The 72,089-nt window shown below is 45.4% G+C and overlaps 2 protein-coding genes and 1 long non-coding RNA gene across 3 annotated transcripts; 1 reads left to right on the forward strand and 2 right to left on the reverse strand.

Annotated features, from left to right (window-relative positions):
* Window positions 1-33,976: 33,976 nt before the first annotated feature.
* Window positions 33,977-35,492, reverse strand: LOC123495122 (uncharacterized). Its single transcript, XM_045231907.2, has one exon. It carries the CDS (start codon window positions 35,482-35,484, stop codon window positions 34,822-34,824), a length of 663 nt encoding a protein of 220 aa, XP_045087842.2. The 5' UTR covers window positions 35,485-35,492; the 3' UTR covers window positions 33,977-34,821.
* Window positions 35,493-36,222: 730 nt separating this feature from the next.
* LOC109786276 (desmethyl-deoxy-podophyllotoxin synthase-like) lies at window positions 36,223-38,152 on the reverse strand. The gene is made up of 2 exons (XM_020344854.4): window positions 37,168-38,152; window positions 36,223-37,052 (listed from the first exon to the last, which is right to left on the reverse strand). Exons 1-2 carry the CDS (start codon window positions 38,059-38,061, stop codon window positions 36,429-36,431), a joined length of 1,518 nt encoding a protein of 505 aa, XP_020200443.1. The 5' UTR covers window positions 38,062-38,152; the 3' UTR covers window positions 36,223-36,428.
* Window positions 38,153-46,105: 7,953 nt separating this feature from the next.
* On the forward strand, window positions 46,106-48,339 carry LOC109786274 (uncharacterized). Its single transcript, XR_005764066.3, has 3 exons — window positions 46,106-46,403; window positions 47,633-47,739; window positions 47,812-48,339. It is a non-coding gene; the product is annotated as an uncharacterized lncRNA (long non-coding RNA).
* The last annotated feature ends 23,750 nt before the right edge of the window (window positions 48,340-72,089 follow it).

Here is a 72,089-nt window from a genome sequence, read left to right on the forward strand (position 1 = left end):
CGGTAATGCATCATCATAATGAGCTTAATGTGACCAAGTGTTTGGTCACGGGATCATGCATTACGGTACGAGTAAAGTGACTTGCCGGTAACGAGATTGAACAAGGTATTGGGATACCGACGATCGAATCTCGGGCAAGTAACATACCGATTGACAAAGGGAATTGTATACGGGATTGATTGAATCCTCGACATCGTGGAACATGTGGGAGCCAACATGGGTATCCAGATCCCGCTGTTGGTTATTGACCGGAGAGTCGTCTCGGTCATGTCTGCATGTCTCCCGAACCCGTAGGGTCTACACATTTAAGGTTCGGTGACGCTAGAGTTGTAGAGATATTAGTATGCGGTTAACCGAAAGTTGTTCGGAGTCCCGGATGAGACCCCGGATGTCACGAGGAGTTTCGGAATGGTCCGGAGGTAAAGATTTATATATGGGAAGTCCTATTTTGGGCACCGGAAATGTTCGGGATTTTTCGGTATTGTATCGGGAAGGTTCTAGAAGGTTCCGAAGTGGGGCCCACCTGCATGGGGGGACCCACATGAACGTGGGTAGTGGGGGCAAGGCCCCATACCCCTGGTCAAGGCGCACCAAGATCCCACCTTAGAAGGAATAAGATCATATCCCGAAGGGATAAGATCAAGATCCCTAAAAAAGGGGGATAACAATCGGTGGGGAAGGGAAATGATGGGATTTCTTTCCCCCACCTTTGCCAACGCCCCAATGGACTTGGAGGGCAAGAAACCAGCCCCCTCCACCCCTATATATAGTGGGGAGGCGTATGGGAGCAGCACCCCAAGCCGCTGGCGCCTCCCTCTCCCTCCCGTGACACCTCTCGCTCTCGCTGAGCTTGGCGAAGCCCTGCCGAGATCCCCGCTGCTTCCACCACCACACCGTCGTGCTGCTGGATCTCCATCAACCTCTCCCTCCCCTTGCTGGATCAAGGAGGAGGAGACGACTTCCCCAACCGTACGTGTGTTGAACGCAGAGGTGTCGTCCGTTCGGCGCTCGGTCATCGGTGATTTGGATCACGACGAGTACGACTCCATCAACCCCGTTCACTTGAACGCTTCCGCTCGCGATCTACAAGGGTATGTAGATGCACTCTTTTCCCTCTCGTTGCTAGAAGACTCCATAGATTGTTCTTGGTGATGCGTAGAATTTTTTTAATTTCTGCAACGATCACCAACAGTGGCATCATGAGCTAGGTCTATGCGTAGTTTCTATGCACGAGTAGAACACAAAGAAGTTGTGGGCGTCGATATTGTCAATTTACTTGCCGTTACTAGTCTTATCTTGATTCGGCGGAATCGTGGGATGAAGCGGCCCGGACCGACCTTACACGTACGCTTACGTGAGACAGGTTCCACCGACTGACATGCACTAGTTGCATAAGGTGGCTAGCGAGTGTCTGTCTCTCCCACTTTAGTCGGATCGGATTCGATGAAAAGGGTCCTTATGAAGGGTAAATAGAAATTGGCATATCACGTTGTGGTTTTACGTAGGTAAGAAACGTTCTTGCTAGAAACCTATAGAAGCCACGTAAAAACATGCAACAACAATTAGAGGACGTCTAACTTGTTTTTGCAGCATATGCCTTGTGATGTGATATGGCCAAAAGGATGTGATGAATGAAATATATGTGATGTATGAGATTGATCATGTTCTTGTAATAGGAATCACGACTTGCATGTCGATGAGTATGACAACCGGCAGGAGCCATAGGAGTTGTCTTTATTTTTGTATGACCTGCGTGTCATTGAATAACGCCATGTAAATTACTTTACTTTATTGCTAAACACGTTAGCCATAGAAGTAGAAGTAATCGTTGGCATGACAACTTCATGAAGACACGATGATGAAGATCATGATGATGGAGATCATGGTGTCATGCCGGTGACGAAGATGATCATGGCGCCCCGAAGATGGAGATCAAAGGAGCAATATGATACTGGCCATATCATGTCACTATTTGATTGCATGTGATGTTTATCATATTTTGCTTCTTATTTGCTTAGTACGACGGTAGTAAGTAAGATGATCCCTTATAATAATTTCAAGAAAGTGTTCCCCCTAACTGTGCGCCGTTGCGAAAGTCCGTTGTTTCGAAGCACCATGTGATGATCGGGTGTGATAGATTCTAACGTTCACATACAACGGGTGTAAGATAGATTTACACATGCAAAACACTTAGGTTGACTTGATGAGCCTAGCATGTACAGACATGGCCTCGGATCACAAGAGACTGAAAGGTCGAACATGAGTCGTATAGAAGATACGGTCAACATGAAGATGTTCACCGATGTTGACTAGTCCGTCTCACATGATGATCGGACACGGCCTAGTTGACTCGGATCATGTTTCACTTAGATGACTAGAGGGATGTCTATCTGAGTGGGAGTTCATTGAATAATTTGATTAGATGAACTTAATTATCATGAACTTAGTCTAAAATCTTTACCATATGTCTTGTAGATCAAATGGCCCACGCTAATGTTGCCCTCAACTTCAACGCGTTCCTAGAGAAAACCAAGCTGAAAGATGATGGCAGCAACTATACGGACTGGGTCCGGAACCTGAGGATCATCCTCATTGCTGCCAAGAAAGACTATGTCCTAGAAGCACCGCTAGGTGACGCACCCATCCCAGAGAACCAAGACGTTATGAACGCTTGGCAGCAGCGTGCTGATGATTACTCCCTCGTTCAGTGCGGCATGCTTTACAGCTTAGAACCGGGGCTCCAAAAGCGTTTTGAGCAACACGGAGCATATGAGATGTTCGAAGAGCTGAAAATGGTTTTCCAAGCTCATGCCCGGGTCGAGAGATATGAAGTCTCCGACAAGTACTTCAGTTGTAAGATGGAGGAAAATAGTTCTGTCAGTGAGCACATACTCAAAATGTCTGGGTTACACAACCGCTTGACTCAGCTGGGAGTTAATCTCCCGGATGACGCGGTCATTGACAGAATCCTTCAGTCACTTCCACCGAGCTAGAAGAGCTTTGTGATGAACTTCAATATGCAGGGGATGGAAAAGACCATTCCTGAGGTATATTCAATGCTGAAATCAGCGGAGGTGGAGATCAAAAAGGAACATCAAGTGTTGATGGTGAATAAAACCACTAAGTTCAAGAAAGGCAAGGGTAAGAAGAACTTCAAGAAGGACGGCAAGGGAGTTGCCCCGCCCGGTAAGCCAGTTGCCGGGAAGAAGCCAAAGAATGGACCCAAGCCTGAGACTGAGTGCTTTTATTGCAAGGGAAGTGGTCACTGGAAGTGGAACTGCCCCAAGTACTTGGCGGACAAGAAGACTGACAACACCAAAGGAGCTGCGGAATAAACGGAGACTGGCAAAGGACGAGGTGACGATGCGCGTCGGGAATGGTTCCAAGGTCGATGTGATCGCCGTCGGCACGCTACCTCTACATTTACCTACGGGATTAGTTTTAAACCTCAATAATTGTTATTTAGTGCCAGCTTTGAGCATGAACATTGTATCAGGATCTCGTTTAATTCGAGATGGCTACTCATTTAAATCCGAGAATAATGGTTGTTCTATTTATATGAGAGATATGTTTTATGGTCATGCCCCGCTGGTTTATTCTTAATGAATCTCGAACGTAGTGTTACACATATTCATAGTGTGAATACCAAAAGATGTAAGGTTGATAATGGTAGTCCCACATACTTGTGGCACTGCCGTCTTGGTCACATTGGTGTCAAACGCATGAAGAAGCTCCATGCAGATGGACTTTTGGATTCTCTTGATTATGAATCATTTGACACGTGCGAACCATGCATCATGGGTAAGATGACCAAGACTCCGTTCTCCAGAACAATGGAGCGAGCAACCAACTTATTGGAAATCATACATACTGATGTGTGCGGTCCAATGAGTGTTGAGGCTCGCGGTGGCTATCGTTATGTTCTCACTCTCACTGATGACTTGAGTAGATATGGGTATGTCTACCTAATGAAACACAAGTCTGGGACCTTTGAAAAGTTCAAGGAATTTCAGAGTGAGGTTGAGAATCAACGTGACAGAAAAATAAAGTTCTTACGATCAGATCGTGGAGGGGAATATTTGAGTCACGAATTTGGCACACACTTAAGGAAATGTGGAATAGTTTCACAACTCACGCCGCATGGAACACCTCAGCGAAATGGTGTGTCCGAATGTCGTAATCGCACTCTATTGGATATGGTGCGATCTATGATGTCTCTTACCAATCTACCGCTCTCATTTTGGGGCTATGCTTTAGAGACTGCCGGATTCACTTTAAATAGGGCTCCGTCGAAATCCGTTGAGACAACATCGTATGAATTATGGTTTGGGAAGAAACCTAAGCTGTCGTTTCTAAAAGTTTGCGGATGCGATGCTTATGTCAAGAAACTTCAACTTGAAAAGCTCGAACCCAAGTCGAAAAAATGCGTCTTCATAGGATACCCTAAGGAAACCATTGGGTATACTTTCTACCTCAGATCCGAAGGCAAGATCTTTGTTGCCAAGAACGGGTCCTTTCTGGAGAAAGATTTTCTCTCGAAAGAAGTAAGTGGGAGGAAAGTGGAACTTGATGAAGTACTACCTCTTGAACCGGAAAGTAGCGCAGCTCAGGAAGATGTTCCTGTGGTGCCTGCACCGACTAGAGAGGAAGTTAATGATGATGATGATCAAGGTACTTCGGATCAAGCTCCTACTGAACTTCGTAGGTCCACAAGGACACGTTCCGCGCCAGAGTGGTACGGCAACCCTGTCTTGGAAATCATGTTGTTAGACAACGGTGAACCTTCGAACTATGAAGAAGCAATGGCGGGCCCAGATTCCGACAAATGGCTTGAAGCCATGCAATCCGAGATAGGATCCATGTATGAAAACAAAGTGTGGACTTTGACAGACTTGCCCGATGATCGGCGAGCGATAAAAAACAAATGGATCTTTAAGAAGAAGACAGACGCGGATGGTAATGTTACCATCTATAAAGCTCGACTTGTCGCTAAGTGTTATCGACAAGTTCAAGGGGTTGACTACGATGAGACTTTCTCACCCGTAGCGAAGCTGAAGTCCGTCCGAATCATGTTAGCAATTGCCGCATACTATGATTATGAGATATGGCAAATGGACGTCAAAACGGCATTCCTTAACGGCTTTCTTAAGGAAGAATTGTATATGATGCAGCCGGAAGGTTTTGTCGATCCTAAGAATGCTAACAAGGTATGCAAGCTCCAGCGCTCCATCTATGGGCTGGTGCAAGCATCTCGGAGTTGGAACATTCGATTTGATGAGATGATCAAAGCGTTTGGGTTTACACAGACTTATGGAGAAGCCTGTGTTTACAAGAAAGTGAGTGGGAGCTCTGTAGCATCTCTCATATTATGTGTGGATGACATACTGTTGATGGGAAATGATATAGAATTCTTGGGAAGCACAAAGGCCTACTTGAACAAGTGTTTTTCAATGAAGGACCTTGGAGAAGCTGCTTATATATTAGGCATCAAGATCTATAGAGATAGATCAAGACGCCTCATTGGTCTTTCACAAAGCACATACCTTGATAAGATATTGAAGAAGTTCAATATGGATCAGTCCAAGAAGGGGTTCTTTCCTATATTGCAAGGTGTGAGATTGAGCACGGCTCAATACCCGACCACGGCAGAAGATAAAGAAAAGATCAGTGTCCTCCCCTATGCCTCGGCCATAGGGTCTATTATGTATGCCATGCTGTGTACCAGACCTGATGTAAACCTTGCCGTAAGTTTGGTAGGAAGGTACCAAAGTAATCCCGGCATGGAACACTGGACAGCGGTCAAGAACATCTTGAAGTACTTGAAAAGGACTAAGGATATGTTTCTCGTTTATGGAGGTGACGAAGAGCTCGTCGTAAAGGGTTACGTCGATGCTAGCTTCGACACAGATCTGGATGACTCTAAGTCACAAACCGGATACGTGTATATTTTGAATGGTGGGGCAGTAAGCTGGTGCAGTTGCAAGCAAAGCGTTGTGGCGGGATCTACATGTGAAGCGGAATACATGGCAGCCTCAGAGGCAGCACAAGAAGCAATCTGGGTGAAGGAGTTCATTACCGACCTAGGAGTTATTCCCAATGCGTCGGGCTCGATGACTCTCTTCTGTGACAACACTGGAGCTATTGCCCTTGCCAAGGAGCCCAGGTTTCACAGGAAGACCAGGCATATCACGCGTCGCTTCAACTCCATTCGTGAAAAGGTTCAAAATGGAGACATAGATATTTGTAAAGTACATACGGACCTGAATGTAGCAGATCCGTTGACAAAACCTCTCCCTAGAGCAAAACATGATCAACACCAGAACTCTATGGGTGTTCGATTCATCACAATGTAACTAGATTATTGACTCTAGTGCAAGTGGGAGACTGTTGGAAATATGCCCTAGAGGCAATAATAAAATGGTTATTATTATATTTCCTTGTTCATGATAATTGTCTATTGTTCATGCTATAATTGTGTTATCCGGAAATCGTAATACATGTGTGAATACATAGACCACAACATGTCCCTAGTGAGCCTCTAGTTGACTAGCTCGTTGATCAACAGATAGTCATGGTTTCCTGACTATGGACATTGGATGTCATTGATAACGGGATCACATCATTAGGAGAATGATGTGATGGACAAGACCCAATCCTAAGCATAGCACAAGATCGTGTAGTTCGTTTGCTAGAGCTTTTCCAAATGTCAAGTATCGTTTCCTTAGACCACTCGGTAATGCATCATCATAATGAGGTCAATGTGACCAAGTGCTTGGTCACGGGATCATGCATTACGGTACGAGTAAAGTGACTTGCCGGTAACGAGATTGAACAAGGTATTGGGATACCGACGATCGAATCTCGGGCAAGTAACGTACCGATTGACAAAGGGAATTGTATACGGGACTGATTGAATCCTCGACATCGTGGTTCATCCGATGAGATCATCGTGGAACATGTGGGAGCCAACATGGGTATCCAGATCCCGTTGTTGGTTATTGACCGGAGAGTCGTCTCGGTCATGTCTGCATGTCTCCCGAACCCGTAGGGTCTACACACTTAAGGTTTGGTGACGCTAGAGTTGTAGAGATATTAGTATGCGGTTAACCGAAAGTTGTTCGGAGTCCCGGATGAGATCCCGGACGTCACGAGGAGTTCCGGAATGGTCCGGAGGTAAAGATTTATATATGGGAAGTCCTATTTTGGCCACCGGAAAATGTTCGGGATTTTTCGGTATTGTACCGGGAAGGTTCTAGAAGGTTCCGAAGTGGGGCCCACCTGCATGGTGGGACCCACATGAACGTGGGTAGTGGGGGCAAGGCCCCACACCCCTGGTCAAGGCGCACCAAGATCCCACCTTAGAAGGAATAAGATCATATCCCGAAGGGATAAGATCAAGATCCCTAAAAAAGGGGGATACCAATCGGTGGGGAAGGGAAATGATGGGATTTCTTTCCCCCACCTTTGCCAATGCCCCAATGGACTTGGAGGGCAAGAAAGCAGCCCCCTCCACCCCTATATATAGTGGGGAGGCGCATGGGAGAAGCACCCCAAGCCGCTGGCGCCTCCCTCTCCCTCCCGTGACACCTCTCCCTCTCGCTGAGCTTGGCGAAGCCCTGCCGAGATCCCCGCTGCTTCCACCACCACGCCGTCGTGCTGCTGGATCTCCATCAACCTCTCCCTCCCCTTGCTGGATCAAGAAGGAGGAGACGTCTTCCCCAACCGTACGTGTGTTGAACGCGGAGGTGCCGTCCGTCGGCGCTCGGTCATCGGTGATTTGGATCACGACGAGTACGACTCCATCAACCCCGTTCACTTGAACGCTTCCGCTCGCGATCTACAAGGGTATGTAGATGCACTCTTTTCCCTCTCATTGCTAGAAGACTCCATAGATTGTTCTTGGTGATGCGTAGAATTTTTTTTAATTTTTGCAACGATCACCAACAAGAATTGAATATACTGTAGACTTTCAAGTAGTCACAAATAGATGAACATCATCACTAGTAGCCCCCAAGGGCTAGCTTAAACTATCAAGTTAAGCCGGGACTTCAATTATTAGTAATCAATTTTGCATCTGTAGCCCCCAAGGGCCGGTTTAACCAGTATGAATAAACCGGGACTTATCACCATGGCTGAGACCAATATCTCAATATGCAGCCTTTATAACGGATCATATCATTTTGCCCGGGTCATCAGATAAATTTGTCTTAAAAAGAGCAATAGGCATTAGCCCCCAAGTGCCAAGGAAAATACTTGTATTGTGCTTGGGACTTCAAAAAATAATCATGATTATAATACCTTCCATGTTTGTTCATGTAGCAGGCTGAACTAACTGAGAAGGATTCCCAAATCAACGATCTGAGGGCCAATATTAAAACTCAGCAATCTGAGACATCCAAGGCCAAATCAGAACTGAAGACTGCATTGGAGAACATTGAGCAGTTGAAACATAACTTCAACACTGATAAAACTGGATTGGAGACTGAGAAGGCGGCTCTATTAAAGAGAGCAGAAGATGCCGAGGCAGCTCTTAAACCGGTGACCGATGAATTGTCCGGCTTAAACCAGCAGATCAATAGCATGACTTCAGCCATCTTCGGTAAGCGGTAAAATGAACTTCTTTACACCAGTAGGCATATCATAATCATCTACCAGTTTATCAATAACTTTACTGAAGCAGGCTCCCGAAGCGTCAAGTTGGGCTCTGATATGCGCATCAAGCTGAAGGCTGTCTACACTCTTGTAGAACAGCTATATACTGGCGCTCAACGGACAATTGCTACTGCTATTCATAAAAAACATCCGCCCACCCTCATTAAGGAAACATTGGAGAGGCTATCCGTACTACCCCAGAGAATTGACGAGCTAAAGCGAGCATCTGCCAGAGCCGACGCCCTGACTGCCTTAAGTCGGGCAAAGGCGTGGCAAGCAGATCTTGATCCAGAAGACTTAGCCAATGGTTGTCCTAGTGATGGGTCTCCCTTTAGCGTTGATGACTTTGCAGAAATAGCAAGAGCAATGCGCCCATTAGCAAGCAAACTAGCCGAGGAGACCAATCTATCTCAATACTAGGCGGTTTATGATGCTGAGAACAAGAAGATGAAGGCGCCGGTTCATCAAGAGGTGGATCTCATTCCACCGACGTGTAAGCACACCTTTGCCCCTGGCATTGATCCAGCAAATCTTATTGATGATGAAGCTGTGTTCAGAGCTTTGACTGGTGTCAACTGGTCTACACTTGACTTCCAACCAATGGATAATCAAGGAGCTGAAGAAGAAGGAGAAGCGCAGGATGATCCGGAGGCTTCAACCCGCCAAGACTAATGAGCCGACTTACCAATCATAGCGTTTTGATGCTATGCCCCAAAAAAGCACTTGTCCTTTTGGGCCGTCAGATGCCTTGTAATAGGCTAGTTAAACAATTCTGATCTATCACGCCATCATGCGTGTTTATTTGCATAACACTGCTGATCCATCATTTAAAGATCCGCCACTTATGCTTTACAATATTATCAATTATGCAGGTCAGGCTTATCATTTTTCCTGCACAAACAGATCACAAGTGCCCTGGCGGTTTACCCCAGGGCGGGTCACAATGCCCCATATAAAAACCACCGATCCATAACCAGGGCCGATTTACCAAAACCTCAGATAATCATAACAAAATAAATATCATACCTGTGATATTTATGCACATTGCCATCGGTAATAGCCCTAAAGATAGAGCACAACGCCCTGTTCAATTTATTCATGCCGCCAGCTCATCACGCCATATGCAACAAGGGGTAATATCCCAAAGCTTAGAGCCGGAACTCGAAGCACAAAAATCATCATATATTGGCGACTTAAGGTCCAAAGCCAGGCTGGGTTAATAAACTCTGGATCGATTCATATATGAACCATAAGGCATCATGGCCCTAATCAGTTTTCAACCATGTATCAGCATGGCATAAAAGATGAACCTCAAAAAGAGTTCGACTCAAATATAAATCAGAAAAAACAAAAACAAAGCATTCATAGGCTGCCAAGCCTCCAGTTCAAGCGTTATTCAAGGGCCACGCAGCCACTGAGTTAAACCTTAATTCAAACCTCGTAAGCCGGATCTCACATGACCAATCGCTGTTTTAACTTTGACAAATTCAGGGTCTTTAAAAGATTGATTGTCAAGAGTACGGCGAGTCATTCCAGGATTACCTGGCTGGAGTGGCGGGCAAACAAAAGGCAGGATAACCCGGATATTTTGGTGAATACACCTGGCGTCCAAGCCTATTACAAGGGTCAACAAAGCCCTGTTCAGTAACAGAAAGCCCCCAAGTAATATTTCATTCCAGACATATAAGCCGGATCAGTAGGGTACGTAGTCATAGCTATGCTTAACCAGTAGGAAGCCCCCAAGTATTTTGTAATCATGGCGTACAAGCCGGATCAAGAGGGTAGTCATAGCTATGCTCAATAAGCAGGAAGCCCCCAAGTGATCATATGAAGTAACAATAAAGACTCATATTCTCAGAAATGAAACGACAGAGGCCCTGAATTATCAGGGATGCCGGCTTTATTATATTCATCATAATATATACATTGATAGAGATATGTACATCACAAGAGCCGGTGGCTCAAGTGTAGTAAGGCCGAAGATGAGCAATATTCCACGGCCGGCGGGTCTCCTCCTCCGACGTGCGTGAGTCCTTGTGGTCTCGAACAACGATAAGGTAGTATGATCCGTTGTTCAAATTTTTGCTGAACACAAAGGGCCCTTCCCAAGGTGGGGATAGCTTGTGCATATTAGTTTGATCTTGGATAAGCCAGAGCACCAAATCTTCTTCTTTGAAAGGTTCTGGTTTTAACCCGGCGGCTGTGATAACGACACAGATCTTGCAGGGTAAATCGCCGAATGAGCCGCCGCATGGTCACGCTCCTCATCCAACAAGTCAATATCATCCTGACATGCTTTTTCATTATCAGCTTCAACATAAGCCGCCACACGGGGCGAATCGTGACGAATGTCACTAGGGAGAACCGCCTCTGCTCCGTAAACCATGAAGGAAGGCGTGTAACCTGTAGATCTGTTGGATGCTCCATAACACTGAGGGCAATTCCTCCACCCAACATCCCGGCGTCCTCTACAAAGGGACCATAAGCCGGGGCTTGATGCCTCTAAAAATTTCTTGATTGGCTCTTTCAGCTTGGCCATTGGACTCGGGGTGAGCCACTTACGATACATCAAGTCGAATATGCTCTCGTTGACAGAATTGTTTCATGGCACCTTTGGACAAATTAGTGCCATTATCAGTTATAATGCTATGGGGATAAGAAAAATGGAAAATCAGCTTTTTGATGAATTGAACCGCTGTCGCCGCATCACACTTACTGACCGGCTCTGCCTCAACCCACTTTGTGAATTTGTCAACCGCCACCAAAAGGTGGGTCTTTTTATCCTTGGACCTTTTGAAAGGTCCAACCATATCAAGCCCCCAGACTACAAAAGGCCAAGTTATTGGAATAATCCTCAATTCTTGAGCCGGCACATGAGCTCTTCTGGAAAATTTCTGACAACCATCACATTTACTGACCAAATCCTCTGCATCAGCATGAGGCGTCAGCCAATAAAATCCATGACGAAAAGCCTTCGCTACGAGAGATTTAGAGCCGGCATGATGACCAAAATTTCCTTCATGTATCTCTCGTAGAATCTCACGGCCCTCCTCAGGAGAAACACAATGTTGAAACACCCCTGTGACACTGCAGCAGTGCAATTCTCCGTTGACAATAGTCATTGATTTAGACCACCGGGTTATCTGCCTGGCCAAGGTTTCATCTTCAGGTAACTCGCCCTAGGTCATATAAGCCAAATATGGAACTGTCTAATTAGGGATAGCATGAAGAGCCGCCACCAATTGTGCCTTCGGGTCAGGAATAGCAAGATCTTCCTCTGTAGGCAATTTGACTGAAGGGTTATGCAGAATATCAAGGAAAACGTTAGGTGGCACCGGCTTAAGCTGGGACCCTAACCGGCTCAAATCATCAGCCGCCTCATTTTTCCTGTGATCAACATGTTCCACTTGATAACCTTTGAAATGACCAGCAATGGCATCAACCTCGCAGCGGTAAGCCACCATGAGTGGGTCTTCAGAATCCCAAGTGACTGAAACTTGCTGAGCCACCAAATCTGAGTCACCAAAACACCTCACCCGGCTTAGATTCATCTCTTTAGCCATCTGAAGACCATGGAGTAAGGCTTCATACTCAGCTGCATTGTTAGTACAAGGGAACATCAACCTTAAAACATAACAATTTATCACCTCGTGGGGAAGTCAAAATAACTCCAGCCCCCGAGCCTTCCAACTTCCTGGATCCATCGAAGTGAATAGTCCAATATGTGCTATCCGGCTTCTCCTCAGGCATCTGCAGCTCTGTCCAATCATTGATGAAATCCACAAGTGCTTGAGACTTTATGGCTGTGCGAGGCATGAATTTCAAACCATGGGGTCCAAGCTCAATGGCCCACTTGGCTACCCGACCTGTGGCTTCTCTGTTTTGAATAATATCCCCTAAAGGAGCAGAAGTAACCACAGTGATGCGATGACCTAGAAAATATTGCTTGAGCTTTCGGCTAGCCATGAACACCCCATATACCAGCTTCTGCTAATGCGGATACATTTGCTTGGACTCAATGAGCACCTCACTGATGTAATAAACCCGCTGCTGAACCGGATATTCCTTGCCTGATTCCTTTCTTTCCACCACAATTGCCACGCTGACAGCTCGGCTATTGGCAGCCACATATAACAACAAGGGCTCTTTATCAATGGGAGCAGCAAGGATCGGCGCCTCAACTAACTGTTTCTTCAAGGCTTCAAACGCCCTATCAGCAACATCACTCCAGACAAAGTCATCTGTTTTCTTCAGCATCTGATATAGAGGGATAGCTATTCCTCCCAACCGGCTTAAGGCCGCAATACGACCCGCCAGATGCTGAACATCATTGATACACGTCGGCTTAGCCAAGGAAGTAATAGCCTTGATCTTTTCCGGGTTAGCTTCAATGCCTCTTTCAGAGACCAGAAAACCCAAGAGCTTGCCTGCTGGCACACCGAACACATTTGGCCGGGTTAAGCATCATCTTGTAGACCCGGAGATTGTCAAATGTCTCTTTAAAATCATTGATCAATGTCTCTTTCTTCCTTGATTTCACCAAAATATCATCCACATAAGTATGAACATTGCGCCCAATCTGATCATGAAGGCAATTTTGCACACATCGATGGTAAGTCGCCTGGGCAATCTTGAGCCGAAAAGGTATAGACACATAACAGAAGGCTCCAAAAGGAGTGATGAATGTTGGAAATATACCCTAGAGGCAATAATAAAATGGTTATTATTATATTTCCTTGTTCATGGTAATTGTCTATTGTTCATGCTATAATTGTGTTATCCGGAAATCGTAATACATGTGTGAACACATAGACCATAACATGTCCCTAGTGAGCCTCTAGTTGACTAGCTCGTTGATCAATAGATGGTTACGGTTTCCTGACCATGGACATTGGATGTCATTGATAACGGGATCACATCATTAGGAGAATGATGTGATGGACAAGACCCAATCCTAAGCATAGCACTAGATCGTGTAGTTCGTTTGCTAAAGCTTTTCTAATGTCAAGTATCATTTCCTTAGACCATAAGATCGTGCAACTCCCGGATACCGTAGGAATGCTTTGGGTGTACCAAACGTCACAACGTACCTGGGTGGCTATAAAGGTGCACTGCAGGTGGGTTGGCACGGATCGAGATTGGGATTTGTCACTCCGTATGACGGAGAGGTATCTCTGGGCCCACTCGGTAATGCATCATCGTAATGAGCTCAATGTGACTAAGTAGTTAGTCATGGGATCATGCATTACGGAACGAGTAAAGTGACTTGCCGGTAACGAGATTGAACGAGGTATTGGGATACCGACGATCGAATCTCAGGCAAGTAACGTACCGATTCACAAAGGGAATTGTATACGGGATTGGTTGAATCCTCGACATCGTGGTTCATCTGATGAGGTCATCGTGGAACATGTGGGAGCCAACATGGGTATCCAGATCCCGCTGTTGGTTATTGGCTAGAGAGCGGTCTCGGTCATGTCTGCATGATTCCCGAACCCGTAGGGTCTACACACTTAAGGTTCGATGACGCTAGGGTTATAAGGAAGATTTGTATGTGGTTACCGAATGTTGTTCGGAGTCCCGGATGAGATCCCGGACGTCGCGAGGAGTTCTGGAATGGTCCGGAGGTGAAGATTTATATATGGGAAGTCATCATACGGTCACCGGAAATATTCGGCGGTATACCGGTATTGTACCGGGACCACCGGAGGGGTTCTGGGGGTCCACCGGGAGGGTCCACCTGCCCCGGAGGGCCTTATGGGCTGTAGGTGGAAGGGAACCAGCCCCTAAGTGGGCTGGGCGCCATCCCCCCTAGGGCCCATGCACCTAGGGTTGGGGGGAACCCTAAAGGGGGCGCCCCCTTGCTTGGGGGGCAAGCCCCCTCCCCCTTGGCCGCCGCCCCCCCTCTAGATCTCATCTAGAGGGGCTGGCCCCCTCTCCCCTTCTCCCTATAAATAGAGGGGTAGAGGGAGGGCTGCAGCACCACATCCAAGGTGCAGCCCCTCCCCTCCCCAACACCTCTCCTCCTCCGCGTGAGCTTGGCGAAGCCCTGCCGGAGAACTGCCACTCCATCACCACCACGCCGTCGTGCTGCTGTTGGAGCCCTCTTCCTCAACCTCTCCCTCCTCATTGCTGGATCAAGGTGCGGGAGACGTCACCGGGCTGCACGTGTGTTGAACGCGGAGGCGCCGTTGTTCGGCGCTTGGATCGGAATCAACCGTGATCTGAATCGCTACGAGTACGACTCCCTCATCCGCGTTCTTGTAACGCTTCCGTCTCGCGATCTTCAACGGTATGAAGATGCACTTCCCTCTCTCTCGTTGCTAGTTACTCCATAGATTGATCTTGGTGAAGCGTAGAATAATTTTAATTTCTGCAACGATCCCCAACAGTGGCATCATGAGCTAGGTCTATGCGTAGTTTCTATGCACGAGTAGAACACAAGTTGTTGTGGGCGTCGATATTGTCAATTTACTTACCGTTACTAGTCTTATCTTGATTCGAAGGCATCGTGGGATGAAGCGGCCCGGACCGACCTTACACGTACGCTTACGTGAGACAGGTTCCACCGACTGACATGCACTAGTTGCATAAGGTGGCTAGCGGGTGTCTGTCTCTCCCACTTTAGTCGGATCGGATTCGATGAAAAGGGTCCTTATGAAGGGTAAATAGAAATTGCATATCACGTTTTGGTTTTGGCGTAGGTAAGAAACGTTCTTGCTAGAAACCTATAGCAGCCACGTAATTTTTTTAACAACAATTAGAGGACGTCTAACTTGTTTTTGCAGCATGTGTCATGTGATGTGATATGGCTAGAAGAATGTGATGAATGATATATGTGATGTATGAGATTGATCATGTTCTTGTAATAGGAATCACGACTTGCATGTCGATGAGTATGACAACCGGCAGGAGCCATAGGAGTTGTCTTAATTTATTTATGACCTGCGTGTCAACTGAAACGTCATGTAATTACTTTACTTTATTGCTAACCGTTAGCCATAGTAGTAGAAGTAATAGTTGGCGAGACAACTTCATGAAGACACGATGATGGAGATCATGATGATGGAGATCATGGTGTCATGCCGGTGACGATGATGAACATGGCGCCCCGAAGATGGACATCAAAAGGAGCAAAATGATATTGGCCATATCATGTCACTATTTGATTGCATGTGATGTTTATCATGTTTTACATCTTATTTGCTTAGAACGACGGTAGCATAAATAAGATGATCCCTCGCTAAAATTTCAAGAAAGTGTTTCCCCTAACTGTGCACCGTTGCGAAGGTTCGTTGTTCCGAAGCACCACGTGATGATCGGGTGTGATAGGTTCTAACGTTCGCATACAACGGGTGTAAGCCAGCACTAGTAGAAAAGGGGGCTTTTGTCCCGGTTGGTAAGGGCCTTTAGTCCCGGTTTTTGAACCGGGACTAAAGGGTCGTTACTAATGCCTCCCCCCTTTAGTCCCGGTTTGAACCGGGACTAAAGGCCGCGGCCACGTGGAGCTCCACCTTTAGGTTACCAACCGGGACTAAAGGAAATTTTATGATTTTTTTTTGAATTTTTTTTTTGAATTTTGACTTGCATGTCGATGAGTATGACAACCGGCAGGAGCCATAGGAGTTGTCTTAATTTATTTATGACCTGCGTGTCAACTGAAACGTCATGTAATTACTTTACTTTATTGCTAACCGTTAGCCATAGTAGTAGAAGTAATAGTTGGCGAGACAACTTCATGAAGACACGATGATGGAGATCATGATGATGGAGATCATGGTGCCATGCCGGTGATGATGATGAACATGGCGCCCCGAAGATGGAGATCAAAAGGAGCAAAATGATATTGGCCATATCATGTCACTATTTGATTGCATGTGATGTTTATCATGTTTTACATCTTATTTGCTTAGAACGACGGTAGCATAAATAAGATGATCCCTCGCTAAAATTTCAAGAAAGTGTTTCCCCTAACTGTGCACCGTTGCGAAGGTTCGTTGTTCCGAAGCACCACGTGATGATCGGGTGTGATAGGTTCTAACGTTCGCATACAACGGGTGTAAGCCAGCACTAGTAGAAAAGGGGGCTTTTGTCCCGGTTGGTAAGGGCCTTTAGTCCCGGTTTTTGAACCGGGACTAAAGGGTCGTTACTAATGCCTCCCCCCTTTAGTCCCGGTTTGAACCGGGACTAAAGGCCGCGGCCACGTGGAGCTCCACCTTTAGGTTACCAACCGGGACTAAAGGAAATTTTATGATTTTTTTTTGAATTTTTTTTTGAATTTTGACTTGCATGTCGATGAGTATGACAACCGGCAGGAGCCATAGGAGTTGTCTTAATTTATTTATGACCTGCGTGTCAACTGAAACGTCATGTAATTACTTTACTTTATTGCTAACCGTTAGCCATAGTAGTAGAAGTAATAGTTGGCGAGACAACTTCATGAAGACACGATGATGGAGATCATGATGATGGAGATCATGGTGCCATGCCGGTGATGATGATGAACATGGCGCCCGAAGATGGAGATCAAAAGGAGCAAAATGATATTGGCCATATCATGTCACTATTTGATTGCATGTGATGTTTATCATGTTTTACATCTTATTTGCTTAGAACGACGGTAGCATAAATAAGATGATCCCTCGCTAAAATTTCAAGAAAGTGTTTCCCCTAACTGTGCACCGTTGCGAAGGTTCGTTGTTCCGAAGCACCACGTGATGATCGGGTGTGATAGGTTCTAACGTTCGCATACAACGGGTGTAAGCCAGCACTAGTAGAAAAGGGGGCTTTTGTCCCGGTTGGTAAGGGCCTTTAGTCCCGGTTTTTGAACCGGGACTAAAGGGTCGTTACTAATGCCTCCCCCCTTTAGTCCCGGTTTGAACCGGGACTAAAGGCCGCGGCCACGTGGAGCTCCACCTTTAGGTTACCAACCGGGACTAAAGGAAATTTTATGATTTTTTTTTGAAAATTTTTTTTGAATTTTTTTTTGATTTTCAAATTTCTGAATTATTTTAACCTCTAATCTCTAATCACCACCCCTCATCACTGCTCAATTTATCCTCTAATCTCTAATCACCACCCCTCATCACTACTCAATTTATCCTCTAATCTCTAATCACCCCTCATCAGTCCAAATCATCTAACTTCCCGGACGGTCACCCATCCTCTCACTACTCCAGCCTGAGCACGCTTAACTTTCGGGTTCTATTCTCCCTCGTTTCCAAGTCTGCACTTGTTGTTTTCCTGACAATAGTAAGATGTCAATCCTATTAACCCTCAGGAATTTAGCTTGAGCATGAAGTGACACATTTCACTGTTTGAGTTTGAAACTATTGTTTTAAAAAACAATAATTATTTAGTAACACTAATATTTCTGGAATAATTAGTTTGACCATTGTTTGACCACAGTTTGACCACAGTTTGACCATATTTGACCAAAATTCAAAAAAACTAAAATAATTATTTAGTAACACTAATATTCTAGAATAATTAGTTTGACCATTGTTTGACCACAGTTTGAATTTTTTTGAATTTTTTTGCCTCTCCAGATCTTAAAAGCCCCGTAACTTTTTTCTGTTAGGTTTTTGAGGATTTTGAAAATGTTTAACGGGGTACCCCCCCCCCCCCCCGGTTAAAATCGGATGTAACTTTCCGAGAAGATGATTTTTCATATAAAAAACTTTTTAATCCGAGTTCGTATGCAAAAGTTATGCCCATTTTACAAATTCCAGAGAGATTTTGCAAATAAAGTCGAAATTCATATTTGTAAATTTTCTCAACAACTAGACCACATATCACATGGGAAACTTATTTTATTTTTTTGACATTTCCATCATTTTCTTTTGTTTTTTCTAAAACTGAAAAGGCGGTCCACGGGGGGGGGGGGGGGGGGGTAGAGTTTGAAAATGGGACCTTTAGTACCGGTTCGTGCCATGAACCGGTACTCATGCCTCACAGCCCATTAGTACCGGTTGGTGGCACCAACCGGGACTACAGGTCTGACCTTTACTCCCGGTTGGTGCCACCAACCGGTACTAATGGGCATCGCACCCTTTAGTCCCGGTTCGTGGCACCAACCGGGACTAAAGGGCCCAGGTGAACCGGGACTAATGCCTTAGCCGCACGAACCGGGACCAATGCTTACATTAGTCCCGGTTCGTGACTGAACCGGGACCAATGCTTACATTAGTCCCGGTTCGTGACTGAACCGGGACTAATGTGAATATTGCCCTGTGACGAAAGCCCTGTTTTGTACTAGTGCAGATTTACACACGCAATACACTTAGGTTGACTTGACGAGCCTAGCATGTACAGACATGGCCTCGGAACACAAGAGACCGAAAGGTCAAGCATGAGTCGTATAGCAGATACGATCAACATGAAGATGTTCACCGATGATGACTAGTCCGTCTCACGTGATGATCGGACACGGCCTAGTTGACTCGGATCATGTATCACTTAGATGACTAGAGGGATGTCTGTCTGAGTGGGAGTTCATTAATAATTTGATTAGATGAACTTAATTATCATGAACTTAGTCTAAAATCTTTACAATACGTCTTGTAGATCAAATGGCCTACGCTAATGTCAACCTCAACTTCAACGCGTTCCTAGAGAAAACCAAGCTCAAAGACGATGGTAGCAACTATACGGACTGGGTCCGGAACTTGAGGATCATCCTCATAGCTGCCAAGAAAGCATATGTCCTTGAAGCACCGCTAGGTGAAGCACCCGTCCCAGCAAACCAAGACGTTATGAACGCCTGGCAAACATGTGTTGATGATTACTCCCTGGTTCAGTGCGGCATGCTTTACAGCTTAGAACCGGGGCTCCAAAAGCGTTTCGAGCAGCACGGAGCATATGAGATGTTCCAAGAGCTGAAAATGGTTTTCCAAGCTCATGCCCGGGTCGAGAGATATGAAGTCTCCGACAAGTTCTACAGTTGTAAGATGGAGGAGAATAGTTCCGTCAGCGAACACATACTCAAAATGTCTAGGTTGCACAACCGCTTGTCTCAGCTGGGAGTTAATCTCCCAGATGACGCGGTCGTTGACAGAATCCTTCAGTCGCTTCCACCTAGCTACAAAAGCTTTGTGATGAACTTCAATATGCAGGGGATGGAGAAAACCATTCCTGAGGTATATTCGATGCTGAAATCAGTGGAGGTGGAGATCAAAAAGGAACATCAAGTGTTGATGGTGAATAAGACCACTAAGTTCAAGAAAGGCAAGCGTAAGAAGAACTTCAAGAAAGACGGCAAGGGACTTGCCGCGCCCGGTAACAAGCTGCCGGGAAGAAGACAAAGAATGGACCCAAACCTGAGACTGAGTGCTTTTATTGCAAGGGAAACGGTCACTAGAAGCGGAACTGCCCCAAGTACTTAGCGGATAAGAAGGCCGGCAATACCAAAGGTATATGTGATATACATGTTATTGATGTGTACCTAACCAGCGCTCGTAGTAACTCCTGGGTATTTGATACCGGTGCGGTTGCTCATATTTGTAACTCAAAGCAGGAGTTGCGGAATAAGCGGAGACTGGCGAAGGACGAGGTGACGATGCGCGTCGGGAATGGTTCCAAGGTCGATGTGATCGCCGTCAGCACGCTACCTCTACATTTACCTACGGGATTAGTTTTAAACCTCAATAATTGTTATTTAGTGCCAGCTTTGAGCATGAACATTGTATCTGGATCTCGTTTGATGCGAGATGGCTACTCATTTAAATCCGAGAATAATGGTTGTTCTATTTATATGAGAGATATGTTTTATGGTCATGCCCCGCTGGTCAATGGTTTATTCTTAATGAATCTCGAATGTGATGTTACACATATTCATAGTGTGAATGCCAAGAAATGTAAGGTTGGTAATGATAGTCCCACATACTTGTGGCACTGCCACCTTGGTCACATTGGTGTCAAACGCATGAAGAAACTCCATGCTGATGGACTTCTGGAGTCTCTTGATTATGAATCATTTGACACGTGCGAACCATGCCTCATGGGCAAAATGACCAAGACTCCATTCTCCGGAACAATGTAGCGAGCAACCAACTTATTGGAAATCATACATACTAATGTGTGCGGTCCAATGAGCGTTGAGGCTCGCGGTGGCTATCGTTATGTTCTCACCCTCACTGATGACTTGAGTAGATATGGGTATGTCTACTTAATGAAACACAAGTCTGAGACCTTTGAAAAGTTCAAGGAATTTTAGAGTGAGGTTGAGAATCAACGTGACAGGAAAATAAAGTTCTTACGATCAGATCTTGGAGGGGAATATTTGAGTCACGAATTTGGCACACACTTCAGGAAATGTGGAATTGTTTCACAACTCAAGCCGCCTGGAACACCTCAGCGTAATGGTGTGTCCGAACGTTGTAATCGCACTCTATTGGATATGGTGCGATCTATGATGTCTCTTACCGATCTACCGCTATCATTTTGGGTTTATGCTTTAGAGACTGCCGCATTCACTTTAAATAGGGCTCCGTCGAAATCCGTTGAGACGACACCGTTTGAATTATGGTTTGGGAAGAAACCTAAGCTGTCGTTTCTGAAAGTTTGGGGATGCGATGCTTATGTCAAGAAACTTCAACTTGAAAAACTCGAACCCAAGTCGGAAAAATGTGTCTTCATTGGTTACCCGAAGGAAACCATTGGGTATACCTTCTACCTCAGACCGAAGGCAAGATCTTCGTTGCCAAGAACGGGTCCTTTCTGGAGAAAGAGTTTCTCTCGAAAGAAGTAAGTGGGAGGAAAGTGGAACTTGATGAGATGACCCCTCTCGAACCAGAAAGTAGCGCAGCACAAGAAAATGTTTTTGTGGTGCCTGCACCGACTAGAGAGGAAGTTAATGATGACGATCATGATCAAGTTACCACTGAACTTCGTAGGTCCACAAGGACACGTTCCGCACCAGAGTGGTACAGCAACCCTGTCCTGGAAATCATGTTGTTGGACAACGGTGAACCTACGAACTATGAAGAAGCAATGGCGGGCCCAGATTCCAACAAATGGCTTGAAGCCATGCAATCCGAGATAGGATCCATGTATGAAAACAAAGTATGGACTTTGACAGACTTGCCCGATGATCGGCGAGCGATAGAAAATAAATGGATCTTTATGAAGAAGACGGACGCGGATGGAAATGTTACCATCTATAAAGCTCGACTTGTCACTAAGGGTTATCGACAAGTTCAAGGAGTTGACTACGATGAGACCTTCTCAACCGTAGCGAAGCTGAAGTCCGTCCGAATCATGTTAGCAATTGCCGCATTCTACGATTATGAGATATGGCAAATGGACGTCAAAACGGCATTCCTTAATGGCTTCCTTAAGGAAGAATTGTATATGATCCAGCCGGAAGGTTTTGTCGATCCTAAGAATGCTAACAAGGTATGCAAGCTCCAGCGCTCAATCTATGGGCTGGTGCAGGCATCTCGGAGTTGGAACATTCGCTTTGATGAGATGATCAAAGCGTTTGGGTTTACACAGACTTATGGAGAAGCATGTGTTTACAAGAAAGTGAGTGGGAGCTCTGTAGCATTTCTCATATTATATGTGGATGACATACTATTGATGGGAAATGATATAGAATTCTTGGAAAGCATAAAGGCCTACTTGAATAAGTGTTTTTCAATGAAGGACCTTGGAGAAGCTGCTTACATATTAGGCATCAAGATCTATAGAGATAGATCCAGACGCCTCATAGGTCTTTCACAAAGCACATACCTTGATAAGATATTGAAGAAGTTCAATATGGATCAGTCCAAGAAGGGGTTCTTTCCTATATTGCAAGGTGTGAGATTGAGCACGGCTCAATACCCGACCACGGCAGAAGATAAAGAAAAGATCAGTGTCATCCCCTATGCCTCGGCCATAGGGTCTATTATGTATGCCATGCTGTGTACCAGACCTGATGTAAACCTTGCCGTAAGTTTGGTAGGAAGGTACCAAAGTAATCCCGGCATGGAACACTGGACAGCGGTCAAGAACATCTTGAAGTACTTGAAAAGGACTAAGGATATGTTTCTCGTTTATGGAGGTGACGAAGAGCTCGTCGTAAAGGGTTACGTCGATGCTAGCTTCGACACAGATCTGGATGACTCTAAGTCACAAACCGGATACGTGTATATTTTGAATGGTGGGACAGTCAGCTGGTGCAATTGCAAGCAAAGCGTCGTGGCGGGATCTACATGTGAAGTAGAGTACATGGCAGCCTCGGAGGCAGCACATGAAGCAATCTGGATGAAGGAGTTCATTGCCGACCTAGGAGTTATTCCCAATGCATCGGGGCCGATGACTCTCTTCTGTGAAAACACTAGAGCTATTGCCCTTGCCAAGGAGCCCAGGTTTCACAAGAAGACCAGGCACATCAACCGTCGCTTCAACTCCATTCGTGAAAATGTTCAAAATGGAGACATAGATATTTGTAAAGTGCATGCGGATTTGAATGTCGCAGATCCGTTGACTAAACCTCTTCCACGAGCGAAACATGATCAACACCAGAACTCTATGGGTGTACGATTCATCACAATGTAACTAGATTATTGACTCTAGTGCAAGTGGGAGACTGTTGGAAATATGCCCTAGAGGCAATAATAAAATGGTTATTATTATATTTCCTTGTTCATGATAATTGTCTATTGTTCATGCTATAATTGTGTTATCCGGAAATCGTAATACATGTGTGAACACATAGACCATAACATGTCCCTAGTGAGCCTCTAGTTGACTAGCTCGTTGATCAATAGATGGTTACGGTTTCCTGACCATGGACATTGGATGTCATTGATAACGGGATCACATCATTAGGAGAATGATGTGATGGACAAGACCCAATCCTAAGCATAGCACTAGATCGTGTAGTTCGTTTGCTAAAGCTTTTCTAATGTCAAGTATCATTTCCTTAGACCATGAGATCATGCAACTCCCGGATACCGTAGGAATGCTTTGGGTGTACCAAACGTCACAACGTAACTGGGTGGCTATAAAGGTGCACTGCAGGTATCTCCGAAAGTGTCTGTTGGGTTGGCACGGATCGAGACTGGGATTTGTCACTCCGTATGACGGAGAGGTATCTCTGGGCCCACTCGGTAATGCATCATCATAATGAGCTCAATGTGACTAAGTAGTTAGTCACGGCATCATGCATTACGGAACGAGTAAAGTGACTTGCCGGTAACGAGATTGAACGAGGTATTGGGATACCGACGATTGAATCTCGGGCAAGTAACGTACCGATTGACAAAGGGAATTGTATACGGGATTGCTTGAATCCTCAACATCGTGGTTCATCCGATGAGATCATCGTGGAACATGTGGGAGCCAACATGGGTATCCAGATCCCGCTGTTGGTTATTGGCTATAGAGCGGTCTCGGTCATGTCTGCATGATTCCCGAACCCGTAGGGTCTACACACTTAAGGTTCGATGACGCTAGGGTTATAAGGAAGGTTTGTATGTGGTTACCGAATGTTGTTCGGAGTCCCGGTTGAGATCCCGGACGTCGCGAGGAGTTCCGGAATGGTCTGGAGGTGAATATTTATATATGGGAAGTCATCATACGGTCACCGAAAATATTCGGGGGTATACCGGTATTGTACCGGGACCACCGGAGGGGTTCCGGGGGTCTACCGGGAGGGTCCACCTGCCCCGGAGAGCCTTATGGGCTGTAGGTGGAAGGGAACCAGCCCCTAAGCGGTCTGGGCGCCATCCGCGTGAGCTTGGCGAAGCCCTGCCAGAGAACTGCCACTCCATCACCACCACGCCGTCGTGCTGCTGTTGGAGCCCTCTTCCTCAACCTCTCCCTCCTCCTTGCTAGATCAAGGTGCGGGAGACGTCACCAGGCTGCACGTGTGTTGAACGCGGAGGCGCCGTTGTTCGGCGCTTGGATCGGAATCAACCGCGATCTGAATCGCTACGAGTACGACTCCCTCATCCGCGTTCTTGTAACGCTTCCGTCTTGCAATCTTCAACGGTATGAAGATGCACTTCCCTCTCTCTAGTTGCTAGTTACTCCATAGATTGATCTTGGTGATGCGTAGAAATTTTTTAATTTCTGCAACGATCCCCAACAATGAAGGTTGTCTTCTCCTGGTCCTTAACTGCCATATTGATCTGATGATACCCAAAATAAGCATCCAAAAAATCAAGCGCTCACAACTTGCCGTAGCATCAATAATCTGATCAATACGAGGGAGAGCAAAAGGATCAGCCGGGCAGGCCTTATTAAGGTCTGTATAATCCACGCACATGCGCCAAGTGCCATTCTTCTTAAGTACCAGCACCGGGTTAGCTATCCATTCAGGATGAAAAACTTCAACAATGAACCCAGCTGCCAAGAGCCGGGCCACTTCTTCACCAATGGCCTTACGCCTCTCTTCATTAAAGCGACGAAGGAATTGCTTGACCGGTTTAAACTTCGGATCAATATTGAGAGTGTGCTCAGCGAGTTCCCTCGGTACACCTGGCATGTCTGATGGTGTCCATGCAAAGATGTCCCAGTTCTCACGGATGAACTCGATGAGCGCGCTTTCCAATTTCGGATCCAGATTAGCACTGATGCTGAACTGCTTGGATGAATCGCTAGGAACAAAATCAACCAGTTTAGTGTCATCTGTCGACTTAAACTTCAACAGAGGATCATGCTCTGTACTTGGCTTCTTCAAAGGTGTCATATCTGCCGGATCAACATTGTCTTTATAAAACTTCAACTCCTCAGTTGCACAAATAGACTTAGCATAAGCAGCATCGCCTTCTTCACATTCCAAGGCTATCTTCCTATTGCCGTGCACAGTGATAGTACCCTTATGACCCGGCATCTTAAGCTGCAGATAAACATAACAAGGTTTTGTCATGAACTTAGCATAAGCCGGCCGCCCAAACAAAGTGTGATAAGGGCTCTTACTCTTGACCACCTCAAAGGTCAAGGTCTCAACTCTGGAATCATGATCATCACCAAAAGCCACTTCCAATGCGATCTTACCCACTGGATATGCCGATTTACCAGGCACCACAGCATGAAAAACAGTGTTGGACGGCTTAAGATCCTTGTCAGTCAAACTCATACAACGAGAAGTTTCATAGTAAAGGATATTGATGCTGCTGCCTCCATCCATGAGCACCATAGTGAACATGTACCCTCCAACCTGGGCTGCAACCACCAAAGCCAACTGACCCGGATTGTCAACCCAGGGCGGGTGATCCTCATGGCTCCAAAGAATAGGATGTTCAGACCATCTCAAGAAACGGGGAACTGCCGGCTCAACTGCGTTCACCGCCCTTTTATGAAGCTTCTGATCTCGTTTGCATAAACTTGTAGTGAACACATGATATTGTCCACTATTCAGCTGCTTCGGATTACTCTGATAACCAGATTGCTGCTGCTGATTTCCTTGACCAGACTGTTGATTGAAACCACCTTGACTGCCTTGGCCCTAGAAACCAGAATTTGAGCCGCCTCCACCAAAGCCAGGCCCGTGAGAGCCGGGTCCCGAACCGCCATTGGGCCCATGATTATTCTGGAAAAAATTGGAATTCCTATACTCCCTCATGATGAAGCAGTCCTTCCACAGATGATTGGTCGGCTTCTTGTGTGTACCATGCTTTGGGTAAGGCTAATTCATCATCGCCTCCAGGTTGAACTTTGGCCCACCAAGCCGGGGCGACTTTCCCTTCTTGCGCTGATTATAGCTCTGCGTATTGGTGTTGGCCACAAAGTCTAAATCATCCTTATCTTTGCGCTTACCATTGCCACCGTGACCCGTCGGGTTATGCTCCTCTCCCTTCGCACTGCCACTCTTTTTCCCCTTATCCGGCTTATCCTCATCAGAGTCAGGGTCTTTGTTACTATCAGAGTCGGCATATTTGACGTGAGTCGCCATGAGCTCCCTCATGTCATTGCAGTGGCATTTAAGCCGCCCCAATTTCTGCTTAAGGGGGACAAAACGGCAATTCTTCTCCAACATCAGGACTGCTGACACTACTAGGGAAAACCCTAGTAGTAGCGCTTGTTTTATAGCTAGTAGTAGCGCTGGTACTAGCGCTACCACTAAGGCGCTACAGCTAACTAGTAGCAGTAGCGCTGGAAAGGGAGCGCTACTGCTATACCTAGTTAGCAGTAGCACTCCCCCTTGGACAGCGCTACTTCTACTGGTAAGTAGCAGTAGCGCCTGTTCTAAAAAGCGTTACTCCTAACTTTTACTGTATTTTGGAAAATACAACTTATTTTCGTTGTGTGGTTTTATATACAGTACTTTCATCATATGATTTTATGACCATGATTACCCATTATATATAACAGTGGGTGAAATGAATGTGGAGTAGATTCAAGTGGAGGCAACATGTGGTGCATGTCGAAAGTACTGCTCTAATCCAAACTTGATCTAGTTTGGATTAGTAGTACTTTCGATGTGCACCACATGTTGGCTCCACTTGAAGCTAATCCATGTTCATTTCACCTACTGATATATATAATAACTCATCATGCTCATATAACAACTTAGCATCATGCATCATCGATCATAATAATAAATAACTCATCATTGGTATCATAATAACAAGTCATACTCATCATCATCGATCATACAACTTCTACTCGATACCACATCATCATCATCATAGTCATCTAACCAATCCTACTTAGTTGTTCTTAGCACATGATCATGAGTACTATTAATTAGGACCTACTACCTTCTCTTAGGTAAAATAGCATAAAACAGGATAGGCCCTAACTCTCCATTATGGAGAATGGAGATTATCCTGTCTCCAATTCTTGCCTTTCCCACAATGTTGCTTCCAAGTACCTCCTTACGACTGTCCATACATTTTTTTCATTCTTTGATTTTTCATGTCTTCACTTCTTTTAGAAATCCAATATGGACAGGTGTGACTTGAAGGATGACCTGGATGTATGTTCAAAACATCAAGGCGACCATTCTGTATTCTGATACATTAGATGAGGCACACAATCCGACGGGATTTTTTGTTGAAAAATATAGTAATAACTTCGTAGTTAGCAATGTACCTAAGTTTTAAAAGAATTTATGCAAAAGATGCACGAATGTCGTAATAGTAAAAAATCTTACCATGGCATCTCCATGGATGTTACCGTGGTTCAACACGTGCACTAGTGGCATGTATTCACCATAATGTGGAGGAGTTTGATAATAGTTATTGTAATTCTCAAGATCAGTACAAAATGCGATCAGATGATTTTTCTCCTCATAAGTTAACTCAGAGCCATCGGTGTAATAGGTTCTATCTACCATCTTCTGCACATTGTTTGAAGAATGAAAATAAGCTGTCAATGGAAATAAGTTGTCAACTATTTTGAAATTAACAATATAAATTAGTTAATAACTATGTTTGAGAAACTCACATAGCAGTAGAATTGGAAGCGTATCAACAAGGACCCAAATGTCCATATTGTCTTGGTCGATGTCAGGATCACCAAGATCCATGGTGACAAGCATACCCTAATAAAAACCATACATCTTGCAAAGTGCTTCCCAATTTTTGCAACAAAAATGGGTTACGCTCTCAGAATTATACAGATTTACTTCAAAATCCATATCATGATGGGTCCTTAGGTGAATTTTCTTTGTTTCGAAATTTTCATGGTCTTCAAAATCCATCCTCTCCAAGACATAGCGTCTTGCATGGCATGGGATAACCTACTCGAATTGTAAAAGATAAAAATTACACGTTGAAATAGTTGAAGTCATGCTTAATTACGAAAAAAAAACACTTTTCGTCGTTGCGTACCATTTCAACATCAAAGGTCTCCTAGAGCTTAATGCTGAAGCGTCGATCTTCGTCCAGGTGAGGCCTGTCGCACAGACCTCGGTCGTCGTTGCACCAGCTGCACTCCCCCGGGAGACTTTCGTCGTCCGATGACGACATTTCTTACGTTCATAATTCAAAGATTAAACTTGTACAATTCAAAGATTAAACTTGTACAATTCAAAGATCATTACTATTCATCACGGGTTGACTATCGGTCTGTTGAGTCTTTTTATTGAAAACTCTCAGCTCGCGTGGTGTATACATTCGACCGTTGGTGATGGTCGCTCCTTCTTTCGTTCCTGAGTGCATTACACCAAAATGTCTAGCACACGGGAACGAAGGAGAAGCGACCCCCACGACAACAGTCGGGATTTTTCGTCCTCTCATATGTGGTGGAGACTCTCACTGACTGATTCCTCTCTGACATTTGCGACCATCGGTGATGGTCGTTGCTCCTCCTTCCCCTAGTGCATAACAATGGTCTACCACCCGGAGAAGAAGGAGAAACGACCCCCACGACAACAGTCGGGCTTCTTCGTCCTCTCTCATATATGGTGGATACACTCCCTCACTGATTTTTTGACCTTCGGTGATGGAGCCTCGACAGACCTAAAGTCAACCCGAAATGTCGTTTAATTACTTTTCTAGAAAATCCAGGCTACTCGATTTTTCCTACATATTCTAGCACAAGTCATGCCAGAATTCAAGAAAAAATCCGGCATGACCTTTGCCAAAAAGGACATATTGAGCGCCTGAAATTTTTCGGAACGGAAATTAATCAACACTCCGGCGAAACATAGGCCACTATAGGAGGTGTAACCTGCAAACATGGCCGGCCACTTGGGCAAGCACATATCCTATTTGAGCAACACAACATATACATGTTTATATCTACATCATATGAGCATTCAAACTTGATGGAGTAGTTTTCCAATTTGAGCATTCAATAAGCAAAACCAAATTGTAAAATAAATTAGTATTCAAATTAGCATTCATTCAATAAGCAAAACTAAATCATCTCTTTCGTCCGTACATCGTCGAATATTATCACTAATAGATCTCGAATAGTATCATACATATAACATCACTAATACAGCTAAAACCATAGCGAACGATGGGTATCGGCGTAGGCGGTGGACACCCAAAGAGAAGGAACCATCACAGGATCATAGCTCCAGTGAGATCCTTGAAGAACCTCTCAGGTATTGGAGAACCTGCCCTCCAACGCAACCATGTAGCGACGGACGTGCTCATCCTCCTCGCTGCCACGGTGACGTACCACCTCCGCGGGGTCCTCAAGCCTCCGCACCGTCACTGGCCCACGCGACCGCCACCAAAGAAGGTTCGGGTCAACGACGGGCTGGCTCCTCACCAAGCTACACCCCCCGGAAGGTAGCACCTCCCAGTACCAGCCCGGCGGAGCCCAGTCCCAGACATGGCTCCTCACCAAGCCCAGGCCTCCTCCGCCGAGTCGACGACGAGGATGCGGGATAGGCATCGTCGACGTCGATGCGGGAGTAATTGGTTTAACTAAAAAATAAACTAGTTCTATTAAATTTTTTACTAAAAATAAACTAGTTCTATAGTAAAATTTGAATTAGATCATCAAATCTCATATACCTAAATTTACTTACTAAAAATAAACTAGTTTTATTAATTCAACTAGTTCAACTAAGCACTTACTATAAATAAAATAAACTAGTACTTACTAAAAATAAACTAGTTTAACTAGTTCTATTGATTTTCTAACTAATTCTATTAAACACTTACTAAAAACAGTACAAAAAATTATATTGACTAAATTCACCTAAGTTACCTAACCTAATGAACTAAATTCACCTAAGTTAATTAACCTAGAGGGAGGAGGGAGGAGGAGTACCTCACAGTGGTGGAGGAGGCCGGCGGGGGAGCAGAGCCGGCGCAGCCGAGGGTGGCCGGCAGGGGAGGAGGCCGGCACGGGGGAGGGTGGCCGGCAGGGGAGCCGAGCCGGCGCGGGCAAGGGCAGCCGGCGGGAGAGCTCCGGCGCGGGGGACGGCAGCGCGCGGGGGAGGGCGGCGGCGACGACGGCGGAGATGCGAGTGAGTGTGAGGGCGGGGGAGTGAGAGAGAGGTCGAACGCGGGCTGTTGGGCTGGATAAAGAACCCATAGTAGTATCACTTATATGTAGAAAGCGCTACTGCCACGTCCGGTAGCAGTAGCGCTTCATACATAAAAGCGCTACTACTATGCCTGGCCTGCCGGCAACGGCCTGGCAATTGTAGTAGTAGCGCTTTTTACTAAAACAGCGCTACTGGTAAGTGCGTAGTAGTATCACTTTTTATGAAAAGCACTACTGATAAGTAGTAGTAGCGCTTTGTTATAAAAATCGCTACTACTATGCTACTGTCTATAAGCATTTTCCTAGTAGTGTGAACCAGCATTGATACTGTCCGATGAATGTATAACAGATGAGATTCTGCGCATCCAATTGGTTGTTGACTCGCCCTCACCTTGGACACAAGTATCCAAATCCAGGATCGACATAGGCTGCTTGCATGTGTCTTTAAAATTTTGGATAAAACGAGCTTTCAATTCTACCCATGATCTAATGGAGTTAGCGGGCAACCCCTTCAACCAAGTACGAGCCGGCCCATCCAACATCATGGTGAAATACTTAGCACATGCAGCATCACTAACATCCAGCATCTCCATGGCCATCTCATAGCTCTCGATCCAAGCCTCAGGGGGTTGATCCGTCGTGTAATTCGAGACCTTGCGAGGACCCTTGAAATCCTTAGGCAAAACGCTCATTACGTAGAGTCGGCACTAAACATCACACACCTAGGGTTCTAGAGGTTACTCATGCCTCCACCGATGCTGACGGATAAACCGGCGATTTTTGTTGAGCCGCCAGCTCAGCCTCCCGACGTGCTCTGCCCTGATCCACCAAGGTCTGAGCATCAACACCACCGCGCGCCGGGTCATGCCCACGAGGTTGGTTACGGCATTGTTCACTGTTCGAAACCGCTGGTGAGTCAATGTGCCGGCTATAACTCAGGCTTGGCCGAGGGGTTAAGTGAATCCTTTCACGACTGTACGAATAAGCTGCCTGCTGGTCCAGCGTTGTTTGAAGAAATTCTCTAGCCCTCCGTGTCTATATAGCAGCCGGAGACTCGCCTTCAACTGGTAGAGCCGCCAATCGCGTTGCCGCAGCAATCATATTATTCAAAGGGTTAGAATAATGACCCGGCGGTGTCGGAACGTGTTGAGGTGGAGTATTATTCAAGCGAGGCGGATCCTTCGCACGCGGCTGAACCGGCGCTCTAGTCACGAGCGCTTTGACCGCCCAGTTCACCACCAGCGGGTCACTGGTCCCTGCTCCAGGCGTGTTGAAGAGGTTCCTCGCATCATAAACCGGGGGTAAACGACTCTGGTGCCTCCTTCTCATGATTTCGTTTGAAGCGTTTTGATCCAAGGTGAGCCGAAAAGAGTCTGCCTGAATCCGTTGTGCCGGGGTATCCAAAGCAGCTCGCTCCGTAGCCATCCTAGCATTCTCAGCCATCAACTCTTCCTTGGCTTGAGCTATCTCATCTTGTAGCTTCGCCACATCCACCTTGTGTTGTTCCTGGTTGTCCGGGGTCACCTCCACCCCCATCAAAGTTGCCAAAGCCTCCAATAACTCTGTCAGAGCTTGAGCCGGTGGGCGTTCAGTGCCGCTAGCACCAGTTGTCACTGCAGCAGTCGAGCTAGAGATCATAGCCGTGGCTGTTGTCGAATCGAGCGTCGGCAGTGTACCGGCCATGAAGATCGCAACCCTGTTCGGCGGTTCATAGGGGTCCGGAATATTGTAGCCATCAGAACAGCCCCCAAGCCGGCCGTCTTGCACCTGATACATTGAATTGGTCTCGCCTATGGACGATTCACCATCAGAGTAGATGGTCGTCTCACCCCCAGATACAGATCCTTCCTCAACTTCCGCCCCATGGATGAAACCAACAAAGGCATGCTTCACAGCGGGTTGAACCCGGGTAGGTTGTGCACGCTGATCCGTCTCGATGATGTCGGTGCAGGTGTCCGGCTCAGGGCCCGGTTGGCTGATCTTGCCGATGAAGACGTGGATTATGCCGAAGGGGACCCGGTATCCGTACTCAATTGAGCTGGCCTCGGGGCCCCAGCCTGCATCGTCAATGTAGTGTAGAGCTTGCCGTGACGACTCTTGGTCATCCGGTCCATAGCATATCCCTTGATCCCTTCGAAGCTGCCCTTCAAGAACTCAAAACCACCATGCGCGAGCCCCATGGTGGGCGCCAACTGTCGTGGACTTGACACGGCAGATGTCCTAGCGGAAGGACTTAGTCGTGGAGCCATCGCAAGTAGGTTAGTTTAAAGGGGTTAATCGGGACAAATAACACAGAGAGTTTATACTAGTTCGGCCCCTTGCGGTGATGGTAAAGGCCCACTCCAGTTTGGGATTGTATTGCTTGGGTTTCGATTACCAGGGAGCGAATACGCTTGACCTAGTTCTCGATCTGCTCTTTCTTGTCCTAAACCGCCACCGGGTCGCCCCTTTATATACACAGGAAGACGCCCGGCCGACTCATACACAACGTGTCCGGCTCGGTGACTAACTACGCTTGCATTACAAAACAAGTCATACGCATATGGCGGTTCATCCTCTTGGGCCTCAAGTTACCTCTGGGTCTTGGGCCGTCAATGGGCTTGTATGAGCCGCCATCTTCATTGATAAATCGCCAGTGGTATGACCCGGCCCCTCCTGGGCGGTTCATACCCAGTAGTCATATCTCCAACACATGCAAATGCAAAAATATACCCATGTAGAAATAAATGGTCTAAAAAATAAATAGAAATGCAAAGGAAAAAAAGCATGCAAACAAAAAAAGCTATCTGTAACGGGCTTCATGCCGAACAGAAAAATTGACTTACCGCAAACAGGGGCAAGTCGAAAATTCAAACGAAGAAAAAACCCGACTTACACCAAACAAGGGCAAGTCAAGAATTCAGCCTAAGGAAGAAATCGATTTACCTGGAACAGGGACAAGTCAAAAAATCAACTTAAGCAATACAAGGAAAAAATGCACAAATCTTGACAAAAGAATCAACGGTGAGAAATTGACTTACCCAATTTTAAATTCATGCGACTTACATGTAGCTAAAGTTCTACGAAAAAGGTTCTTCGTAAGCAGCGCCTCCCGGAAGAAAACGACATGCATGGGCCATCATCATCCTATCGAACCGCTGATGCTCAGCTGTTGGGTTTTCACTCTGAAGAGCAAGCAATGTTTTGAACAAGGCCATGCCGCATAAGAGCATGTCCAACAGAGCCCTCAAAAACTCAACCTTCAAAACCAGTTTGAGGGCTGAGAAAATGTAGTTTTGAAGGCCGAAAATCCCTCGCGCAGATCAGTGCCCTCAAACCAACCCTCAAAACAGAATATTCTGTTTTGAGAGTTGGTTTGAGGGCACTGATCTGCGCCCTGGCCTTCAAACCTTCAAAACAGGACAACAACTATTTCAACAAAATTCCATACAACAAACATAACAATAATCAACAACAAATAATTATTCTAGTTATGATTACAACATCAAATAATTGTTTCAAGCTCACAAGAATCATTCTACTTAGTACAACAATGTTTGAATCACATAGTACATAGAAAAGTAAAACAAAGATCCCTTACAACAATGTTTGTATCACAAATAGGACATGGAATCAAATAGGACATGTTTGAATCAAATAGGCCATCATTGGCGACGGCCAAGCAGCTGCCAGTGGTGCTCGACCCGATCATTGAGGAGCTGGGTATGAGTGTTGGCATTTTCAATTTCCCGACGTGTTTGAAGGAAAGCTTGAATGTGATCGGGGTTCCTCTCCGGTTGCACTCGGGTACCAACATTGTCATAGAAACATGGCAAGTTTAACCCCCTCTCATCCTCGAGTATCATGTTGTGTAGAATGACACAACACTTCATGATGTTCACAAGGGTTTTCTTGTCCCAAAAACGAGCTGGACCCCGAACAATGGCAAATCTTGCTTGCAAAACACCGAAAGCTCTCTCAGTGTCTTTGCAGGCTAATTCTCATGCCCTTGTGAAATTAGCTTCTTTTTGGGATAAGGGCATCCCTCTCTTCTCTTTAATGGACTTCACAAGTGTTGCCCACTCAGGATAAATGCCATCGGTGAGATAGTATCCCATTGTGTACTCATTGTCCATGACCTTGTAATTGCAAGTTGGAGCATCACCTAAAGCTAGTCTTGCAAATAAAGGGGACCTTTGAAGCACATTGATGTCATTGAGTGTTCCCGGCAAACCAAAATATGCATGCCAAATCCATAAGTCTTGCGGTGCCATGGCCTCAAGCACAATGTTAGGATCATGGCTTTTACCATAAATACATTCCATGCCATGCCTTTGGGCAATTTTTCCATTTCCAGTGCATGCAATCTAGACTACCAAGCATGCCTGGCCATCCCCTTTTTTCATTTATCTCCATCAACCTCTTTGTATCTTCCTCATTGGGAGCCCGAAGATACCAATCACCATACAACCGGATGACCATCTTGGCAAACCTACGCAGGGACTCGGTGGTAGTATCTTGGCCAATGCGAAGATACTCGTCACAGTAGTCCGCGGGTATGCCATACGCGAGCACCCGCATTGCAGCCGATATCTTCTGGTATGCACTAAATCCCATGGCGCCGGCAGCATTTGTACGGCGCGTGAAATAATGCGAGTTGGCCTCGCAATCTTTGACGATTCTCTCAAACAAAGTACGGCGCATGCGGTACCTTCTACGGAAGAGGCGAGGTGGGTATGTCGGTACCTCTACAAAGTAGTCTTGCATGAGTTGCTCGTGGCCGAGTGCGCGGTTCCTCTCGATGCAAAGGCGCCCTATCTGCGACCCCTTCCTCTGATCCAGCAGCTTCTTGCAGTCCTCAAGATCTTTCACGGCGAGAATGGCGACCATCATCTCCGTGTCATCGGCTTGTAGCAGCTCCTCGATGTCCGAATCGTCCGAAGACGACCAATCAGAAAAATCCGACATCGAATCCATGTCCATCTCCATCTATTGTCAACAAATTAAACAAGCAATTAAACAACGGAAAATAAACAACAAAAATAGAAGGAAAAAAGACTTACCGAGTTGGGCTCGGGCGAAGGCGAGCTCTGGCGGCGGGGCAGCGGGGCGGCGGGAGGCGGGAGGTGGCGGGCGGTGGGCGGACGGCGCGACGACGGGGACGGGCTCGGGCGGGGCGGGGAGGCGGACGGCGGGGACGGGCTCGGGCGGGGCGGCGGCCAAATCGGGGCGGCGGGGCAGCGGCCAAATCAGGGCGCGGTGGGACGGCGGGGGACGGCGGTGGCGGCTGAATCGAGCGCGCCGGCGCCGGCGGCTCCCTGTCGGGTGGAGGAGGAGGGGAGGCAGTTGGGGGAAAATTCCCACCCGCGTGCGTGCGTTGACTGAAATGTGGGCACCTTCAGTTTTGCCTCTCAATCTGCACTAGTGCAGGTCCAGTGGGGAAATGAGGGTGCAGCCTTCAAAAAATGTTGAGGGTTAAAGGGTTTGAGGGTTCTGTTCCGCACCAAGTTTAGGCCTCAATCCTCAAAAAAACAGTTATTTTGAGGGTTTGACCAATTTGAGGGCATCCAAGGTTGAACCAAGGATTCTCATCCATCCGTTGCTCAACGAGCACACCCAAGCCGAAGTCATCGTGTGTTGTCTTCACCACTTGCCCAGGCAGACGTTGCTGGCTCAGGAGAAGTCATTGGCCTAGCAAATGATAGGTTTAGACAAACTAGTGTGCTTGATTTTCTCGGTGGTAAATGCACATGGTCAAAATAAAATGACAAGTACAAGTACAAGACAAATACACGATGGAATATCTATGGGCCAGGAGCAGGCACACAATTGTGGAATATAACCAACTTATTTCCTTGGTGACTAATTTTCCACGGCCGAAGCACGACAATTCAGTAATAACCTGCTGATGTCTATAGAGCAAGTGCAGGCACAGGCACCCGAACTGTGGCATGCAGCCAGAGGTCGCCCTTCCTCCTGGCCGTGACCCCGAGCTGCTCCTCCATGTGCAGCCCACCGGCGGGGAGCTCCCAGTCGAAATGGAAGAGGAAGCTGGCCAGTGCGAGCTCCACGACCACAAGGCCAAAGGCGATCCCAGGGCACATCCTCCGGCCGGCGCCGAACGGCACGAACTTGAAGTTGGTTCCCTTGAAGTCCAGCGCCGCCTCCTCTTCGAACCTCTCCGGCCTGAACTCCTCGGCGTCGGCGCCCCAGGTCGCCGCGTCCCGGCCGATGGCCCACGCGTTGACGAGCACCATGGCGCCCTTGGGCACGGTGTAGCCGAGGACATGTCGGGACTCGGGGCACTCCCGCGGGAGCAGCAGCGGCGCCGCCGGGTGCAGCCGGAGCGTCTCCTTGAGCACGAGACGCAGGTAGTGCAGGTCCGGCAGGGCCTCCTCTCGGACGCGGCTCTCCCCGGCCAGGGCGGATCGCACCTCCGCCTGCGCCCTCCGAAGCGCCGCCGGGCTCCCCATGAGCTCGGCCATCGCCCACTCGAGCGTCGTCGCCGAGGTGTCGCTCGCTGCCCCGAACAGGTCCTACATATATACATGCAAAGAAGTCAACTATCAACCTGGTCCGTCATACACGTGCTACATACGTTCTTTCAGATGGAGATGCATGCAATGCATGGTGGAGGGAGGTCTCGCGTACGGTGATCATGGCACGGATGGTTCCAGCACGGAGGCTGCCGTCATTCTTCTGGATCCTGAGCATCACGTCGACGAAGTCTTTTTCCTCGTCGCCGGCGTGCTGGTGCTTGTCGATGATGCGGTCCATGACCCGGCTCGTCTCGCGGCCTAGCGCCTCCAGCCGGCCTAGCGAGCCACTGAAGGCACGCACGAGGCGCGACGACGGGAACAGGTCGGCGAGGCCGAATCCGGTGGCCAGCCTGACGCCCTCGCCGAGGCGCTCCAGGAATTCGCCGCGGAGGTCGCCCCCGATCCGGTCGCCCACCAGGGCGCGCACCGCCACGTCGATGATGTAGGTGGAAAGGAGGGAGCTGACGTTCACAGGCCCTGACGCCGCCGACGCCGAGGCGATGGAGGCGACGAGGGCGGCAACGCCGGCCTCGCGGGACCCGCGGAGGGACTGGACCGGCCGTGCGCCGAGGAGCTCGGTGACGCCGAGCTTGCGGGCCTGCCGCCAGTGCTCTCCGTGCGGCGCCAGGGCGATGCCGGCGCCGTCCACCGTGAGCGCGCGGATGGTGGGGGTCTGCATGCGGGTGGCGAAGACCGCGTCCTGGGTCTTGAGGACCTCCCTCGCCGCGTCGGCGGAGGAGGCCACGACGACGTCGAGCTCCCCCAGGCGGAGCAGTATGAGCGGGGCGTCGTACCGGCGGGCGAGGTCGCGCATGAAGCGGTGCGGCAGCCTGCCGACCAGGTGGTGCAGGCTGCCGATGACCGGCAGCCGCCATGGCCCCGGGGGAAGGTTCTCCCCGCGCGGCCGCCTGAGCCTCACGAGGAGGAGGAGAGGGACTAGCAGTGCGGCGGCCAGGAGGAGGCCATTGCGGTAGTACATGATGACGTCTTGATCTTGCTGCGCCATGGCTGCCTGAAGGTATAGCTTCCGCAGTACAGCTGTATAAGTAGCCGGGGTAATTAAGAAAAGTATAACAATGAAGAGTGAATATTTCCACAAAATTAACTCTTCAGTTTACCGCGAAGAGTGGCGTCAATGTTCAAAGTCGTTGTTTAAGGAGACTTGGAAAAATCTCTACTGTTGACTTCGATTTAGAAAACCATGCATGCAAGTAAAGATTAAATTAAAAGACACTTTAAGACTCATACGGCATACAAGGGATATTCGTATGGTGGTCTGGGAGGGAAAAAAATTAGGTTTAGCACTACACGAAGTTGCACTTGGTACTGAAAAAGTATGTTTACACAACTCAAAAGAGTCACTTCCGTATTACAAAGCAAAAAAAATGTGGGTATGAAATAAATGTACACGTAGTTAAAATATATATTCTCTTTAATATAAACTACAAAAAATTAAAAATTAAAACAAGAGAGATAACCATGAAAAAAGTAAATGAGGAGTGACTATTTGCAGAAAGCGCACTAGCTTTCCACAAAGCCACGTCAAAGTAAAATTTGACAGAGATTGTTTCGCAAGACATAGAAAATTTAATCCTGACTTTGACTTAGAAAAACATGCAAAACCGGCTATATGTAAGTCGCCTTAAATCTTCTGCGGGTTTCTTTGTAATTTAAAATAGGACCACACTACACAACAACATGCAAGTTTTGCCTTCTTGGGGCTAATCTTCCGTCCCCACCCCATTTTTTACAAACTCGCGAACCTTGTTTTCAAAGATTGTGAACACTTCTCAGAATGAAAAACACTTTTCAAAATTCGTGAACATTTCTTGAAATCCTGATTTTTTTTTCTAATTCACAGACAATTTTTGAATACACGAATATGTATCGCACTGACATTTTTTCTATTCGCAAACAATTTTTAAATATGGAAACATTTTTTGAATCGACAGACCTTTTATGATTTATAAACTTTTTTTTAAAATCGGGAATAATTTTTGAATTTGTCAGCAGTTTTTCAATTACATGAACATTTTTTGAATGCGCGTTTGCGGGTCAGCCAGCGTGTTGTGCGCCAAATACGAGCTTCCGGCTGGGAGGCCGACTGCCTAGGCCTATATATGTTCAATTGCATGTTCTGTTTTGAGGGGAGAGCATGAAATTATGAAGCACATTCACTAGCAAAATTCTCTCATTCTTTTTCTTTTTGCGATGGTAAGAGAGTTTTATTCCATAGGGATAGGGTTACAATCGAGAGGCACCAACTCCTCAATACATGGTGGATTACTACCGAGCCATACATCAGTTGTACTTTCTGTACGGCTATACAATGCCAAACGATGTGCAACCCTATTCTGCTCACGCTTGATTTTTGACGGAATAAACTCTCGAACACCCATGTGATGCTGAATCTCCGCTACTAAGTGTCCATACGCCGATCTGGTTAAGCTATCCCCAGTCATAGCCGCTAGTGCCACTGACGAGTCGGACTGAACGACGATCGGGAGGGTACAGTGCTGCAGGGCTAGAGCCATGCCCTGCATTATTGCATATAGTTCTTCCTCCAATGCGTCGTTGCAGTTGAAAATACATCTGTAGGCCGCGAAAATCACACTCCCATCATGCCTTCGCAATATCATACCAGCCACCGCCGAGCCATCAGCTTGCATACTTTAGGTCAGGAAACGCCATATTTGGCTTGGCCTACCCCATAACCCAGTTTGCATTCCAATTTCTGTAAGCTTTGTGTAATAAAGTTTGGCCTTTCTAAAAAAAATAAAGCTGGCAAGGTCGACTGCATTGGCCTATGTATGCCTGGATATGATTTTATGTGTGTTTCGGTGTTTCCTATATGACGCTCTATGCGTCAAATTGTTGCACAAATGCATAAGTTTGTTTTCGAGACAAGCACAAATGCGTAACTGTAGCGATGTAGTTTGAGCCTGCCCATTTTAGATAGCACATGTACTACAAGATCTGGTTTCAGGATTCAGGAACCATCTCTAAGGTTCTAGCCTTGTTTCAGATTAATTATTTCCCCTGCTTTACTTTAGTGAGTTTTGGATTTTTCTGTTTTTTAAAGTAAAAAACTATTTGGAACTTTAGAGGAAGACTCAGAAGAAGATTCAGAGGACGAATATGAGAGCCCAGAGGAAGATTCCATCTTAAAAAAAGAGGGTTTGACTGAGCTTTATAAAATATGTTTATAGTTTATAAAAACGTTTCCTAGTTTTACAAAGATGTTTGTGAAATTTCAAAAATTGATTGAGATTTTTTTAATGTTTATATATTTTCAAAAAAATATTCATGTTTTTCAAAAAAACTTTGGAATTTTTTTCTGCTCTCACCCATTTTTTATTAAAAATAGAAAAGCTTTGTTTTCTTGGAAAACCACAAAAAGCTAATCAAAAACTAGTAAAACATAAAAAATTAAAATACTAGAAAACCCAGAAGGAAACGGTAGCGAGAAGATGGCCTTATTGAAACATGATCACTTCTATGTTCGGAGATAACACCGCATGTGCTAGTGGTAGCATCACTGCGCCACGGTTGCAGCTTTTCGCATCATCGGCTCCAGCATGGCTGCCAGTCGCATGTTCAGAGATAACACCGCATGGGATACTTTTTGTATATATAGGGATTGCCTATTCGTCACCCTGGGTGAAGAATAGTTATTCTTCACCCCTCTTTTTTAACATTAACGCATTTTAATTTTACGTTCCGTAAATTTTGTCTTATTTCAGACGTCAAAAGAGGATGTAAGAAAATATATGTTCACTATAAAAAATATTTTATGCTATGTAAAATTACAAACGTAAAAATATACTGTAAAATATACATAAATGCGATTTTTCTGGTCTTATGACCTATATTTTTCTTTTCCTATGCCAAATTTTACATACTGAATCAATATGAAGATAACTATTTGTATTTCAAATGTAAATTATTTATGAAACCACCATAAAATTACCTCGGATGAAGAATAACTTATTCTGCCCCCTGTGTGATGAATAATATCACTATATTGTCTTATTTTAGATATAAAAGAGAACGTAACAAAACCTATAATCGTCGTAAAAAAAATTATGTTACGTAAAATTACAAATGTAAAAACATAGTGTAAAATGTACATAAAATACATTTTTTGACCTATATTTTTTTAATGCCAAATTTTATACAGTAAATCAATATGAATGTAACTATTTGTATTTCAAATGTAATTTATTTATGAAGTGGTCGTAAGATTACCTCGGATGAAGAATAACTTATTCTGCACCCTGGGTGATGAATAGTAACACCAGTGCATTGTAATTTTACATTCCATAAGTTTTTCGTCATCCTGGGTGAGGAATAATTATTCTTCACCCCCCTCTATTTTACCACCAGTGCACTGTAATTTTACATTCCGTAAGTTTTTTTCTTACTTCTGACTAAAAAAAGGCCGTAAGAAAATATATAATCGCCGTAAAAAATAATTTATGTTATGTAAAATTACAAACGTAAAAACATAGCGTAAAATATACATAAACTTCAAATTTTCTTGTCTAATGTCCTATATTTTTATTTTCTTATACCAAATTTTACGTAGTGAATCAATAAGAATGTAACTATTTGAATTCCAAATGTAATTTAATTATGAAGTGATCGTAAGATTACCTCGGGTGAAGAATAACTCATTCTGCACCCTGGGTGATGAATAACATCAATATATATACATAAACACTATTCTGATCACGGGATCAGAATAATATTCTGATCACAACCTGTACTGCTTGAGTAACGCACTTGAACTTCCCTCTGTACGAACCTGACCTTCGAGCTATCTTCGCAACCGTGGCTTCCCCCGCGAATTATTCTAGTTAGTCGTGTTCTATATGATGTTAGTGTAATTTAAAACATTTTTAGCAACTAAATACCGGTTTTAAATACGAATCTTGCTCGTTGGCGGATTTTGCTCTCGGGTCGTGATGAAATTGCGTTTTTTTTGCAATTTTAGTGCCTGAGTTGTTCGACCTGAACTTCTCCTAGTGCTAGGTTGAACTTCCGCCAACATTGCCCAAATGGGGCTTGCGATATACCGTTGGAAAGCTATGAACACCAGTATCATGACCCAAGTTAAATTTTTAGCAAAATGTAAGCGGTTTAAGAGCAGTTTTGGAAACCGTTTTTTCTTCATACAAAAAACGTGAATCGTGTTTTTGATCGCATTTCTAAACCGTTTATCGGAATGAGGCAAATAATATGGCGTTGAAAAGCTGCTGCAAAACCGGTCCTTCCACATGTTGAAAGTTTTCTCTAATTACCTATGGTTAAAGAATAATTTGCAAAATCGTCAAATTTTGCAAACCGAACAGCCGAGTTCGTATTTTCAATGTCATTTCTAAACGGCTAGTCGAATTGAGGCAAACGATATGGAGTTGGAAAGCTTATGAAAATGCGCTACTTTTTCATGTAGAAAGTTTTTTTTTCTAATTTTGCACGGTTTAAGAGTAATTTAGAAAACGGTACAAGTTCCACTGAGTTCGTATTTTTGATCTATTTTTTTAACCGTATGTCCGAATGCTGCAAATGATATGGCGTTGGAAAGCTTGAGGAAATGCAAAAAAAATTGGTATATATTGTTTCTCCTAATTCCTTACTATTTTAAGTCAATTTTGAAAATGGCTAAAAACGTATTTTCACCGTAATTGCTACAAACTTTATCGGAATGGGGCAAATAATATACCGTTGAAAAGCTAAGGAAAATGCGAAACTTTTTAATATTGGTGGTTTTCTGTGATTCCTAGCCGTTTTCAAGTAATTTCGAAAATGGCGAGATCATTCGTTCTGCCTTTTCGCGAGACAGATACTTTGAAAATGCGCCACGTGAAGAACCTGAACTTCTTGGCATGACTACTTGAACTTCACTCTATTTTTCACGTGCTTTTTTACTCGTAGATCTCCATCCACTGCTCGTAGCTCTCCATCCACTCACCGAAATTGAGCAAGTGATATACCGATGGAAAGCTGTTGTAAACACGCAACTTTCCCGTGTTCATCATTTTTTCATACTCGCGACGATTTTAAAAGTTTTTCATCTGATATTCATTCACTATAGTAGGTGAACTTCCTGCTGTTTTCACGTTGAACTTCTGTGACGTATTTTTCATTTGTAATTTTCTCGTCCATTCGTCAAGTGTTACACAAATAGTATTTCTTTTGTATAAACCTCTCTCACAATACTTTTTTAACTTTCTCCGGCGGAGGACTTGAACTTATATCAACAAACTTTTAGTCTTTGCTTTTTTTATTCTTTTTAATATAAAACGCACACCGTGTAGTACGTGAACTTCTGGCAGTTATCAAGCTGAACTTCTCTCGGTTATGTGAAATATCTGAGTTTTTTATGAATATTAATCTGAATTTCTTAATCTTTTTTATGAAATTTTTGAAGCACTCTATTTTGAACTTCTTGTTTCCATTATTTAATAACGAGGAAAATCTGAGTTTTCTATAATCATCGAAGTTCTCCATCTTTTTAATTTGGACTTCCTGGTTTTATTTCTTAATCTTTTTTATGAAATTTTGAAGCGCTCTATTTTTAAAAGTTGAACTTCTTGTTATTTAATTTTTTTAACTTCTTGTTTTCCATTCTTTAATAACGAGGAAAATCTGAGTTTTCTAAAACATCGAACTTCTCCATCTTTTTAATTTGGACTTCCTGGTTTTTATTTATTTTAGTAATGAAAAAAAATCAAACTTTTTGATAGACATCGAGCCACTCCATTTTTAAATTTGACCTTCTTTTATGTATTTTTAGAAATGTGAAAATTGGAGTTTTGTTAGAAACATCGAACTTCTTCATTGTTCCGAATTGAACTTATGGGTTTTATTCTTTAGTAACAAGAAAAATTTGTTTTTCTAAATAAATATCAAACTGCTCCGCTTTTTCAAATTGAACTTCTTGGTTTTATTCTCTATTAACGAGATAACCTGAGTTTTACAAAACCTAGTTTTTTAAACTTCCAAAATGAATTATGAATTTCTTTCATAAATTACACGAGTTTGCTTAAAAAGTTAAACTTATTTTTTGAAGTCCCAAAGGTTTCATCTCCCGAACTTCTCAATTTTCACCATGCTAACTCAAAGTTTTTTTTGCAATCCTCATGATTTTTGTTTGTTGAAACTTTTTTTTTCTTCCAAACTTACAAGTATCAATCATTGTTTCTGCTTGAATTTTTTCTGTACTTTTCCTACCACATGAAACAATTCTGTTTTGAGTTGGAAAGGTGTGTAACACATAACACCAAGAGAGACATTTGTTCTTACTTTTTATTTTCTTCGAGAGATAAAGAAAAATAGCTTCAACATTTTACTTATTCCTAGTTTGAAAAATAGAAACAAACACTGATTTTGTACTATGAGAAGTTCTTTTTTTTTGCAGTGTGAAAAGTTTGATCTTTTTATGATGAACTTTCTTGTTGATTATTCCTTTTTTATATACAATGAATTGTGCAAGTTTCTCATGTTTAACTTCTGTCTTTCTAATAAACACAACGGATTGTTAGAAATAAATACACACAACTTTTTACAAGAACTATCCAACTGTTGCTAAAAAATTATTTAAAACATTCAACATTCAAAACAGTAACGTACTATCAAGATTCACAAGTTTAAAACAATTACTTGTAGAGTCTCTTGCATTTTTTGCGGCCTGAACATCATCTAAAAAACGGCAACTGCTGGAAAAAAATTGTCAACTTCTTTCTTTGTAAACAGCAATTGTCAAAACAGTGTGTCTCTCTTGCGTGCAAGTGTGAAGGTAGTGTTTTGTGCTTCTAACTTGGATTCTCCTCTCACCACATGTGGCTGTCTTGTGCACGCCAACACCACACTCCCTGTGGACGCGAACTGGGCAGAAGCACGCATGTGCCGTTGGACTGCATAGGCTCACTGGCCAAACTTACCAGGCTAGATGGATCTTCTTGTTTCCAGCCGAGCACCCTCAGCATCGGCAAGCAGGACCACGCCTCAAAAAGGTAGTATTTTTTCTGTTCTTACACCGTCCAGGGGAAATGACACACAGAGCAGTTTTCTCTCTCTTTTCTAGTAGGTAAGTAAGTTCAATCTCTTCTCCACATGCGAGGCACTTCGGCCGACAGGAAGCGATGCAGTTTGCTGGCGGCAGGCGCTCGCGTGCTCGTGCTCCTTACGCACATCCGGAAGGTAGGAGATGAGCGGGCGGTTGACCCATGGTCAGGGAAGCCACAGAGTTCCATGCGCGGCTGCAATCAGAGATGTCGACGGAAGGTCGATGACAGGCGCCATTGAAGGTCGGCAAGAGATGCCTGTGCAGGTCAGGCTCCAAGGATGGCGACCCATGGCTAGCTTGCATCTATGCGTGAAGACAAGGCAGTAGCCTCAGCTGATTGCAAGGGCGGCACGACCGGGCGGCGGAGGACGCCATGACTCCGACGCACATTTGGAGCGGCGCTCCCACGTGGGAAACTCTCACGTCGGCGGCGGGAGAGGAGGAAGGTCGCGGGGCCAGAGGAGGAAGGTCGCGGGGGCAGATGAGGATGGATGTGCGTCGCCGTCGGTGGTCGAGGAGCAGGAGCACAGTATAAAGGATGAGGCACGAGGTGGCAGTGGCGGCGCAATTTGGGGAGCGAGCGGCGGTGGCGGTGTGACCATGGAGTGTGGCGGCGGTTGCGGGGCGATCTGGGGAGGGCGACGGCGGTGGCGGCGCGATCCGGTGACGGCGGTGGCGGCGCGATTTGGGGAGAGCGGCGACGGCTGCTTCGGCCGGTGTTCGGGACGGCGCCGGGAAGAAGCTAGGGGAGGCGGGGGAGGGGGGCGCAGGTTAGATCGGGCATGGCGCGCGGACGCCGGGGAAGAAGGCAGGGATGCGGGAGGGCGACGGGGGTTGGGGGGGAAATATCCTTTGCTCCCAAGGACTTGGTGCTCCGGCTGCACCGTGCGCATCTCGAGCTTTCGATACAGAATGTAGGGATGGGATGAAAATCGAACACCACACCCTTCAGTTTTTGGAAAAATCACCTCAGGTAAGTCCAGAATAGGCGTAACGCTTCTCCAGCCTGTGCTGCCCCAAGCTTATACGAGTAGATTGGGATACGGGGCTCCGGCGGCGGACCTCGCCATGTGCTGCGCCGCGACCTCACCGGCGGGCGGCGGCTACGCTGCGACCTCGCGGTGTTCCTACGTACAGGTGACAACCAGTTCCATCCCCGCGTCGCCATTCTCCACCTCGGTGTCACCCCCTCACCACACACGGCACCTACCTCCGCCATCTGCCGACGCCTAGATCCGCCATCCGCCGACGCCGTAGAAGAAAAATCCGGCCTTCAGGTATCCTTTTCATTGATACAACCTTGTTCTTTTATTGTGTATTTTGGTTCTAATCCATCACCCCCTTTATGCTGATTGTATTAGACGTAGCTCCTAAAATGTGATGACATCTCTCTGTATCAGGACACATGAAAAATAGTCACTGAAACAACCTGCTTTTTTTTTGCGTAGACTACATATTCGAGCAATTAGTTATAGAGAAATGCCAGCAACTTATGGCTTGAGATGAGTTTGCAGTAATTATAACTGAGTTGAAAGTAAAATGTCAGCAAACTTGCGTATACAAAAAAATTCAGAAACTTAGAACAAGTAGTTTTGGTGTGAGGTGCATAAAGCATCTAGCACCTTTATAAATTAATGGAGGTTAATAATAGTAGGTCCATTCCCATCTAGTCAGATTGTTGGTTATGTTTTAGAATCAATCGTTCTGACACATCCTAGAGAAAATGGCTGGTATGGATAAGCAAGACAGTTTTGCTTAGAAGGAAAGGAAATAAAAAGAAAAGAGAAGCCAGATGCAGTAGAACATCCGTTTTTGCAAGTTCTGGTCCAGAGTCCTTTACTTTTCCCCATGTTCATTATAATCCTATGTATGTGTGAGGATCGAATAGTCCAAAACAGATAAGCTATTGTCTGAACATTATTGTTTGTTTGTTCTGAAATAAGTGGGGGCTAGCAATCTTAGGACATTTTGTTTCATTTCATCCTCCTCTGCTACTATGACAACCATGCCAATTAGAATGGAGCTGAAGTAGTAACAGGTAGATTTCGTTTGGAAAAAATATGAGGAAAAAAACAAAAAACGTTTGGATCAAATATCAGGGAAAAATCTCATCATGTAAAGAATAAGTCTGCACCTAATTAATTAGAAGGAGCAAATTTAGCAGCAGACGAGATGTGATTGGTGGGCGTACTATCGTTGGGTGCATGGAAGTGGACGAAGAACTCTTGCATCCCATTGTTGATCATATCCACCTTGTAATCACTCATCATCCTGACAAACAACAAAAAAATCATAGCCTAAAGGATTTTTCTTTCAGAACTAGTTTTGGTCTTTGGTCCTCCTTATTCAGGTGTAAATAAGTAATTACTTATAGAAGTAGCTTTGGTTGACTGAATTAAATGTATTAGCTCTTTTGTCTTCTTCATTCAGGTGTAAAAAAATACATATAGAAGTAGTTTTGGTTGACTGAATTAAATGCATTAACTCTTTTGTCTTCCTCGTTCAGGTGTAAGAAAATGGAACTACATTCCTACAGATTTAGTATTTTTGTGCTATGTGTCATGGCATGCCTTAATGCATTGCTAAATATATGTTGCTGCACTCAGGAAAAAGGTAAATAAACCATAATTTAAATAGTATATCGTTTGTCATGTTTTCATACTTTGATTTTCTTCTTGTTTGCAGAGCAAGTAGCGTCTACAAAGGTTCAACATCAGCAGATTGTTCTACTTACCAAGGCGGACATGACAACTCAAACGGTATTTATATACCATCGATTAAAACGTGTCGAGTATGTGTGCAAATCTTTCACTTGAACTTGCTTGATATTTTGCAGCACAGCCCAACCCATTGGAGAGGACACCCTTTACTTTCCGAGTTTCCGTTAAATAATGGATGAAAAAATGCCTTTGTTCATGTGATATATGGACCTAGTTCAAGTACGCCTGTTGAATATGTTGGTCCAATATATGTATACCCGCTAATTTGTTATGCCTTGGTTGTAAATATTGAGCTGCAACTCTAGTTATGCGCTTCATGTTAGATTTGTGTGTTTTGTCACGCGGTGGTTCATGATATTACTGTCGTACTATGAGCTTTGAAATGGCAAGATGGTTGTAGTTGCGTTTCCTTCTAAATTGAGAAAGGTGGTTAATACAACTGATGTTGTCGTTTGTGCATCTTTGGGGCAGAATTTATGAGTCCAAAAATCTTGGTTCATGAACTTACTAACTCTTTCTTTTCTTCGAATTAGTTTTACCTTCTGAAATCAACTTGCTGAATGTTATGTCCTTCATATTGGGAAATCCGTCATATATACACGTGCTGGATGAATGCATCAGTGTGGAAAACCAAGCTACGGACGCACATGATGGACAGGTTCTTTCTGTTCCAAAACTAGGGCTGCACACCCTTTGAAACTAGAGTACGGGAAAGTTAATTTTTTATAACTATATGGGGGGCTTTATGCAAAAACCATAGGATGAGGCGTCCACATTGCATCTTGTACCTACATTTCTCATCCAACGGCTGTGTTGCTCACGGTGCAGCCGGAATACTCCATCACTGGGAGTACGGGATACGCTCTCGGGGGTTGGGTGGTATTTTTTTTTTCTTTCGCACTGGTTCTGGAACAACCAATCACTCCCTATATAGGGCGCTGTGATCATAATACTTATTCTAATACCACGATATATATATATATATATATATATATATATATATATATATATATATATATATATATATAACCGAGAATCGACGGACGATCAGACAAGAACACGAGGAGGCATTTGCCCGGCGACAAACGCCCGCGGCGACGGATACCCCGCCGGCGACGAACGCCTTTTTCTCTCTTGTATTCACTCGGCTCGGTGGACACACCACACACGTACATGACTACATATAGCCTCACACACGCACGCACACAGCCAGGCAACAACCTGCCCGGCTCTTATGCACATGATCTGCTCCACTACATGCACTCACGCACTAATAGCTGACTTGATCACCCATGATCCACATGACCTGGACCTGCCTCTCCGCACGAACGGAACTGCAGCTGTCCCATGTACAAGACTTGGCCAGCATCGGACGCTCGGACATCCACTACAGCTAATTACGTGTATGACCCATACAATGCGTGGTTTATTGTATGTACTATAATTTTTACTATACAAAACACTATAGACTCACATGCAATTCTTTCATATAACTTTCTTTGAAATATCTTAGATAGTATACAAACATATTTACAATGATAAACTAGTATATATATCAACACATGGTAGTATATAGGACATGTGGGATAACTACCCCTGGGTGATAGGATGCATTTTTCCTATATATTATTAGGTACAGATTATTAATTATTTGTGTAATTTCAGTTTTTTGTGATATATCAAATCTATTATAAATTTTCACTGGAAGTACAAACATCCCAATCATAATAAAAATTACATCAAGGTCCATGAACAACTGAACAACCATTGCCGAGGCCAGAATGTGAGGCGTTCATGGTTGTCGGAGGAATTAGTCTCATTCTTGCTATGACAATATACACAACAACATTATCTGAGGTGTTCATGGTTGTCGTAGGAATTAATCTCATTCTTGCTATGATAGTTAACTCGTCCTAAAACAAATGAAAACGATAATTGTCGCATTTAATCTTTCCATTAAAAATATATACTTTTAACATAAAATTCTCTATCAGGTGAGGTGCACTTCTCGCAGTCATTTCTAGTGGTTTTGCTAGGTATTGGTAGGTCCCTCACTGTCCTGGCGCTCCATGACTCATGCGGCAAAAGGCCCATACAAAATTTATAGTTGTGCATTGCTTCACTGTATTTTCTCTTGTTTCCTCCCCTAACCCTAGGCAGCTAGGGTAAATTTTTTCCTCCAGACTTCATCGGCAATCTCGTGAACCCACCTCCCCTCTGCTTGCCGCTCTGGTGGTTGATGATGGGGAGGAGAATCCTAGTCACTTCTCTCCGGTTAGTAGTTTATAGGTTAGAGTTTTTTAGTCCTCGCGGTTGTGGTGCTCAGGCGGATGACAACGTGTCCTTTTGAGTTTGTCTTCCGGACTTTGATCCTCTTCGAGTTCGTCCGTTTGGACATACTCGATGAAGATCCGGCGTAGATTCCTGCCGTCTCCTTTGGGCGGCAAGGTTAGGGTTACTCGTCATGTGACAAGATTCGATGTGTGGTGCTTCAGATCTATGCAAGGGTTCAATGATGACGACTGCGTCTCGAGAATGCCGATCCTTAGGGCTACGTGCACGAAGACTTTCTAGCTATTGTCGACAAGGTCAAACCGGCTCTGATAGGGGAGCGCTAACAGCCGAAGCAGTGGTCGTCGTGTGGTCTCGAAATCACGATGTAATTTTTATAATGTCTGATATGCTTTGTATTTCCGTTTATTTTTTATAATTTATCTGCTAGTTGTGACTGATAGCTGGATCGATGCACCTCCTAACTTTCTGATCGGTAGCCTCTGACTGTTCGGGGAATGCCTTCGTTTGGAGGCAGTTGTGATCGGCAGCCGGACCGATGCACCTCCTAGCTTTCTGATACTTGTTAAAACGCGTGGTCTATGGGTGTCCATGATACACACGAATCCGACTGAAGCTATTTTATGAACTCCTGTCCTATTACGACACTAATGAACGTACCTAGCTACACCTCGGTCGAAGTCGTGACCTACTCGTACACCTGGTCTGACACGAACCCAGCATAATAAATAAACCAAGGCGGTCGAGGCACAGGCCAAAACAATCCTCCGTGCGTACTCACGCCCTCGGATAGACATATTTCCACCCACCAGGCCGGCCATCGATCTCCGGCGATGACGCACGGCCATCACCATCACCACCATCATCACAGCGGCGGCCATCACCACCACCACGGGCACCATCACCACCACCACGGCCATCATCACCATCACGACAGCCAGCAGGCGCCCGCGCTGCCGGGGTTCCCCGTCCCGTACTCTTACCTTCCGACGACGGTCGGGGCGCCTCTCCTCGAGCACAGGCCCAAGCCGGACTGCTCCGATTCTGACTCCGACGGCGGACTCTACAACTGCACGGTACGTAATCCACGTGCCCATGGATGCATACACAATGATGCCGATCAGAGGATTGATTAACTTGGATGGTTTGCACTTTGCTTTTGGTGCAGCTTGTGGCCTGCTTGATCCTGGCCGTGGTGTGCATCCTCGTCTATATGTTCGGCTGAGCCATCGATTACTACTTCTTCTGATGGCATGGATGGCACACAGCTAGGTTGCTGAGTAGTTGATGAGGACTTGGGAGACGTCCCATCGGGAATATTTAAACTTGTTTCAGTGAAGTATAAACGTCGTAGCCATGAGAGGACTGATCAGCTTGTGCGCATGGTGACTTGATTGTTGTTATAGTTTCGGTATATGCCGCAACGTGTTCTTCAAACCATTTTACTTGTCTTTCTCGCTAGTCGATATGCTTACAAACAACTCATGTCTGCTTATTTATTTCTGTATATATATTTATTACGTAGCAATATCGCATACCTCACATCTTACACTTGAGCATCAAAGTACGGGAAATACACATGAGCTACTGGGTGCTTCACACCCCTACATGAAAATTAAATTTAGAAAATACCAAAAAGATATTAAAAAATCTGGAATTTGGGGATATCAAACCTGGGTGCCCAATCTACTCTTGTGTGAAGTTTGATGAAAAAAAAATACCAGGAAAGGTATCCGTGGTGAAGGAAATACTGTCCGAACTAAAATCCATCCAAACAGTTTTTCTATACATAGGAATTCTTTATCTTTTTTGTCACAGATACGTTTCCTGGTATTTTTTTCACGAAATTTCACACGGAAGTAGATTGGACACCCAAGTTTGATATGTCAAAATCCCAGATTTTTTTCTTCAAATTTCCTGGTATTTATTTGAATTTAATGTTCATATGGGGTGGAGCACTCCGGTGCTACAAATCCTCTTAAGAGTGGTTTTTGTGTACCCACGCACATTGCACCCCTAGTGCACCCACGATCAAAAACTTAACAAAACATTTCAAAAAATTCTGAAACTTTGTGGATGTGATTATGACCAAATGTTTTACGTGCTTGCAAAATTTGGTAGCGAAATAACATCCGAGGAAATCCGTACAAGAAAAAACAAATTTGTGCTGAAAACATGTGAATAGTAACGTGGGTGTAGAGCATCATTTGTATTTTGATTTGTTTGGAGATCATTTGATATTTATTGGTGACCAAACTTTGCAACCTCTTAAAACATATGCTCATAATCACATCCACCAAGGTTCACTTTTTTCTTTTTTTCTTTTTTTTTTGAATTTACTGTTTACTGCATGGGTGCACCGAAGGTGGGTGTAGTCACTACTTTCCCAATCCCCCTCTTCCATCAAAGTACTCCGGTCATTACACACAAAAGATCCGATGGTTCTTCTGCCGCTTCATTTGTTGATCTGTTGCATGGAGGGGAGTGAGATAGGGTAATCCTTGGGTCATTTGAGAACCTATTTCTAGGATTTTCTACAAAGACTTTCCCACATTTTTTTGCAAAGGGAGATATATATTTATAATAAAAACTATAGCATTACAAGGCAGCCCAAACATAATAGAAAATTACAGCCAAGTCCATTGGGAGCCTCATGACCTTGACATCCAGAACATGCTGGTGGAGCGCCTCTGTCGCCGCTCATCTGCTTTGTATTTCGAGTCGTCCATCCACGCAGACGGAAAGTCACTGCTTGGCCAGAAGGCCTGCCCTGGAGAAGAGGTCGTTGTCGAGATTGGCGCCTGATCCCATGAAGAACAACGATTTTCCAATGCCACTATCGCCGAAGACACCACCGCTGCCATCCTGCAGGCCACCAGGCAACCACCTCCTACACACCACCTTACTAGCCCCACACACAACTACCCGGTTGAAACACTGGTGCAACGACGAAGGAGCCAAAGGACAAAAAAAACCAAAAGAGCAGTCATCGCCATGCCGACTGCACAGAGGAACGAAGATCTCACCTGATTGGGAGAACCAAGAGCAAGAACAGACTCAATCTCAGAGAACCAATGGGCGCACTGGCGACCGTAGTAGGGGGGAAGGGGGATTGGCCAGATGCGACCCAACGGTTTCGCCTCGCAACTTTCCCACAATTTAGTATGCACATGACACCTTGGTGACTATAAATGCCTCAACATAGGAACTCACTCATTTCAAGTCTGTGCTGGATGGATATACATGTGCTTCTAGGTAAAAGTTAGAACCTTCGTAACCTGCAAACGTTCGCTGGGAGGCATGGAAATTGTGAACATTTTGCATAGCAATTTTTGTTGCCCGCGGATGGCAAGTTTAGTGGACAAGTACGAAAAATCCACTAAGTTTATTTTTTTGCTAGGATTTTTCATGTTTGCTAACTAAATTTTCCATCCTCACGGCAAATAAAATTCCACAAAAATGTTCATCTTATCATTCCTTCCTGGAGAACATTAGGCGAATAACATTCCACAACAGTTAACTTTCATAAATCCTCACAATGCCAATTAAAATTCCTGAAGACTTGGTGCAACGCTTCTCATCAATCCAATAATGTCGAAGAGGAAAGCTCCCTTTCACTTTCCTTGCATTCCCCTCAGTATATCTAGTATTTGATGGATCAATTTTGCCTTTAATCCAGAGATGGCAATTTTTTCTTCGAGAAATCAGAAGGAGCCCTACCTTTCATATACTCCTAGAAGAATAAATTATGTTACAAATATTTAAGCGAGGCTTTTGAGATAGGGCAAGCCGAGCAAAACCCCACAATACGACATGTGTACTATTCGCACAAAAGGGAACTGCTAGATTTGTGCATGCAAATATCCTTGAAGGTTAGGTGAGGCACCTCGCGGTATGTCATCATCCTTCCAGTGAAAACCCTACGATTTCGCTTGTTCCAAATATTCCACTGTGTAAATCAAATTGCCACTGCCCCCGACGCCTTCATGGCTGAGTTTCTTGCGAGAAAGTCATCCCACCACCGGTTGATAGAGCTGACTCAATTTAGGTTGAGTGTTTGTTCCGTTTTTTTGGATACCCTTGTAGATTGCAACTGATGAATGTTGTAATGTCTTCCTTTCCTACATTCCTCAGGAGTAGCATCGAGCTCTATAAAGGATCAGTTGTTGAATTGAACACATACAAAAGGCACACTTTTAGAGACACAAAGATTTAGTGAGAAAGAATCCTCCCCTTGCTTCTTGGGAGGTTGTTTGTAGACCAAAGGATAAGAATGATTCCTTGCTAATGATGAATATCTTGGAATAAAATTCATTAATAGGAAAGACATACCTTGGGTTAAGTTAATTTGGGAATCCTACTAGGGGACATCACCGCCGCCACACAGACCCAACCAAGATGTTGAGTCTGACAAGAACGAGAACAGGGCCCCTCCCGCCGGCGGGGGGCCGAGATCCTCCGCACGTCCATGACCTAGAGGCCATCGAAGATGGGGCGGACCGGCGGCGGCGCCGACGGGAGGAGAAGAGCTTTTCTTGTGGAGGAGGAAAGAGATACGTATGCAAACAATTGTGGTACTTAGATCAGTAACACAACTGAATGTTGTTCAAGAAGTTACTTTTTATTTTTCTGAAAGTTCAGAAAGCTAAATACGCTACTTGTGAAAAGTCAATTTTTTCATACATCAAATTATGATATTTTGACCATAAAAAAACCAGTGTATTATTATTTTTGGTTGGATCCTATATCTACAGAAACATTTGTTACAGACTGATTTACGTGCTCAAGTATCAGGCGGATGTGCCATCTCCTCATTTTTTCGAGTTTGATCGCGTGCTGCTGCAAAGGCTTGAATGCACTACGTTTCTTGCCACGTACTCCCGGTCTATTTTATTTTTGAGAAAAAAATAGGCATTCCCGTCGAGGCACATTGTGTCCTTGTACATGAGTCCGACGCAAACTCCGTACATAGTTGGAATTCAGATAGATCGTACGTGTGTAGACCGACTCGTACATGGAGAAACTCCCTACATATATATTGGACGCAAAAGTCACCGTGGAACGATCGAGCTCACACGTACGAGCACAAGCAAGTCGGCGAGAGAGAGAGACAATCCGCCGAACGTACCTACTTTACATCTACCTCCGATCCAAGCTAGAGCGGACCGATGACGCACAGCCATCATGTCCAGGTCTCTATGCCAGATGCATATTCGCACAGCCACCATCATGTCTCGACGATGCCGGCAGCATCGCCGGCGATGACGCACAGCCATCATCATCATCATCACAGCGGCGGCCACCACCACCACCACCATCATCATCACCACGGCCAGCAGCCGGCGGCATTGCCAGGGTTCCCGGTGCCGTATGCGTACCCGCCCCCCGCCCTGCACTAGTAGGAAAAGGGGCTTTTACCCCGGTTCATAAGGGTCTTTAGTCCCGATTCTGGAACCGGGACTAAAGGGTTGTTACTAATGCCCTAGCCCTTTAGTCCCGGTTCTTACACGAACCGGGACTAAAGGCCGTCCACGTGGCCGGTGCGGGGAGCCCAGGCAGGAGGGCCTTTGGTCCCGGTTGGTGCCACCAACCGGGACCAATAGGCATCCACGCGTCAGCAGCTGGCAGGAACTGAGGTTTTTGTTTTTTTAAAGGGGGTGGTTTAGGGATTTTGGGGGTTAATTTAGGTGTTTCATATATTGTGTTAGCTAGCTAATTAATAGAGAGAAGTGTCCTCTCTTATCTCCGTGCTTGGTCGACGCTACGTACTATATACGTATGGAGAGGAGTAGACACGCTAGCTAGTAATCAAATGAAGGAAACAGAAGATCGTCATGAACATATGCATACAGAGAGAAGTGATATCGACCACCTCTCCTTCTCCGAGATATTGGTCGAACAACAAGTTCTCGTATATCTATCCGACACTACCGGCTACATATATACAATAATTATCTCTTACAATACAATCTCCTAATTAAATTGTAGGAACACAGGATCCACATAGTATTCTCCGTTTTCAGCGATCACGTGGTCAAGGAAGAATGCCTCCAATTCCTCTTGAATTCCTCGCATACGATCTGGTGCTAGGAGTTCATCCCGCTTCCGAAACATCTAATTTGAAGAAGGGGGTCAATACATATATATATGTATATGAATAAATGAAACTCAACACAAATGATGGTAATAAAATAAAATTGTGAATATTATTGCTTACACACTTCATATTGTTCTTCAGTGTAGCCCCGCTCACAGGTCGTGTAGCGGATGTACTCGCAAACGTAGTATCCACAGTAATTATTCCCGGGTTCCTGCCACAACCACTTTACAAGAAATAGAGGTCAATCAAACTGATAAGCAAGCATGCTAAATGGTATTGATGAAATTAGCGCTTGAATCACTAGGAGATGCACGGAACATGCTACTATAGTACTTACTTTCGGGTGATTAAATTGCAGCTTCTTCGGCAGTCCCGGAGCTTTTGAGGTGAATTTTCTCCAAACCCTGCCAGACAAAGAAAACAATTACTTGATATCAGGAAATGAACAAAGTTGCTGATATGGTGGATAATGATCGATTTAACTTACTTCTCGAGCATTTGAGTCATGTTCGCATAGTCCTGGGGATCTTTTCGTCTCGAGTCTAAGACGGTTACTACTCCCTGCTCAAGCTTAATCTCTAGGAGAATATAGTGAAAGCTGCGCATGCATGCATAAGTCATCAATTACATTACCATAACCTGGACTAATAAGGGAAACCGAATATGCACAAGACAGTAACACTCACTTGAAGTTGTAAGGAAAGAGTGTTCTATCTTTGTTTTGATTTAATACCAACGATTGTAGCAAGTTGGCCTCGGCTTCTTTGGGATGTTTTTCAACCGTATATGCATCTATGAGATTTGTGTTAATGAACCCAATATCACCGATTTGTCTTTTCTTCAATTCGGCGATCTTCAATCTGCATAATATAGTGAGGATAAGTATAAATACATGCAATGAAAGTGTTGACCTATATGGAGAGACTTAATGACAGAAGTAGTACTACTTACAGACAGTAGCAAGTGATCGTTGTTTTATCGAGGGCCTTTTGATTGTAAAACTGGAAGAAATCCTCAAATGGAACATTCAGCGGATCAATTCCAACGAGGTCATGCTCCGGTTTAACTCTCAGCGTCAAAGTATCCATCCCATCAGACTCTCTGCAGGTTTTCATGTACCAATAATGTAGTCTTCGCATCATCGTGCTTAGAGATCTTTCATCTTTGACGAGAGGCTTCCCGTAATGGTATTTGTGATCGTCCACCTCCATGATTTCATAATGTACATCGTCGGGCAGGTAATCTCCAAGATTGCTATAACCGGGCACCATACTCGGATCATTAGCGATGATGTCTTTTGACACCTTGAGCGGGGGGCACGATTGGTTCGCTTGTTCGCCGAGCTGGGCAATTTTTTTCCCAGCTCGTCGTTCTTTTAACCTTTTATCACTGACAGTACTTCCCGACCGCTCCGCTTCGGCATATGTCTTTGCAAGAATGCGCTCATAGTTGCCTCTCGGCGGAGACTTTGGTGGTTTTGTCAGGGCAGCCAGAGTGCGCTTTGCTTTCACCGGATCTACCTTCTCCTCCGGGGGTGGATGTTTCTTTGCTTTCACCCCTTCAAAGAAGTTCTTCACTTCGGCTCGCACGATCTTCGCATTCTCCTCCTCGGTCCTCTCGTATGGTAACTTCTCTGGAGTCTTCAGAGAAGGACCGAATCTGTATTGCCTCCCGCCTCTGGCAGCTGTACTGCTAGACGCCGGCAGAGCAGACGGAGCGGCTGCGGCTGTCTTCTTTCCTTGCTTACGAGGCGGAGGAGAAGGACTACGACGCGCCGGAGAAGCCGCAGCGGCGGCGGGTCTCTTCCGCCCTTGCTGACGAGGCGGAGAAGGAGGAGGCTGGCTGCTCTGGCACGCCGGCGCTGGCGGAGAAGGAGGCGGAGTGCCGCCACGCGCCGGAGAAGGAGGCTGAGTGCCCTGATCACTCGCCGGAGGAGGAGGCGGAGGAGGAGGCGGAGGGGGAGGCGGAGTGCCCTTACTCGCCGGAGCCGTCCAGTTCGGAAGCTTGATGAGCTCCTTCCGCCATATGCATGGAGTCTTCAGAGCAGAACCCAGCCAAGTCTCCCCTTCACCGGTAGGGTGGTCAAGCTGGAGCTCCTCAAATCCCTCCGTTATTTCATCCACCATCACCCTAGCATATCCTTCTGGAATCGGCCGGCAGTGGTAGGTTGCGCCGGGTTCAGGAGGTAAAACAGAGCCAACAGCCGCCTTGACTTTGAAGTTCTGCCATTCCGCCATAAGGTGGCAATGTTGAGACTCTGTGATAGCATCCACGGGGTAGCTAGCAGGAGCCGCATGCTCCAGCTGAAACAGCTCGCTGGAAGCCACGCTTCTTCTCCGCTGAGATGGCGGTGTAGCTTCGGAGGCAATTTCGGCATCTCGATTGCCGTCTCGTTCCTCTAGCGCTTGAACCCTTTCGTGCAGCTTCTGAATTTGGATCTGCTCCACTTTTTTCTCCTCTCCTGGCTTTTGTAACCGCCCGCGTCCGGAAAACCAGCCTTCCACGGAACGGAGCCTGGCGTGCCTCGTGTCCGTCCAGGGTGCTCAGGATTCCCGAGGGCCATTGTGAGCTCGCCGTTCTCTCTGTCTGGAACGAACGTCCCTTCCTGCGCTCTATCGATATATTGCTGAATCTTCTTGACTGGTATTCTCAAAAGCTCGTTCGTCCAAACGCACCTCCCTGATACAGGGTCCAAGGTTCCGCCAGCCCCGAAGAACCAAGTCCGGCAACGGTCTGTCCAGTTCATTGTCTGTGGTTCGATCCCTTTTTCAAGCAGATCATTCTCAGCCTTGGCCCACTTAGGTCAGGCTTTGAGGTAGCCACCTGACCCCGTGCGATGGTGAAGCTTCTTCTTCGCAGCATTCTTCTTGTTTGTCGCTGACATCTTCTTACTCTTTTCCGATGTCTTGTGGGCCACAAATGCGGGCCAGTGATCTCTGATCTTCTCATACCGGCCGATGAATTCTGGTGTCTCTTCTTTGTCGACAAACGTTTTCAGCTCATTCTTCCACCTCCTGAATAGGTCTGGCATCTTCTTAAGAGCATGAGACTTGATTAATTGCTCTATAGCTGGCTTCTCTGGATCCTCCTCTGGCGGTAGGGTGAAATTTGCCTTCAGCTCAGTCCAAAGATCATCTTTCTGCATATCATTGACATAAGACACCTCAGGGTCTTCCTTCTTAGGCTTATACCATTGGTGGATGCTGATCGGGATCTTGTCCCTAACTAGAACCCCGCACTGAGCAGCAAATGCATCCTTTGTCCGGAGGGGTTCAATCGGTTGGCCGTCGCGCGCGATTGCTGTGATCTCAAACCTTTCATCCTAGCGCAACTTTCTCTTCGGGCCTCGTCTCTTTACCGGAGTTGTGCTCGATCCGGAGGGCTAGAAAAAAGAAGAAAGATGAGTGTTAATTAATATGTGTACATACCAAAACAATGAATGCATCAATTAGCTAGTCAACACAGGCTTAACTAATATATTTACCTGGCCGGACTCTGTTCGGTCACCAGAGCCGTCACCACGGGCTCCTTCTTGCACCAGCATTGGGTCACCGGAGCCATCATAATCATGTCTCTCCTCCTCCACTCTTCGATCACCGTAGCCTGCTTCTTCACCCTGTTCTTCCAGACCATCATTGTCGTTAAGATACGACAAGATATCACCTCCGGCTAAGATTATGTCCCCCAACACCTCTTCTGCTTGCTCATCTCGTTCGTGCTCCATTGTTTCTGCAAATATTACAACATGGCAATTATTACACAAACATGACAGCAGGTGGATATATTAGTGCAAACGTAGACCTAGCTTATTCCGGGTTTGGGGTGGCCTAGGCAACGCTTCAAGGGTAGGGGCGCGGCGGGAGGGGGTAGGAGACCGACATCGTTTTTTTCTAGGGTTTGGGTGTCCTCGAGAGTTTTGGTCGAGCGAGAGGGCCGGGGGGTGCTCCCGTGGTATAAGTTATCACGGTTGAGAGGGGGTATAAATATCGACCGTCCATCATGTCGAAGTTATCTGGGAGGGAGTTATATATATCGACAACGACGATATACATACATGGGAAAATAATGTTATCGGGGAGGGGGTATATCGACCCCCCCCCCACGTGTTGAAGTTATCGGGAGGGGGTTATATCGACAACGACGACATACGTACATGGGAAAATAATATTATCGGCTAGGAGGGGGTATATCGACCCCCCCCCCTCGTGTTGAAGTTATCGGGAGAGGGGTATATCGACGACGACAGACCCGATAAAACATAAGAAAACGAAGAAGAAATGAAAAGAGGAGAAGAAGAAAAGGAATAGAGGAGAAGATCGAAGAAAAAAAAGAGGAGAAGAAGAAAAAATAGAATTTTTTCTATTTTTTCTTCTTCTCTTCTACCTTTCTTCTTCTCCTCTTCTTTTTCTTCTTTTTTCCTCTTCTTATTTATTTCTCCTCTTCTTCCTCTCCTCTTCTTCTCCTTTCTTCCTCTTCTTATTTTCCTTTTTATATGAACATATCATCATATATATGAACATACGTTTTCTTTGCATATGCATATGAACATACATTTTCTTTGCATATGCATATAAACATACATACATACATTTTTCTTTCATATGAACATACATACATACATTTTCTTTGCATATGACCATACATACATTTTTCTTTGCATATGACCATTCATACATTTTCTTTGCATATGCTTTGCATATAAACATACATACATATATATGAACATACATACATACATATAAACATAACATACATACACAAAAAATTCTAAAAATCTGCCTAAAAAAATTATATGAAAAAAGCATACATCATCCATCCATCCACATAATGAACATATACATCATCCATCCATCCATATAATCAACATATGCATATGAAAAAAAAAATATATGAAAAAATTATATGAAGAGGGTCGAGGGGACAGGGAGGAAAGGGGGTCGCCGGAGCCGGACCGAACGGGGAGGAGGGGCGGCGTCGAGGCAGGGGCGGCAGTGGGGGCGGGCGCCGGCGACGACGACAATTGTGGGGGCGGGCCAGGGCGCAGGGGCGCGGCCGTGCATGCTCGGGGACGGGGCAGGGGCACGGGGCGGCGGCCGGCGTGGGCTCGGGCGCGGGGCAGGGGCACGGGGAGACGAGGCACTACTAGGAAAAGGGATATAGATGGAATGGCCACTAATGGCGCACCAGACATGTGGTGCGCCATTGCTATATAGCAGTGGCGCACCATGTGCTGGTGCGCCATTAGTGTGAACACTAATGGCGCACCAGACACACGGTGCGCCATTAGTAACAATTTTTTTTTATTTTTATTTTTCCAGACATACTAATGGCGCACCAGGGCACAGTGCGCCATTACTAGTTCTAACTAGTAATGGCGCACTAGCCACATAGTGCGCCACTACAATATTTCTTTTATTTTTTATTTTTTTGCAAAACTGCTAATGGCGCACCAGGGGAGAGTGCGCCATTACTAGTTTAAGCTAGTAATGGCGCACTGTCCGACGGTGCGCCATTAGTGTATATTTCATGGACACTTTGATCTCGATCCCCTCCATCTCGATCGCTATCCCACCTCGCCAGATCTGGTCCCCCTCGCCGCCAAGCATCCCCCGCACCCTCTACCCCGCTCCACCGGCCGCCGTCGCCGACCCCCCGCACCCTCCCCCGCTCCAACCGCCGCCGACGACCCACCGCACCCTTCCCTGCTCCACCGCCGCCGCCGACCCACCGCACCCTCCCCCGCTCCACCGCCGCCGCCGACCCACCGCACCCTAGCTCCCCTGCTCCACCGCCGCCGCCGATCCACCGCACCCTCCCCGGCCCGCTCCACCGCCGCCGACGACCCCCCGCACCCACCCCGGCCCGCTCCACCGCCGCCGCCGACCCCCCGCACCCTCCCGGGCCCGCTCCACCGTCACAAATGAATGCAACTAAAATTGCAAAAAAAAACAAATTTGATTATATTTTTAAATAACAAATTTGATGATATTTTCAAATAATAAATTTGATGATATTTTTAAATAATAAATTATTACGGTTTCATATTCATATTCAATTTCTAAAAAATTATTAGCTGCAACAAAAAATAATAATAATAAAAATTACTTATGGCGCACCTCTGGCTGGTTCGCCATTGCTACATAAATTTTTTTTTACTAATGGCGCACGCGTCGTGGGTGCGCCATTGCTATGTAAAAAAACATTCTAATGGCGCACCGCTTCGGGGTGCGCCATTAGTAAGTTCCCCCCTTAGCTAACTCCTCCCTCTCCCTCGCCAGTCCACCCGCGCGCTCACCGGCCTGACCCACGACGCCGCCGCCCCGACCCCCGCCGCCCCCGCGCCCCCACCATTGCAGCTCCCCCGCGCCGCCGGCCCCGCGCCCCCGCGCCCCCCACCAGTGCAGCTCCCCCGCACCGCCGCCCCCGCGCCCCCCACCACTGCAGCTCCCCCGCGCCGGCGCCCCGCGTCTACCCGCCGCCCCACCTCATCTTCCACGCGCCAAATCGAGCGGCGGCCAGGTAAATCCCTCCTGACCCGCCGGCGTCCACCTCGACCTCCCTCCTCCCCTGCATTCCCTCCTGACTCCTCCACCTTCCCTTCTCTCTGCAGGATCGGACGAACTCCATCATCGAGCAGAACCGGGGCGAGCTCCAGCCCTACCCACCTGCGTCCAGCGCAGGTATGCTCATCCCCTTCCCGCCCCTCCGGCTGGCGGCGTCCGCCCTCCCTCTCCCCTGTCCCCCATCTCTGATTGGCAGTGGTTATGTTGATGAATATAAGTGGTGATTATCTCAGTGTTTATTTCAGTGAATATAAGTGGTTATGTTGCAAAATTTTCTACTTTGTAATAAAGCTCAAGTGTTTCCAACACATATTTTATATGAGGTTGCATCTGTGTCAACTGTCAAGTTCATCACTTTCATATGGTATCTCAAGCAAGTCTCATTTCTCATTATCTCAAGCAATATTAATGTAGAAGTGAAGGGTGGTGTCACTGCAGATCGGAGCAGTTCGCTCCTCACACAAATTCAGATGTTCTGGAAGGCCATAACACTGAGCATGGTTCTTCTTTTTAGTCGAAGCTCTATACACACAGTCTCCCAAAAGCTTAGCAAATCAGTCATCAGTGTAGATGCCAGGGTTAGCTAGAGACAATGGAGTAGACAGAACACAGACATATAGTCAAGCCTCTTGAGAGGCTGGAATGATATCAGTGGCAATTAATTTGGCTTTACTGAAAACCTTACTGAAACTAAATTCAGTTAGCTGGGTCATCTTCCACTTGAGAGGCTGGAATGATATCAGTGGCAATTATTTCCTATGATATGATGCAGCAGTAGTAGTAGTATATTGTGCTTAGGGCATGAATCATATGCAACAGTAGTAGTAGTATTTTGTGATGTGGCAGAATATCTTGTTTCAAATATAGCCTATGCATGTCTTGTTTTCTGGTTATGGATATTGTATAGTACTGCATATCTTTTTTTTTGTAATATAATGCTTACCAAAGGCACATAAACTGCCAAAACTAAAAGAAATTGGAGTGTTGAAGATATGCTAGTAGAGGACCATATGGTCTGTGGCCTTTTCATCCATATGAAAGTAGAGGCACATTGTGGTGCTAGTTTGCTGGGTTTTGTCTCCGACCATCGTGTCGTGATGATTTTGCAGGTACCCCGAGAGGCCCTTGAGTTTGCCGGAATGTCGATTAACTTCCGTTCCGGCAAATTCGGGTACTCCATATGTCCTATTTTCAGCATAGGTCATGCTGAAATTTTCCGTGAATTTTAGCATGACTTTGCTAAAAATAGGACATATGGGGCACTTCCGACTAATGCATGGGCCGGGGTATCTTAGTACATAATTAAGTAGGATCAACTGCCTCTTGTGTTATACATATAGAAGTGTGATATCTACTCATAGTTATTACTAATGTCAGTTGCTCGTCATCGATAAACCCTAATCTGGTAGGATGACCTACTAAAAAAGCCCATACCACATATTCTATTTGGATGGGCGTGTTTTCACCACACTGTGTATTATCTTATTGGACCCAACAGAGATGATGTAGTTTTGAATTATGAACATAGGAAATGTCGTCATCGGACGACGAAAGTCTCTCGGGGGAGTGCGACTGCTGCCACGACGGTCGAGGTCTGTGCGACAGGCCTCACCTGGACGATGATCGGCGCTTCAGCATTAAGCTCGAGGAGACCTTCGAAGTTGAAACGGTACGCAACGACGACAAGTGTTTTTTTCATAATTAAGCATGACTTCAACTATTTCAACGTGTAATTTCATATTTTACAATTCGAGTATAGTTTATCCCATGCCATGCAAGACGCTATGTCTTGGAGAGGATGGATTTTGAAGATCATGAAAATTTTGAAACGAAGAAAATTCACCTAAGGACACATCATGATGTGGATTTTGAAGTAAATCTGTATAATGCTGAGAGCGTAACCCATTTTGGTTGCAAAAATTGGGAAGCATTTTGCAAGATGTATGATTTTGATGAGGGTATGCTTGTCACCATGGATCTTGGTGATCCTGGCATCGACCAAGACAATATGGACCTTTGGGTCCTTGTGGATACGCCTCCAGTTCTACCGCTATGTGAGTTTGTCAAACATAGTTAATTATTAACTAATCTATATTGTTTATTTCAAAATAGTTGACAGCTTATTTCCATTAACAGCTTATTTTGATTGTTCAAAAAATGTGCGGAAAATGGTAGACAAAACCCACTACACCGATGGCTCCGAGTTAACTTATCAGGAGAAAAATCATCTGGTCGGATTTTGTACTGATCTTGAGAATCACAATATCTACAATCAAACTCCTCAACATTATGGTCAATACATGCCACTAGTGCACGTGTTGAACTACGGTAACTACCATGGAGATACCCTGGTAAGATTTTTTACTATTACGACATCCGTGCATCTTTTGCATACTTCTAAAACTAGTACATCATTGCTAACTATGAAGTTATTACTATATTTTTCAACAGAGAATCCCAGAGGATTGTGTGCCTCATTTGATGTATCAGAATGGCAGCCTTCAAGTTTTGAACTTATATCCAGGTCATCCTACGAATCTCAACTGTCCATACCGGATTTCTAGAAGAAGTGAAGACATGCTAATCAGAGAATGGAAAAAATGTATGGACAGTCGTAAGGAGGTTCTTGGAAGCAAAAGGAAGCGCCGCGCAAGAATTGGAGACAGGATGATCTCCATTCTCCATAATGGAGAGTCATGGTCTATATTGTTTTATGCTATTTTACCTTAAATAGGGTATTTTAGGTCCTTAATAACGAGTAGAAGTTGTATGATGATGATTAGTAGGACTTGTTAGGATTAGTATTACTTTCGACAAACTCGCTACTCGCGGTCTCGAGACTTGTAATGTTCTATCTTTGTTCGGTCTTTTGAATTCGGAGACTTATATGATGAATTGTATTCGGAGACTAATCTTCTATTGTATTCGATGAATCTGCTGTTGCTGTGTGGTGCTGTTTATATTCTGTCCAATAATATATTTTGTAATCTGTGCAAATATTAGAAAAGAAAAAAAATCCCTAATATACATACTAATGGCGCATCACCCAAATGTGCGCCATTAGTATGCCAAAGCATACTAATGGCGCATCACCCAGCAGTGCGCCATTAGTATGGCAAAGCACATGCCCACTGGGAGGCACACTAATGGCGCACTGCCTGGTGCGCCATTAGTACAAAATACTAGTGGCGTGGTGCTAGTGGCGCACCAGTAGTGCGCCATTAGAAGGCAAAACTGGTGCGCCACTAGTAAGCCTTTTTCTAGTAGTGGGGATGGCGGCCGGCGGCGGCGACGGCGACGAGGAGCGCGCGAGCGATTTGGGCAGCCTGGCGGCGGGGGCAACTGGCGAGGGAGGCGAGGGAGATGTGAAATTTTCACAAGTCCTGGTTATATAGCAAGGGCATTGGTCCCGGTTCGTGGCACCAACCGGGACCAATGCCACCCTTTAGTCCCGGTTGGTGCCACCAACCGGGACCAAAGGTCCCTTTTCAGCAGCGCAAAGGGCGGGAAGCGGCGGCCTTTGGTCCCGGTTGGTGGCACCAACCGGGACTAAAGGGGGGGCATTGGTCCCGGTTGGTGCCACGAACCGGTACCAATGCACCCCTTTAGTCCCGGTTGGTGGCACCAACCGGGACCAAAGGCCTCTTGCTGCCCGCGTCGTGGCCAAAAGTTTAGTCCCACCTCGCTAGTTGAGAGGGGCTCGGAGTGGTTTATAAGCCCCGGTGCGGCTGCTGTTTCGAACTCCTCTCTATAGCAGGCTTCTGGGCCTAACTTTGGCGCGCTGCCCGTTTAGCCTCCTGGCCCTTCTGGGCCTGTATTTGCAAACCTGAGGGTTGGAAGGCTAAGCGGGCAGCGCCCCAACATTTTTTTTGCTGTATTTAGTTTTTTTGTTTTCTTTTTTGCTTTATTTATTTTGTTTTGTTCCTACTTACAAAAAAAATATTATTTATTTTATTTTATTTTGTTTCTAATTAATTATTTTACCTTATGATAATTCTTTTTGCTATTAAAGTTTCTATCAAAAAAGTTCTTTATGAATTTTTTTGCTGTATTTAGTTTTTTTGTTTTCTTTTTTGCTTTATTTATTTTGTTTTGTTTCTACTTACAACAAAAAACTTATTTATTTTATTTTATTTTGTTTCTAATTACTTATTTATTTTACTTTATGATAATTCTTTTTGCTATTAAAGTTTCTATCAAAAAAAGTTCTTTATGAAAATTCTTTTTGCTTTTAATGATTTTGAACAGAAAATACTTCGATAATTTTAGTTGAATCAATTTTATATGATATTAGTTTCAATAATAATAGAGGTTTCTTATAATGTTTTGAACAGAAAATACTTTGTTAATTTTAGTTTCATAAATTTTATGAAAGTTTATTTTATTTTGTCGGAACACAAGAAGTCCAGAGTTGTAATAAGTTATTAAAAATAAAAAAGAGGCGCAATGCTCGTTGATTTGCTTCAAGCCTTTCGGAATAGTGTAGACTACACTGCACATAGCTCCATGCAGTCTACCTTATTCCTCAAGGCTTGAAGCTAAGCAACGTGAGCATTGCGCCTCTTCTTCATCGTCTCTGCACTCAGGGCTTATAAACCGCTCGTAGTGCCTCTCATCTAGCGAGGTGGGACTAAAAAACTGCTTAGTAAGAAACTCTAGTACCGGTTCGTGCCACAAACCGGTACTAAAGGTGCTCGTGGGGCCACAGCCTCATTAGTACCGGTTCGTGGCACCAATAGGGACCAAAGGGTGGAATTGGTCCCGGTTCGTGCCACCAACCGGGACCAATGGCCTTGCACAGCGGCGTGGTGGTGAGTTTAGTCCCACCTCGCTAGCTGAGAGAGAGCTGCACCTGTTTATAAGGTGCGGTGCGCCTGAGCTATCGAGCTCCTCTCTAAAGCAGGCTTACGGGCCTAACCTCTCTCTACATGCCTGTGGGCCTACCGGACCTTCTGCGGGCCTGAATCCTGGCCCATGGATGGGTTTCTAATCGTATTCAGGCCGTGGTGGCCCAGTAGGTGGCATAATTTTTAATTTTTGGCCTGTTATTTTTCATGCATTTACTAATTATTTTGAGCTATAAGACCCTAAACTTGAAAAGCATTTCAAATGAACTCTGAGAAGGTTGAAAGTTGGCATGGTATCATCATTTCATCCACATAGCATGTGCAAGAAAGTTGAGAGGGTTACGGCAAAAACTAGATGCACTTCTTGTACAAAACGGACAATGGTATCATACTCGTCTATTACAAAGTTGGCATGGTATCATCATAATAGTTGCGGGAGAAAGTCTTCACTTTTTCTTCGCTTGTGTCATTTGCTTATTGCGCCGTAACCATGGATAATCTTCATCGTTTATCAGGATGCTTGGGTCAGCCTTGACTTTGAAGGGAGGAATTTCATGAAACTTTTCATAATCTTCAGACATGTCTGTCTTGCCCTCCACTCCCACAATGTCCCTTTTTCCTGAAAGAACTATGTGGCGCTTTGGCTCATCGTATGATGTATTCACTTCCTTATCTTTTCTTTTCCTCAGGTCTGGTAGACATGTCCTTCACATAGATAACCTGTGCCACATCATTGGCTAGGACGAACGGTTCGTCAGTGTACCCAAGATTGTTCAGATCCACTGTTGTCATTCCGTACTGTGGGTCTACCTGTACCCCGTCTCCTGACAGATTGACCCATTTGCACTTAAACAAAGGGACCTTAAAATCATGTCCGTAGTCAAGTTCCCAAATGTCCATTATGTAACCATAATATGTGTCCTTTCCCCTCTCGGTTGCTGCATCAAAGCGGACACCGCTGTTTTGGTTGGTGCTCTTTTGATCTTGGGCGATCGTGTAAAATGTATTCCCATTTATCTCGTATCCTTTGTAAGTCAATACAGTCGAAGATGGTCACCTGGACAACGAGTACAACTCATCACAAACAGTGGTGTCACCTCTCAGACGTGTTTCCAACCAACTGCTGAAAGTCCTGATGTGTTCACATGTAATCCAGTCGTCACACTGCTCCGGGTGTTTGGAGCGCAGGCTGTTCTTGTGTTCATCGACATACGGGGTCACCAAGGTAGAGTTCTGTAGAACTGTGTAGTGTGCTTGAGACCAAGAATATCCGTCCCTGCATATTATTGAGTCCCCCCTCCAAGCGTGCCTTTTCCAGTCAGTCTCCCCTCATACCGCGATTTAGGGAGACCTATCTTCTTAAGGCCAGGAATGAAGTCAACACAAAACCCAATGACATCCTCTGTTTGATGGCCCATGGAGATGCTTCCTTCTGGCCTAGCGCGGTTACGGACATATTTCTTTAGGACTCCCATGAACCTCTCAAAGGGGAACATATTGTGTAGAAATACGGGCCCCAGAATGACAATCTCGTCGACTAGATGAACTAAGATGTGCGTCATGATATTGAAGAAGGATGGTGGGAACACCAGCTCGAAACTGACAAGACATTGCGCCACATCACTCCTTAGCCTTGGTATGATTTCTGGATCGATCACCTTCTGAGAGATTGCATTGAGGAATGCACATAGCTTCACAATGGCTAATCGGACGTTTTCCACTAGAAGCCCCCTCAATGCAACCGGAAGCAGTTGCGTCATAATCACGTGGCAGTCATGAGACTTTAGGTTCTGGAACTCTTTCTCTGGCATATTTATTATTCCCTTTATATTCGACGAGAAGCCAGTCGGGACCTTCATACTGAGCAGGCATTCAAAGAAGATTTCTTTCTCTTCTTTCGTAAGAGCGTAGCTGGCAGGACCTTCATACTGCTTCGGAGGCATGCCGTCTTTTTCGTGCAAACGTTGCAGGTCCTCCCATGCCTCAGGTGTATCTTTTGTCTTCCCATACACGCCCAAGAAGCCTAGCAGGTTCACGCAAAGGTTCTTCGTCACGTGCATCACGTCGATTGAAGAGCGGACCTCTAGCTCTTTCCAGTAGGGTAGGTCCCAAAATATAGATTTCTTCTTCCACATGGGTGCGTGTCCCTCACCGTCATTCGGAACAGCTAGTCCGCCGGGACCCTTTACAAAGATTACGTGTAAATCATTGACCATAGCAAGTACGTGATCACCGGTACGCATGGCGGGCTTCTTCCGGTGATCTGCCTCGCCTTTGAAATGCTTGCCTTTCTTTCAACATTGATGGTTGGTCGGAAGAAATCGACGATGGCCCAGGTACACATTCTTCCTGCTTTTGTCCAGGTATATACTTTCAGTGTCATCTAAACAGTGCGTGCATGCGTGGTATCCCTTGTTTGTCTGTCCTGAAAGGTTACTGAGAGCGGGCCAATCGTTGATGGTTACAAACAGCAACGCGTGCAGGTTAAATTCCTCATGTTTGTGCTCATCCCACGTACGTACACCGTTTCCATTCCACAGCTGTAAAAGTTCTTCAACTAATGGCCTTAGGTACACATCAATGTCGTTGCCGGGTTGCTTAGGGCCTTGGATGAGAACTGGCATCATAATGAACTTCCGCTTCATGCACATCCAAGGAGGAAGGTTATACATACATAGAGTCACGGGCCAGGTGCTGTGATTGCTGCTCTGCTCCTCGAAAGGATTAATGCCATCCGCGCTTAAACCAAACCATACGTTCCTTGGGTCAGCTGCAAACTCAACCCAGTACTTTCTCTCGATTTTTCTCCACTGCGACCCGTCAGCGGGTGCTCTCAACTTCCCGTCTTTCTTACGGTCCTCACTGTGCCATCGCATCAACTTGGCATGCTCTTCGTTTCTGAACAGACGTTTCAACCGTGGTATTATAGGAGCATACCACATCACCTTTGCAGGAACCCTCTTCCTGGGGGGCTTGCCGCCAACATCACCAGGGTCATCTCGTCTGATCTTATACCGCAATGCACCGCATACCGGGCATGCGTTCAGATCCTTGTACGCACCGCGGTTGAGGATGCAGTCATTAGGGCATGCATGTATCTTCTGCACCTCCAATCCTAGAGGGCATACGACCTTCTTTGCTGCGTATGTACTGTCGGGCAATTCGTTATCCTTTGGAAGCTTCTTCTTCAATATTTTCAATAGCTTCTCAAATCCTTTGTCAAGCACAGCATTCGCTGCCTTCCACTACAGCAATATCAGTACGGTACCGAGCTTTGTGTTGCCATCTTCGCAATTGGGGTACAACCCTTTTTTGTGATCCTCTAACATGTGATCGAACTTCAGCTTCTCCTTTTGACTTTCGCATTGTGTCCTTGCATCGACTATGACCCGGCGGAGATCATCATCATCGAGCACTGGTTCCTCTTGATCTTCAGCAGCTTCCCCCCTTGCAGCATCATTGAACACATCGTCTGGTTCCTCTTGATCTTCAGCAGCTTCCCCCGTTGCAGCATCACCGTATTCAGGGGGCACATAGTTGTCATCGTCCTCTTCTTCTTCGCCGTCTTCCATCATAACCCCTATTTCTCCATGCCTCGTCCAAACATTATAGTGTGGCATTAAACCCTTGTAAAGCAGGTGGGTGTGAAGGATTTTCCGGTCAGAGTAAGACTTCGTATTCCCACATATAGGGCATGGACAACACATAAAACCATTCTGCTTGTTTGCCTCAGCCACTTCGAAAAAATCATGCACGCCGTTAATGTACTCGGAGGTGTGTCTGTCACCGTACATCCATTGCTGGTTCATCTGCGTGCATTATATATAATTAAGTGTGTCAAAAACCATTACAGAACATCATGAATAGATAATTAAGTGACCAAATTAATAGAAGTTCATCATCACATTAGAACCAAAGTACATACATAGTTCTCATCTAACAACATATATATAGCTCTCCAGAGCATCTAATTAAACCATACATTGAAACTATGTAAAACATTTCAATGCGAAAACAAATGCGATCATAATCGCAACCAAGGTAACAATTGATCCAACGGCATAATGATACCAAGCCTCGGTATGAATGGCATATTTTCTAATCTTTCTAATCTTCAAGCGCATTGCATCCATCTTGATCTTGTGATCATCGACGACATCCGCAACATGCAACTCCAATATCATCTTCTCCTCCTCATTTTTTTATTTTTTCCTTCAAGTAATTGTTTTCTTCTTCAACTAAATTTAACCTCTCGACAATAGGGTCGGTTAGAATTTCCGGTTCAACCACCTCCTAGATAAATAAAATCTATGTCACGTTGGTCGGTATATTTGGCATAAACAATAAATGAACCAAATAGTTATAAAAAGATAATATATACCACATCCGAATCATAGACAGGACGAGGGCCGACGGGGGCGGATACCAAAACCATCGCACT

The sequence above is a fragment of the Aegilops tauschii genome, chromosome 7, assembly GCF_002575655.3.
Source record: "Aegilops tauschii subsp. strangulata cultivar AL8/78 chromosome 7, Aet v6.0, whole genome shotgun sequence".
Classification (NCBI taxonomy): Eukaryota; Viridiplantae; Streptophyta; class Magnoliopsida; order Poales; family Poaceae; genus Aegilops; species Aegilops tauschii.

Coding starts and splice junctions, on each gene's coding strand:
- LOC109786276 (XM_020344854.4), bottom strand. CDS start 38,061: ATGGCGCAGCAAGATCAAGACGTCATCATGTACTACCGCAATGGCCTC. Junction 37,053..37,167: donor CCATCCGTGCCATGATCACC/GTACGCGAGACC, acceptor GTATATATGTAG/GACCTGTTCGGGGCAGCGAG.
- LOC123495122 (XM_045231907.2), bottom strand. CDS start 35,484: ATGTCGGATTTTTCTGATTGGTCGTCTTCGGACGATTCGGACATCGAG.